The 66,204-nt window shown below is 41.7% G+C and overlaps 1 protein-coding gene across 1 annotated transcript; it reads right to left on the bottom strand.

Moving 5' to 3' along the window:
* Positions 1–19,506: 19,506 nt before the first annotated feature.
* On the bottom strand, positions 19,507–47,620 carry PLEKHS1 (pleckstrin homology domain containing S1). Its single transcript, XM_003255489.3, has 13 exons — positions 47,541–47,620; positions 43,910–44,056; positions 34,002–34,090; positions 33,785–33,891; positions 33,024–33,158; positions 31,614–31,689; positions 30,601–30,717; positions 28,410–28,529; positions 26,161–26,267; positions 25,508–25,675; positions 24,638–24,739; positions 23,235–23,370; positions 19,507–19,885 (listed from the first exon to the last, which is right to left on the bottom strand). The coding sequence occupies exons 5-13, from the start codon at positions 33,116–33,118 to the stop codon at positions 19,706–19,708; spliced, it is 1,101 nt and encodes a 366-aa protein (XP_003255537.1). The 5' UTR covers positions 33,119–33,158; positions 33,785–33,891; positions 34,002–34,090; positions 43,910–44,056; positions 47,541–47,620; the 3' UTR covers positions 19,507–19,705.
* Positions 47,621–66,204: the final 18,584 nt, after the last annotated feature.

The raw sequence follows: 66,204 nt of genomic DNA on the forward strand, positions 1-66,204 counted from the left end.
TGTATTTCTCCTAATAACTTTGCATTCTTTGGAGGTAAAGAAGTCCTCGAGAGGACTGGGCGCAGTGACTCACTCCTGTAATCCCAGCACTTTGGGAGGCTGAGATGGGTGGATCACCTGAGGTCAGGAGTTCAAGACCAGCCTGGCCAACATGGTGAAACCCTGTCTCTACTAAAAATACAAAAATTAGCCGGGAGTGATGGCAGGTGCCTGTAATCCCAGCCGCTTGGGAGACTGAGACAGGAGAATCACTTGAACCCAGGAGGCAGAGTTTGCAGTGAGCTGAGATCATGCCACTGCACTCCAGCCTGGGTGACAAGAGTGAAAATTCCATCTCAAAAAAAAGTCCTCAAGAAAGAAGAAATCCTTTATTCAGTGACATTTTTCTTCCCCATACTTTTCCAGGCTTTCACATACCTTGCCTCCGTTGCATGCATTGAACTTCCCAAGTATCAGACCCAAGTATGAATTTCAGGAAAAGCCATAAAACTCCACACCTATCCTTGAGAATAATTTTAAGAAATTCTTCAATCCTTAAAGATTCCTGTTGGTGTCCGGTGTGCTTCCTAATCAGGGCTAGCGTCCGGCCTGTGTTTTTAATTTCCCTCTACTGCCATCTGCTGGTAGTACATCTGCAATGGCATCTTCCAGAACATAAGCCACAAGATGATTCGTGTTCCTTGGGTCAGACTCTCTGTAAGACTTAAGTGATTCTCAATTCCAGCTGCATATTAGAATCATATGGGACATTTTCAAAAGTATTAATGCCCAAGTCCCACCCCTAGAGATTCAGATTCATTTAATTTGGAAACGATCACCAGTATTTTCTGAAAAGTTCACCAGAGAGCTAATGCGTAATATGTAGCCAGTGTTGAGACCCACTGGCCTAAGCAATCAAGTCTAACTAGTACAGATAATGGGAAGGTTAATGTAACCAAGAAAAATCTGCATTCAATTTGGTCATATCTAGACGAGTTCTCCAACTCATTTCATACTGTTAATACAACTCACTTCAACTCTATGTGCTTTTTATGGATTAAAACATTGAAATCAATTATTTTATTTGCAGTCTTTCAGGATTTTCCCCATGATTAAACAGGAATACAGCCTAAAATAAATCAGCTTTATTATTTTTTCCACATTTCATAATATAAGCTATGATATAAACAAATACTAAAAATAAAATGAGTTCTGAAAAGTGTAATTCAGAAAGAAGTAGGCTTGTATTTTATATTAATGTTCCTGTAAATGTTGCATCCCTTTTCCACATTGATGTTAGACTAAGAAATCAGAAGCCTGATTACTTTGTAAGCAGGTAAATTGAAAAGGCAGTTTATTTGAGATTGAATTTCTGTCTAATCATGAGGAAAATTGAAAATTTGCAGAAGAAAATAATGTAAGCTTTGTACACACACACAAATCATTATTTACAGATCCTATGTATTTTTACATATTTCAAATGAGTGGGAATAAGGGTTTGATTTTCTTGGAAGTGAATTTAACAAATGATCCAAAGAATATCTAATAAAATAAGCAAGCATCAATCCTGTTTTCCCAGGAGATATTCTGTAGGTCTGCGGGTCAGGAAGCACCCCCAGACCCCAGCTAACCCCAATCTCAAGTAGCCCAAATGGAAATGTGATGTGCTTATTCTAATAGATTCTCATAATTGTTGGAATGCTTTCCATGTTGTCAGCAGAGAATGTCAGTTTTTTTTTTTTAATCATTGCCTGTACCTCTGACTTGCTGAGCCACCTGGAATTAGGGACACTGAAGCTGTGGCATTTTCTCCTTAACTATGTGAGCTTTCTGGATAAACAGAACCAAAATCAAAACCAAGTAACCAACCAACCAAACAACAACAACAAAACCCCACTTAGTACCTTTTGGCTTTTAGACTTTGAGCTTTAAAACTTTTAGGAACACTACACAAAATTCACAATCCTGTTAAGGAGTGATTTTCCAGTCTGATGAGACAGACTTGTCACTGTTAGCCCCAGTGGTAACTTTTTGGGGAAATAATATAATAGAACATAAGCAATTCTTGAACAAGATGGATCTGAAATTTTCACTGAACTTAAAATATTTCCAATAAATACTAACCTTACAAAAATTAAGGCAACGTGAAAGAAAGGCAGAGTAAATTCAGTTGTTTTCGATCTTATTGCCTGATTTCAACTTGGTTTAAGTTCTAAAAATATTGTGTAATTATTTCCATGGCTGAAGAAATGAGTTACAAAACTAGAGAGAAATAGTGATCTTGAAATAATTTGAAAACAACCCACTAGCCCAATCTCTCACCCTTATTTTATCTAGAAGATTAAATGATCGTCCTGGTGAATTTCTCAATATTAATTAAAATTAGAGGTTTAGAATAATGGCTATGTCTTTGGTGTGTATTCTTAGCCATACCTGATTAGATTAAGATTCTTATTCTGATTATTCACAACAGATCTAGGGAGATAATGTGATTTTTAAAATTTCTGTTAAAATTATTTTGTACATGGAAGGAAACCATTTCAGCGCCCTTTGATACTGAAATGTAAACAGCTAGTTTTAAATTCCTGAGATTAGTGTCAATCTCAACCAAAATATTGTCACTAAAATGAATTGTCATACCTATTTAAACTGTTTAAAACTAAACAGGATTACTCACGGAAATCCAGTTTACTGGATTTAAACATCACCAAATTGTTTGGAAGGGAAGTTTCATTATTTGGAGGGCAGACAGGTTTAAAATCAAGGTGAGGCATAGAGAACTTACAATATATTCAAGGTTGTATAGTAGTGAGTAAGTGGGGAGGGTGGGACTAAATTCAGATGTTTTGGTGGTCACCAATATCCCATTACCTTGGGAACCCCACTGTTGAACTCATTGGTGACAATACTCTCATTTTAGTTCTCTTGATAAATGCAAACCTCTGCAGATTTTAAACCAATTTCTTGCCTTTTTCAAACTGTGCACTCTATCATTTGAATGTTAAATTCCAGAGCTCTTTATTCCAAAAGATGTCACTAGGAAATGTCTGATCCATTCCAACCGCCTTGCAGAAATGCAGCAAAATTGTGAAGCAAAAAAATATTTGGAGCCTTTACAAGGGTACTCATTGGGACTGCTATTTCTCAGGACAAAGACAAGTTATTCAAAAGATTACATTTGTCAGACAAAAAAGGAGAAAGGCAAGATTATGCTGGCAGCAGAAACCCAATCTAGCAAGACCCAAGATTTTAGGAATAACAGCAAATTCACAAAAGGGTTTTGATGTTATCAGTATGTTAAATCTATTGAAAATTTTTAGATGATTAATTTAAAATATGTGTATTTAGTCCATAGCATAATTATACTTAATTTTAGCATAAGTACTCTATTAATTTTCTTTCTTTCTTTGCTTCCTTCCTTCCTTCTTCCCTCCCTCCCTCCCTCCCTTCCTTTTCTTTCTTTTCTTCCTTTTCTTTCTTTTCTTTCTTTCTTTCTTTTTTTGAGACAGGGTTTCCCTCCCATTGTCAGGCTGGAGTGCAATGGCACAATCTTGGCTTATTGCAACCTCCACCTCCCGGGCTCAAGCAAGTCTCCTGCCTCAGCCTCAAGGGTAGCTAGGACTATAGCTGCATGCCACCGCACCTGGCTAATTTTTGTATTTTTTGTAGAGATGATGTTTTGCCATGTTGGCCAGGCTTGTCTTGAGCTCAAGTGATCCACCTGCCTCGGCCTCCCAAAGTGCTGGGATTATAGGCGTGAGCCACCGCACGTGGCTTCACTATTAATTTTCAATTCAGATGTCAGTCATTAAAAAGTCCCTAAAATAATTGGCAGGAAATATATAGCTTCTAAGAACTTTGTGTGGAAAACAGACCTATTATTATAATTTTTATGCTGAAATTGATGATTTTACCAAAATGTAAGCTCCATGAGATCAGCAATTTTTTTACTTCTTTGGTCTGTTTTGTTGTTGTTTGTTTGTTTGTTTTTTAGATGGAGTCTTGCTCTGTCGCCAGGCCAGAGTGCAGTGGTGTGATCTCGGCTCACTTCAGCCTCTGCCTCCCGGGTTCGAGCGATTCTCCTGCCTCAGCCTCCTGAGTAGCTGGGACTACAGGCACGTGCCACCACGCCCGGCTAATTTTTGTATTTTTAGTAGAGATGGGGTTTCACCATGTTGGCCAGGATGGTCTCGAACTCTTACAGTTCTGGTGCCTTGATTAGTACTTGGAATGTAATTGGTCCTAGAAATATTTGTTGAGTGAATGGCTTTTCTTAAACAGATACAAATTGGCTAGCAAGACAAAACTAAAAATGTGGACAACTTACCAAAACTAAAGAGCACTTAGTACTTAGAGCTTATTCCTATTTTCAGGTTTCATCAATTTGGGATTAAGGAAGGGAATTTGGTTTTGATGTTGATTTTGTTTTTACCAAATCTTCAGCCCCTGTATCTGCAGCCACGTGCTCACCTTGACAGTTTGCAATGCCAGAGATGGCAATAGAAAGAGGGGTTATATTTAATGTGTCTTTATGTCTTCAGGGTGTCTTGTGCATAGTGGGTATTCAATGCATACTTATAGAGTTGCGTTGGAATAGGCAACTTACGTTTTAAGCATAGCTTTCTATTTTTCTTGGCAAATTTTATTCTGGGAAAGGAACAACATAAGGGCCGAACACATAGACATATTGTTATTCAGTCCCGCCACAATGATTAATGTGGTTTTATTTCCAGACCTGAAATGAAAATCAGTTAACATATGGGAAATGCTGCACAATTCCTCTTCACCTGCCTGCCATTTTCTAAGGAAGTGCTAGCTGCATACTTTCCCATGTGATTTTACAGTGGATTTATGTTGTATTAAGATACTGTGGTTACTAAGCATTTCGATATGAGAGTCAGGTAGGTTGACACTTACCGGCTAAGTTTGCCCTTTGCTGCCCCCACTTAAGCAGGGCTCATGTCACACAGCAGGGGAGACTTCATGGCTGAATTTTCATAGGATGTCACCAAGGGCAGTTGGGCACTCAAGGAGTGCGTGCAGTGAATGCACTTTCCACCTGCTCACTACACCTTCCCCTGTCCTATCAGTCCACATTCTTTAAAGTCACTGCAGTGTTTTTGAATGCTAACTTTCTATATACTTTACTTCCTTTCCAAGTGGCAGTCTTCATGTCTAGAGTGATGGGATCCAGAATTTTCCCATCTAAAAAGACATATCTTTTTCCTAAATATTCATTTAGTCTTTAATAATTGGCATCCCAAGAAAATCAACAGAGCATTTAACAGTAGCAGCTTCACCTGATGGTCCCTGAGTCTTTAAGTGATTCCCTCGTGCCATGCACTCGAGGCACAAACTCCCACTAACTGCTGGGGACCCCAACCTTGAAGGCACAGCATTTATACTGAGAAGCTGGATGACAAGTAGACTGCCATTATAGATGAACAGAAGCAGGTGTGGATGCTTCAAGCCATGGTGGTGATCAAAAAAGTGGTTCTTTCTCAACCTAAAAGACAATAACCAATGTTGGCTTACTTTGAAGCCAGATCACTTCCGGAACCCTGAAGTCACATAGTCACAGGATTTGATTGCTTTATTTTGTGAACGACAATGAGGGAAGTGACTTTTTTAGATCATGTCATTTCTATATTAAAGGTCTAGCTTTAAATTCTTGAACTGCTTGGAGCACAAGGACTGACAATATGATAGAACCCAAGCTTCTAGCCTAGACATTCTCTGATAGAATATCATGCAGAAAGAGTTGTATTTGTTTAAGGGCTCAAAGAAATGAACAAAGGATTAAAAATCCTGAGAGAAAGACAGAAAGAGACAAATATCAATAGGCACACAAGAAAATGAGTCTAAGATTATAACAATAATCAAATGTGGAACTCTTTTTTAAGCATAAGGGGATTAAAAGAAATTTTGACTGCAAAACAAAGACCTCAAAGAACTATCTTCCTCTGAAGAATTTTTGGGAAATATGTCTCTGGAAAGTATGTCATGTGGCTGCCATCTGTCAGATGAAATTAAGGAAATAAATCTGCTGCTTCATTGACCAGCCAGTATGTCATTATTGTTCTCTCAACATGAAATAATAGACAAGTTATTAAGTTAAAAGGTTTTTGGATATTAACTTTAAAAAGGAGAAGAAAGGATAATTTTCAAAAGGGAAGAAAAGTAGGTACTGGAAACCACCTTGATTTTGTGTTGACATCAAGATAACAAAACATGACATCTATTGACATTGGCAAAAATGAAATGCTTCAGTGATGCCCAGAAAAGGTCAAGACAAACGAGTGGGATTTGTTGTTCCATCAAAGGGTAGGGCAAGATTTAGGAATCTGGGTGAGATGTTGCATCTGTTAACATTTTGTGGGGAAAATTAGTTCACATAGACTGATACTCCCAGTGACTATAGAAACCATCTGGACTTCCATATTCCTCTCCATAACCTCTCTCCAGCATGGACTGTCTTTCCTAGTTAGACAAGGATGTGGAGTTAGATCTTAGTTCTACAACTTAATAACTGTATGACCTCTCTGATCTTTAGTTTCCCCATCAGTAAAATGGGAATAATCCAATACCTAACCTTATAAAAATTATTGGGAGGATTAAGTGAAACAATGCTTACAGAGGGCTTGGCTCACTTCCTGCTGTAATCACTCAACAGATGGTAGTTTTCATTATTTTTATGTGCAGTGTCTCTTCACTATTATGTTCATTTTAAGTCATTTTTCTCCCTATGCTCAATCTACTTGTCTTTCCAAATGTCATTCATCCTTTAAGTCCCAATTTAAGCCCTGCCTGTTCCAAGGAGCCTTCTTTGAGTACAATAGCTTGTATGCATGTTCTCTTTCTCTGAATTCTTGCATCACATATGGTTTATGGTGGATTCAGGCACTTAAATACATTCTCTCTTCTGTTTCACAATACTTAGTTCATGCTAATTATTCATATTCCCTTGAATGGATTTAGAATGATAGGCCTTAGGGTTTCATGGGTTTCTTAAAAGATTACATTATCATTTGTCAAAAAAAAATTTCCATTTTACTGATGCAGTAATTGTGACCCAGAAAGGTGAAGTGAATTTTCCAGGCTAAAGGTCAAACTCAGTGGCACGTCAGTAGACTCTAAAGACTGTGCCTTATACAGTGGGTCTTGAAGGGAGGCCAACCTGAGTGAGAATCCATCACCTCAACAGTTATTTAACCTCTCTGACCTGAAAAATGACGTTGACAGTACTTACCTTGCAGAGTTGTTGAGGAGATTAAATGGAATCATGTTTATAAAGTCCTAGTACAGCACCTCACATTGTTGAGTAGATGTTCAAAAAATCAGATCCCTTTCATTTATTTTGTTTGTTTTCAGACCCAGTCTTTCTCTGTCACCCAGGCTGGAGTACAGCGGCATAATCTCGGCTCACTGCAATCTTCAAATGATCCTCCTGCCTCAGCCACCTGAGTAGCTGGGACTATAGGTGTGCACCAACAGCCTGACTAATTTCTGTATTTTTAGTAGAGACAGGGTTTCGCCATGTTGGCCAGGCTGGTCTCAAACTCTTGACCTCAAGTGACCTACCCACCCTGAAGTGCTGGGATTACAGATGTGAGCCACCGCAAATGGCCCATTTCTTTCTGCATCTTTAGGAACAAAGAAAATACCTTTTATAGCACCTAATTCCAAACCTATATTAAGCAGCACTGAATAAATTCTTGGTTTAATGACTCAAGGGCAAAGTGGAGGGCTTTTGCTAGTGACAAATGTTAGAACTCTATTATCCCTAGAGTCTCTGAACTATACAGCTCTAAGAACTCATCTACATAAGCAAAAGCAACTAGAGACTTGGGGTACCCGTGGGCATTGCAGCTGCACTTTGTGGAAGGCTTTGCATTGTGAGTTGGTTACCTCATATTTCACTTCAATTTGACATGCAATTGTTATTATTTCAAGCACTCTTAAAGACTCTTGTGGTTTTTAATTTTTTTTTTATTTTTAAAGGCTCTTAAATATAAACATGACCAAGGTGTGGTTTTGTCATCAAAGAATCCATGGATTTGTGTGGAATAACAGATATATTTACAAATAACCTCAATAGATTTGCATGCTGCAGAGGGAATGGATACAAGGTGATGTGGAAATACAGATGGGACAATCAATTAGGTCCAGGAAGGAGAAGCAAAGAGAGCTGTTGAGAAGCATGACATTTGAGCTAGACCCTGTGGGTTGAATGTTTACCAAGTAAATACATACTTTATTAAAATCGTTCAGAGCACTGCAATATGCTTCACACTTCTTTTCTCTTCAATTCCTAGATCACAGAGAGTTAATAAGGCAATCCTGATATTGTTTTAATGATCTGGATAATCTACATTCTCAAAATCTATCGAATTGGGAAGGAGGGATAGCAGGGGAAAGGAGGGTTGCAGAGGTGAAAATGCTTTGATGATCATGAATAGCGTGCAAATGCCTAACAGCCACCATGAGACCATGTGAAGGGAAGCATCCTTCCTAAATTGATGGCGACACTAGTGTCAAGTCTATTTATATAGCTCAATAAATAAAGACTGCATTATACATGTTTACAGCACTGCCTAATAAATCCACAACCCAGCTCAAGTTTGGCTTATGTAAGCTGGGAGGAATCTTGGCAGAGCCCTTTGCAGTTTCACTCACTTCGAAAGTGTGAGATATTAATTAAGGAGAAGGTGGATTATAGCCTCTAGGCTGATTTGTGCTGGCAAAATCTTGCTAGCAATCTGTAATCGCTCAAGACTAATTTCTTCCTAAATATCCCTCTTCTTGAGTTTAAGACCATGCCTCCTCCGCTTAGCTCGCAGTTAGAGCTTCTTGTCTCCTAGCTAGGCCTTATGATTTGCTCATTATTCAGACTTTTGAAGACCTTTTCTCCTACAGTGTTAAATTTTATGTGATTTTGCCTGGCAAGATAATGGGATTGCAAGACAGCCTATGAGAAATCAGGGTTGGATTAGCATATAAGGCAAGCACACACACACACACACATGCACCAAGAAACCCCAAAACAAAACATTTGATCAAGGGGTTACCTTTCTTTGGAGTGCAGCAAAATCCTGCCAGTCCCAAATATGCAAAAATAGCAATTATGTTTTCTTAGCAACTTCCAAAAGAAGGCTTTAGGGGAGGAAGTGTAATTTCTAGCTACTTTAGCCACTGTCAATAGCTACTTAGCTGTTGATAAGTTGAGAAATATGCCATTTGTCTTGGGTGCTTTACTGGTATCTTTCCACTTTCTCTGAAGTCTAGCTCTGCACATCCTGCCCTTCTGGGCACTGAGTACCCTCTTGTCCTTTCTTGCCATCTTTTTGCTCTGTTAAGATGCATATAATCATTTACACTTTAGTATAAACAGATCTTCAAGTGGAACCCCTGATTGTTGGGGTAATTTTATTTTAAGATTTGATGATTATAGTAATTATTACCTACAAAGGAGTTAAAGATTCTCATTAAACAGGTAGTCAACTGTTTCTTCTGCGGGGAAACTCTTAGGAGATTCACATGAAGTACTGTTTTAGAAAAGGCTGCTTAATTAGTCCACAGGAAAGTGACTCTTGCCTTTTTTCTGTATGAACTATAAATGAAGCCCATTTCCAACATTGAAGGATGCCTTAATATAAAACTTCCCTACCCCGGTTTAGAGTCTAAGAGGGAAATTTTCTTTTGTATTTTTTATATATGCCATATAAATTTACATACCATAACATTCACCTTCTTAAAGAGTACAATTCAGTGGTTTTAAGTATATTCACGTAGTTGTACAATCAACCTTGCTATCCAATTTCAGAATTTTTTTTTTTTTGAGATGGAGTCTAGCTCTGTTGCCCAGACTGGAGTGCAGTGGCGCAATCTCAGCTCACTGTAACCTCCGCCTCCCAGGTTCAAGTGATTCTCCTGCCTCAGCCTCCCGAGTAGCTGTGATTACAGGTGCCCACCACCACACCCAGCTAATTTTTGTATTTTTAGTAGAGATGGGGTTTCACTTGTGTTGGCCAGGCTGGTCTCAAACTCCTGACCTCGTGATCCCCCCGCCTCGGCCTCCCAAAGTTCTGGGATAACAAGCGTGAGTCACTGTGCACGGCCCAATTTCAGAATATTTTAATCACCCCACAAAGAAGGCCATTAACAATCACTTCATTCTCCCTTCCCCCATTCTCTGGCAACCAGTAGTCTACTTTTTGTCCCTATGGATTTGCCTATGCTAGACATTGTATATAAACAGAATCATGCAATATATGACCCTTTATGTCTGGCTTCTTTCACTTAGCATGATGTCTTCAAGGTTCATCCATGTTGTAGCATGTATCAGTATTTCATTCTTGTTTTTCTTTTTTTCTTGAGACAGAGTCTCACTCTGTCACTCAGGTTGGGATGCAATGGCACTATCTCGGCTCACTGTAACCTCCGCCTCCAAGACTCAAGTGATCCTTCCACCTCAGCCTCCTGAGTAGCTGGGACCACAGGTGTATGCCACCATGTCCAGCTAATTTTTTATATTTTTGATAGAGACGGGATTTTGCCATATTGCCCAGGCTTGTCTCAAACGCCTAAGCTCAGGAGATTCATCCGCCTTGGCCTCCCAAAATACTGGGATTACAGGCGTGAGCCACTATGCCCGGCCTCTTTTTCATGACTAAATCATATCCCATATTATTTATTCCATGAATACATCACATTTTATTTATCTATTCCTCAATTAATGGACATTTTCACTTTTTGGCTATTATGAATAATGCTACTATGAACATTCATACACACATTTATGTGTGGACATATATTTTCATTCTACAAGGGAACTTTTTACCCCAAACAATTTTCACACCTGTATCCTTAATTAGGCTATCACCTCCCTGAGGGAACATATTTTATTCCTGTTAATATCACCAGTGCCTGACAGTCCCCTGAACCCAGAAGATGCTGGAAAAGTGATGACAGTGACAGCCGACAGGGATTAAGGAGTTCTACAGGACCCTCGAGAACTTCCTTGGCCCTCCAGTTACATTCTGGTGGCTGTGCACTGGGGGTTTGGCCTGTTCTAGAATATTAAGTGAATCCTATTCATTCTTCAAGACATGAAATCCCTCCCACTACATCTCTCCACCCCAAATATATCCCTCCCTTGAAGCTTTTTCCAAACCAACTAGATAGAATTAGTCTTTAAGACTTTTGTGTTTGTAACATTGAGTTGTGACTTTAACAAAGGATTTAGGATAATCATATTTGCCTTGTAGGTATCTATGTGTGTGTTTTTATTACCCTCACTTGATGACGAAGTCCACAAAGCCAAGGATTCTTTATTATCTCCTGTCCAGAGGACTAGCCTAATGCCTTTGTCACTAGAAGTATGCATTAGCTTTGTATTAACTTGAGTATAATATAGAGCCAGATGGCCAACTCAAAGGAGGGGTATGAAACACGTTTACTAGTCATAACAGAAGCTGCCACAGAACTCCCCTGGCTCCTGGAACCACAAAAGGAACCACTTTTGTGGTTCTTCTGGGCAATAGGCCCGGAAGATGAACGCGTGTTACTGAAATGAGAGATGTATAAAAACGCTGAGTCATTCTATGAGTCATTCCAACATGTTCCCTGTTTTTACTTTTGGGAAGTGAGCTCCATGTCTGATCCTGTCTGCACCGCCGTCCCTTGCTGGATTATTCTCTTCCAGAGCTCAGTTTCAGCTCCTCTTTCAGGACGCCTGTGGTCTCCAAAGCCAGTCTTTCTGGTCTGAGTTCTGGCTCTGTCTGGAACTAGCCATGGCCTTGAGCAAGTGATGTATCTTCTCTGTGCTTTGTCTCCCCATCCGAAACCCAGGGACAGTAAGAGTCCTGGTCTCGCAGGGCTGTTTTTTGTTTTGTTTTGTTTTTGTTTTGAGACAGGATCTTGCTCTGTCACCCAGGCTGGAGCGTAGTGGCACTATCTCGGCTCACGGCAACCCCCGCCTCCCTAGTTCAAGCTCAAGCGATTCTCCTGCCTCAGCCTCCTGAGCAGCTGGGATTACAGACGCCTGCCACGACGCCCAGCTAATTTTTGTATTTTTGTAGAGACGGGGTTTCCCCATATTGGCCAGGCTGGTCTTGAACTCCTGACCTCAAGTGATCCACCTGCTTTGGCCTCCCAAAATGCTGGGATTACAGGTGTGAGCCACTGCACCTGGCACACAGGGCTTTTATAGGAGTCAGTAGTATGTTTGACTATTGCCTGGTAGATAGAAAGCACTCACCGCATGTTAGTCATGGTTGGCATTCTGTTCCATCACGGTCTCCTTCCTTTCTGAACTCTGCTATCACCATGCAGTTTGATAGTTCATTGTCCTCTAATTTTTCTTGGAGAGTAATGTTACTCTGCCTCTAATTATTTTTCTGGTGGTCTCACCTATCCAGAACATACTTGAGAGCCAAGAGGCAAGCAAATGGCAATACCTCCACCGTCACCACCACCACTAACAACAAGGCAATCTGAATCAGTGTCACAGAACCCCTGGATTAAGAACCAACATCTTTACTCATAAAACCTCTTGGACCCACACTCAAAGCCTATTGACTCCTAATGTGTATGGTTAGAACAAACTGCATCCTCTGCTTTTGCAGCCCACAGCATAAACAAAGCAGTCTAGGATCAATTGGCATAGCAGAAAATAGTCCCCCACAGCTCAGTACTCCTTAGGAAATATTTAGAGTGTGGTAGATACTCAGAATGCCCATTACCATGTCCCTGAGTGGGAGGAGTTTAAGAATACAGGAAAGTGTTAAGAAATTTTAGAAAGATTATGATTCATATAAGCTAAAAATTAAACTTACAGAATAGTGCCATCTCAAATCATATCAGGTAAACAAAAGATCATGGTATGCTCAATTTTTCTCTTCCTCACCATGTAGTATAAGCTCTTTTTAAGAGAGTTTTAGATCTTCTATTTCTTTTATGTCCCCATAACAGCAGCAAGCCTATTAACTACTGCATAGGAACCTTAGAAACCTCTTAATTGTTGAAAAAAGAGCTTACATTAAAAACGCCCAGCATGGTGGTTCATGCCTGTAATCCCAACACTTTGGGAGGCTAAGGCAGGCGAATCACTTGAGCTCAGGAGATCGAGACCAGCCTGCAACATAGTGAGACCTCATCTCTACAAAAAACACCCACACAAAATTAGCCAGGTGCAGTGGTGTGTGCCTATAGTTTCAGCTACTCAGGAGGTTGAGGTGGGAGTATCGCTTGAGTCTGGGAAGTCAAGGCTGCAGTGAGCCAAGATCCTGCCACTGCACCCCAGCCTGGGTGAGAGGAACAAGACGCTGTCTCAAAAAAAAAAAAAAGCCCATAGCTTGGTTTTCAATTATTTGCATCTGATCCTAGACCAAAAAAAAGTAGTTATTAGCCTCACATTGGAATGACTCTGATAACATTTTTTGTGGGGGGCTGGTGGGGGTGCTGGGGTCAGATGCAATTAATAAATACCAATTTATGAACAAGGTTTGTGAATTAGTGTTTAACACAACATTCCTTCTTTTAACATATTGAGTACTTGTTATGCACCATGCCCTATATTTATATGCTAGGAATATGGTGGTGAATAAGAAAGATGTGAATTGTTCTCCTCTTGGGGGCTTAATACTCTGGATCAGTGCTGGCCTCTGGAAGTTTCTGTGATGATGAAAATATTTCACATCTGTGCCATCTAATACAGTACCAAATTGCCATACAGGGTTATTGAATGCTTCAAATATGGCTAGTGCAACAGAGAAACTGAATTTTAAATTTTATTTAATTTGCATTAGTTACAGTTAAATGGCCGCATGAAGCTAGTGGCAGTCATATGAGGCAGCACAGCTCCAGAGCCCAGTGCTGTGACTGCAAGGGGGCCCCTTAAACCTCCGTTTGTTTTCTAGAACCATCTAACCAGAGTTGATATGGAGAATGGCCCCTAAGTCCTACCAGATTCTTGATCATTAGACAAAGACTTCATTAACTCAGACATTTTAAAGAGCTTTTTCAGTAAAACACATATCTTGCATATCCACAAAGTTCAACTTCACTGAAGAACTCTGAGTTAATCCAGCTGAATCTGAACATCCTCTCCCTTTGGGCCTGTTTATGATACTTTAAATTCCTCTTATCATTTCAAGGGAAAGTCACTTGGCACAAGCTCTGGAGAGAAATGGGATGGAGGTGGGGGGATCGTGGTGTGCCATCATCTTACCTTATTAAAGAATTATTGTGATTCTCCACCTGTCCACTCCCCCTCGACACACACACACACACACACACACACACACACACTTAGGTACATATATTGAATGTACAGTGGCTCATTCTCTAGGTAGAGAAGAATGCCTTTCTGGAATCTACACTCACATGTTGACAGCTTCAAGTAAGGATGCATGTTATTTGGCCCTGCGCATTCATTCCATATCTTACCAGCTGCTTTTAAGATTTCACTCTGAAGGGTTTGCATCCTCAGCCAAGAGAACAAAGTGGAAACATATAGACTCCCTCTGTGGCCTGTTCTGCAGGCATAAGGCAACCATTTGGAAGGGAGAGCAGGCCGGAGAGGTGGTAGCTCCAGATGCCCTGCTGAGAAGTGTGAGTGCAGGGAAGGCATTGGCCTGGGAGGTGGAGGCATGGCATGGAGCTGGGGAAGCCCAGGCCAACATCTCCACATGTCTGGGCTCTGGTTTCTTCTCCAACAAGACTGAAGGGCTGCACCAGATTTGAGCCGAGGATGTGATGGCCAAGAATTGCTCCAGTCCATTCTCATGACCTCCTTTCCTCCAGAAATCTGCCAGACAGGGCCATCCTGGCAGGACAGCTGAGCCAATCACTTTGTAGTCCCCAGCCCCACATTCACCCACCTAGAACCAGGTTGGGACCAATATCAAGGGCAGTTCTGGAAGGGGAAATATCACAGGTGGCAGAAGGCACTGAGGGTGGGTGTGGACGTGGCTGTGGTGGGCAGTGTGGCAGGAGGGTCTGTCGCACCCTCTTAGCTCTGGCAGAATTATATATCTATATGAGGCACAAGTGTTTTTCTAGCCCCAGCCTGGGAACTGTCTGCATCTCCCAGCAGCCTGTCCTATACCTTTCTTTTCTTAGCCGTGCAGCAGAAGAGGGCTCTAAAAGCTGAGGTCTGAGACAAATGGCTTGATGACTGGGCTTTGGGGCCAGTTTGGTCATAAGCTTTCCTTGGGGCCACTCCCATTGTCAGGAGAAAGAGCCTCAGTGGAACCCTGGGGAAGCGTGGTCCCCAGGCCTGGGAAAGAAGGGGCATAGAGGAGTGAACCCAGGCCCTGAGGAGCAGCGGGCAGAAGTGGCTTTGCTGAAGCCAAAGCTGTGGGCTCCTCTCTCCACCTCAACTGCACAACAGCATGTGGCGGTGCCCAGCTCCTCCAGGCACTGGTTGTACCCTTCCCTAAGTAACAGATAGCAAGGGTGAAAGCCAGGCTTCTCCCTTCAGGAATCAAGCCTTTTTGGAGGTGGGGAGGGAGTGACAGTCATTAACCTCTTTCAGAACTATTGGAAACGGTGGGCCTTCTCCCCTCCATAATGCCCGTGTGTGTCCTCCACGTTCTGCAGCCTCTCGGAGGACCTGTGTGCCTCTCCATGCGACCCCAGGGACAATGCTCCGCGGTGTATGTTCCCTGTTGCACCTGCAGTCAGATCCCCTTCAGGGAAGGTGGCTGTTAGAATGCAGATTCCACGGCCCCACACCGGATCTGCGGAATCAGAATCTTTCAGCTGGGGGAGCCTTGGAATCTGCCCTGAGATTTTCCTTGAGAACAAACCTCTTATGTGAGAGAAGCCCCCAGAGCAGGATCCTCATAACAAGGACCTCAGCTGGCCCTGATGTAGGAGGAAAGTTTTGGGATTAAGACAGGGCCAAGGGCAGGCTGGCTGATCTCCCCATGCTGGGCTGGGAAGAGCATGGGATTGGGAGCCAGGAGTTCTGTGTTCTGGGCCCGGCACCTCCTTGAGCCGTGTCAGTGATTCAACTCCTGAAGCCTCCCGCCGTTCTTTGCCTCATTGAGGGGGTGGAAAGACTGGTGGGTAAGGTTTGTCCACCAGCCTCCGTTTAGCATTTATTGGCGTGGTAGTGTGGCCTCTGAGCAGGCCCAGGGGAAGATCTTTGGGCTTCAAAGCAGTGTATCCACCCACACTGTTGGTTGCCAGGTGGTTTTACCTGGAGGGTTTTTTTTTCTTTCATTGCGGTGGCTTGGCTTCTCATTTCTGAAGGTTTAAAAAATATGTACATGTGGCCGAGCACCATGGCTCATGCCTGTAATCCCAGCACTTGGGGGGGCTGAGGCGGGTGAATCACCTGAGGTCAGGAGTTCAAGACCAGCCTGGCCAACATGGCCAAACCCAGTCTCTACTAAAAGTACAAAAAAATTAGCCAGGTGTGGTGGCGGGCACCTGTAATCCCAGCTACTTGAGAGGCTGAAGCAGGAGAATCGGTTGAATCCGGGAGGCGGAGGTTGCAGTAAGCCGAGATCGCACCACTGCACTCCAACCTAGATGACAGAGCGAGACTCTGTCTTAAAAGAAAAAAAAGTGCATATATATATATATATATATATATATATATTCCCACACTTGTATTTTTGTATTATAAAAGTGACATAGGCACATTGCAAAAAAAGTATTCAAACATTATGGAAATGCCTCTCTTCCCATGGCCAACCCTGATCATATTTCTCAGAGATAACTCTTACTAAAAATTTGATTCTAAGTTTTAATTTTTAAAAAAAGCATGTAGAGCAACAATGGGACAAAGAACACCTGTGGAGTGCTTACTCCTGATCAAGCAATGTACTTACAAGGAAACCTCACAGTAGCCCTGGGAGGTACGGACCTCTCACCCTAGTAAGGGTTGAAGAAATTTGATATACACATATACACACACACAAACACCAAACATTTATTTGTACAAAAGTGGGATGATGTTATCCTTATTACACAACTTGATTCTTTCATTCTTAATATATCATGAACAGTTTTAGAGAACTGTGCATGCTGAACATTTTAACATCTGTAGTGTTCAATGATGTGAAATCAGAATTAAGCAATACCCAAATGATTTTTTTTTTTTTTTTTTTTTTTTTTGAGATGGAGTTTTGCTCTTGTTGCCCAGGCTGGAGTGCAGTGGCATGATCTCGGCTCACTGCAACCTCTGCCTCCCGGTTCTAGTGATTCTCCTGCCCCAGCCTCTCCAGTAGCTGGGATTGCAGCCATGTGCCACAATGCCCAGCTAGTTTTGTATTTTTAGTAGAGGCAGGGTTTCACCATGTTGGTCAGGTTGTTCTCGAGCTCCCGACCTCAGGTGATCCACCTGTCCTGGCCTCCCAAAGTATTGGGATTATAGGCATGAGCCACCACGTCCAGCCTGATTTTTTATTATTACAAACAGTACTGCAGTAAACTACTTTTTTTTTTTTACATGTTTCTTTGTGTATTTGTGTATTTCTGTAGGATAAATTTATAAAAGTAGAAACAGTAGATCCAAAAGGGCATGCATTCTCACATTAAATAAAGAAATCCCCAAGACCGGGTAATTTATAAGAAAAGAGGTTTAATTGGTCCACAGTTCTGCAGGCTGTACAGGAAGCGTGGCAGCATCTGCTTCTGGGGAGGCCTCAGGAAGCTTTCACTTGTGGCAGATGGAGCAGGCGTCTTACACGGCAGGAGCAGGAGGAAGAGAGTGAGCGGAGAGGTGCTGCACACTTTTAAACAACCAGATCTCACGAGAACTTACTATCACGAGAACAGCACCAAGGGGATGATGCTAAATCATGAGAAATCCACCCCCACGATCTCATGATCCAGCTGCCTCCCACCAGGCTCCACCTCCAACACTGGGACCACAACTTGACATGGGATTTGTTAGGGACAGATCCAAATCATATCAGCATGTAAATGAAAATTTTTTAATACTTTCTGAACAATCTGGATAACAGGAAATGAAATGTATTTGAATGTCTCTTCTAAGTGCTGAAGGTATTTTCAAATCCAAGTTCAAATACGAGGCTGGCATCTGGACATTTGTTTCCCAGAGCTGGTTTTAGATTCTTGGTTCTGCAACTGAACGGTTATGAAACTTGGAGAAACAAAGAAGGTATGCCTTTCATTGCTCCAGGGCTCGATTTTTTCCACATGAAGCAGCAGCATGGTAAAATACTCTTTCTGAAGCCTGTTTTTGTTCTAACACTCCCCAATTTGATTAGTGCTTTAGCTCTCTGCCTTTGTTTTCCTATTTATAAAAAAGAATTTTAATCCTTTGGCCTTCCAGGATCAATTAGTCAATGGATCCATTACTGAAGAACTTTCAACCTTGAAGTGCTAAGTAGTTCTGTTATTGCTTGTAGAGCAAGCTGATCTTGGCTGCATATGACGTAAAACTGCTGCGACTTCTAAAGTCGTTGCTGAGTCTTTAAGAGAACAAGATACTTATTGAATCCAAAAGGCCACTCTGTCTCAGCACTCTGGCCTGTGGAGTTGAAGAGAGGCAGGTGTTTGGGAAGGGGGTGTTTGGGAAGGAGGTGTTGGAGAAGTAGGTGTTGGGGAAGGGGGAAGGAGGTGTTGGGGAAGGAGGTGTTTGGGAAAGAGGGGTTTGGGAAGGAGGTGCTAGGAAGGAGGGGTTTGGGAAGGAGGTGTTGGGAAGGAGGTGTTGGGAAGGAGGTGTTGGGAAGGAGGTGTCTGGGAAGGAGGTGTCTGGGAAGGAGGTGTCTGGGAAGGAGGGGTTTGGGAAGGAGGTGTTTGGGAAGGAGGTGTCTGGGAAGGAGGTGTCTGGGAAGGAGGGGTTTGGGAAGGAGGTGTCTGGGAAAGAGGGGTTTGGGAAGGAGGAGGGGTTTGGGAAGGAGGTGTTTGGGAAGGAGGTGTTGGGAAAGAGGGGTTTGGGAAAGAGGGGTTTGGGAAAGAGGGGTTTGGGAAGGAGGTGTTTGGGAAGGAGGTGTTGGGAAGGAGGTGTTGGGAAGGAGGGGTTTGGGAAGGAGGTGTTGGGAAGGAGGTGTTTGGGAAGGAGGGGTTGGGAAGGAGGGGTTTGGGAAGAAGGGGTTTGGGAAGGAGGGGTTTGGGAAGAAGGGGTTTGGGAAGGAGGGGTTTGGGAAGGAGGTGTTGGGAAGGAGTGGTTTGGGAAGGAGGTGTTGGAGAAGGAGGTGTTGGGGAAGGAAATGTTGGGAAGGAGGTGTCTGGGAAGGAGGTGTTGGGAAGGAGGTGTTTGTTTGGGAAGGAGGTGTTGGGGAAGGAAATGTTGGGAAGGAGGTGTCTGGGAAGGAGGTGTTGGGAAGGAGGTGTCTGGGAAGCCTGATCAGGTATCACATCTCCCTTGGGAATCTTGCCTTCTTGCAGTGAGTATTTGCAACTGTATGTCCCTTAACAAAGAAGGAATTGTGTGGACCACATTCTCACAGTACACAGCATGTATTACATGAGGGACTGACCCAATCTGTGTCTGTGGTGTTTGGGACAATAGCTGAGATAATAATGCCTTCCATTTCCCCCAGGTTCTCCAATCATGCCACATGACCCTCTTAACATCTCTGATGCAATAGCCAGAGAGGGGATAGTCATCCCCATTGTTAAGATGCAGATACAGAAATTCAGAGGGGCGTGCCGACTGTCTCCTATCACATGGCAGCAGCAGGGGGCAGAGCTGGACAGTCCCAGCTCCATCCTGGTTCTGCTGCCATGGGTCTGGGGTGCGTTACTCCCTGGCTCCTTTCTGCTGGCTCTTTTTAATGGCCGGACTCCTCTTGGGAGCCCTGTCCAGTCCAGGCTTATCCAGCTGAGAAGGTGCAGCACCTTGGCATTTTGAGGGACACGTACAGGATGCGGCATGGAATGTCTCTGAATTTGGTATCCTGCCGATGGTAAGCTTTAATTTCTAAAACACAAGAAAGAAGAAAGTTAAATGGCTGAAGATTATCTTTAAGACTGTTGCTTCCCAATCTGTCCTCATTCATACCCTTGGGAGCTGGTTTTGAAGAAAGTCCTGTAGTGAACTGTAATATCTGGGCCAGAAGAAGACAGGGGTGACTTACTTGGCTAGTTAGGTGGAAGGTGGATTTTTATTTTCTGGCATCCATGGGCCTGAGCTTTTAAGGAAGGATCCAGGTAGCACTGATGGTGCTCTAAGGGGTCCAATTGCACCAAGAATTAAAAAGGCCTCTTGAAACAAGTGAATCAAAATGAAACCACCAGACAGGCCTCCCCCAGACAAGATTGGAAGGAAATTTAAACTTGATCAGTTTCTCCTGCAACCTGTCATGTCCTTCCCCTGCACAAACCTTCTCCCCTTCCTTTGAAAATCTCAGTTCTCTCCCCTCCCAATCCCTGCCCTATCCCCACCCCAACCTCCAATTCCCTCATCTGTAGCATAACAGGAAGGAGAGTAAATGGGATTGGCTCAGGCACTTTAAAACATCAAGGGCCAATGGCTGTTCTTCCTTTGGTTCCACATCTCCCTTTTCCAATATTCTTTTTTCTTTCGGGGACTATGTTTTTGAATTTTAAAAGAGCAGTGGATACACATCAACACAAAGAAAGAAATCAGGAATGGTGGCAGTGGGAAAGTAAGGGAATTTTCTATCTTCCAGATAATCATGAAGATGAATACTGCATATTTCTCAGTAGCATGTAGGGGCTGTTATCAATTAGAAAGGGAAGGCAGAATGAGCACAAGAGAAATGCAATGACTCCACAGTCTAGAAAGACAGTCAGGATAAACTGCAGTCAGCAACACCCAGGTACAGTTCCTGGATCTGCTCACAGGCAAAAACCCCTTTCTTGGCTTCTGAATTAATGCCTGGATCTTTGGGTCAGAGTAGTGTTTGGTAACTTTCAGAAGAGTTCAGAAGCTTATATTGACCACTTGGCCCCAGTGTATGTGGATCCTTTTTTTTTTTTTTTTTTTGTGAGACAGAGTCTCACACTGTTGCCAGGGCTGGAGTGCAATGGTGCAATCTCAGCTCACTGCAACCTCCACCTTCTGGGTTAAAGCGATTCTCCTGCCTCAGCCTCCCCAGTAGCTGGGATAACAGGCACCCACCACCGTGCCCAGCTAATTTTTTTGTATTTTTAGTACAGACGGGGTTTCACTATATTGGCCAGGCTGGTCTCGAATTCCTGACCTCATGATCCGCCCACCTCAGCCTCCCAAAGGCCTGGGGTTACAGGTGTGAGCCACCACACGCAGCCCAGTGTGGATCTTTGGCAGAGAAAATGTACTATAGTTACCAGATTTTTGGACTGGGGCCCTGAAATCTTCTTCTTTTCCACCATGCAATCTCCTATCCAGTCTTCAAAACCCAAGCCAAACACCACTTTCTTTGAGACACCATCCTGGCCTCCTTCATGTAGATTTACTCCATTCTACCTCTGTGATCCTATGGCCCTGTGTTCATATCTCAGGGCACACGCTGTATTGCAAGTAGCACATAACATGCCTGCTTCATCCACTAATCTGTGAGCTTCTTAAGCTCAGGCTGAGGCCATTTTTGTAGCTCTTGAATTTAGCACAGTATACAGCACCCAGTAGATGCTCAATAAATAGAAAGTGAATGGGCCGGGCACGGTGGCTTTCACCTGTAATCCCAACACTTTGGGAGGCTGAGATGGGCGGATCACGAGGTCAGGAGATCGAGACCACGGTGAAACCCCATCTCTACTAAAAATACAAAAAATTAGCCAGGCGTGGTGGCGGGCGCCTGTAGTCCCAGCTACTCGGGAGGCTGAGGCAGGAGAATGGTGTGAACCCAGGAGGTGGAGCTTGCAGTGAGCCGAGTTTGTGCCACTGCACTCCAGCCTGGGCGACAGAGCAAGACTCCGTCTCAAAAAAAAAAAAAAAAAAAAAAAAGGTGAATGATGTGTACTTGCTCTGCTACTAACTAGTTATGTATCTTAGACAACTCACTCACTTGTCCTCACTGGGATTACTCATTTAGGGTAATGAGTAACAGGGATGGCACAATTTGTGTGACCAACAGGATTATTTCGTAGTGCAGAAGAGGTAAGACACGTTCTTAATATAGATACGCTACACAATCACAAAATTCCCAGAGCTGGAAGAAATTTGGAAATCATCTAATACAATGGTTTTCAGAAATTTGAAGCCAAAGAACTGTTTCTTAAGGAAAGCTAACAGGAAAGTCCAGTATTTTGGACTAATCTTTTTTCATAAAAGATAAAAGATAAATGTAAGCTTCTCCAGTTGAAGACCCAGCATACTCTCTCCTTCCTCTCCTCTCCTTTCACCTCCGTCCTGGGGATGCAAGAAGCACAGTTTGAAAAACAACCTCTCACTTTAGTGAGAATAAGCTGAAGCCCAGAGAAGGCAGTGAATTTCCTAAGGTCACAGGGCTAGTTAGAAAGAAAAGTAGACCAGGGAACAAATTAACCCATGAAGACTGCAGTGATAATGCAGGACAACAGCTGGTCCTTGAGAAAACAACATACTTAGTGCATACTCATATATTATTAGGGGAGGTCTGTTGTTGTTTTTCTTTTGAGACAGGGTCTCGCTCTGTCTTCCAGGCTGGAGTGCAGTGGTGCAATCATAGCACACTGTAACCTTGAATTCCTGGGCTCAATTGATCCTCCTGCCTTGGCCTTCCGAAGTGCCGGGATTACAGGTGTGAGCCACCGTACCCGGCACCACATATTATGTTTAATTCTTGTAATATTCTATGAGGAAGTTAGGGCTGTAACGATTTCTGAGATGAGGAAACTGAGGCTTTAAAAAATGGGCTTGAATAACATTGCATGATCAGTTGTAGTAGAAGTAAAAGTAACTAGCAGCTTTATGGAGCACCTAATATGTGCCAGTCACCTTTGTAAGCACGTTACACATATTACCTCATTTAATTATCCAACAACCAGCACCATCATTAGTCATAATTTTACAGAAAAGAAAACTGAGGCACAAATTGGTTGAAGAAGCTGTTTTGAAATCCCTGCACCAGTCTGATTCCATTCAAGCTCTTTTTGCTACATCATGCCGATCTGAGGTCCTGAACCCAGGTGCTCTGTCTCTTAGCCCAGTGCCTTCTCCAAATGCTACTTGATATGAAAGAATCCTGAGAGAGTCCTGAAAGAACATTCTGTTATTTGCACTTGGTAGTGGAAGAATGAGCCTTATTTGTATTCAGGGTACTTCTCAGACTCCATCTAAGACCTTGATCTTTTTCCTTCTGGGTACTGATTTGCCCTGTTCAGGGCTGGTCAGTATGACTCACCTCCTTCTGGATGGACCGGGTGAGAAACAAGGAGACCTCCTCCAGGCTCTGGGGCTTCAGGCCATTCACTGCCAACAGATGATCTCCGTGGCAAAATATGCATCCCAGACGTGGGGGGCCTTCCCACTGGGACACACTGCAGTGGGAATACAACATCCGACACCAGTGTGAGGCTCAGCTGGCCAGGAAGGCAGGGCACGCATGGAGTCTACAGGGTCTCCTGATTCTAGGTCACGTGGCACCACCTCTGAAGTAGACTATCTCCTTCTTTTTAGAATATTGTTTCCTCTGTCACTGCAATAGGAGCCTAATCCTTCCTCCAAAGCCCAGCTCAAATTATAGCGCCCTTACAAAGGCCCATGAAATCCTACATCCCATTCCTCTGCTATAATTTCTCTCCCCTACCCCTGGACTTCTATTACATTGTTTGAGTACCTGATTTGTTACATTTTTAAATAAAATGCGTTTTACATTTACTTGTTTGTGTGGCTGTCTTTTTTTACCAGGTTACATGACCCCAGAAGTATGATGTCACCTTTTTGTTTGTTTTGTTTTTTAATTTTTTAAACCCCATGGTTCCAAGTAAAGAAAGAGTGCTCAGCGTTTGTTGGAAGTGAGGGTGTAATGATTACACAATGAATATCTAATGAACAAATAAGTGAATTAAGGAATGAAGCAGCTCAGTTATGGAGGAGTCCACAGTTTCAGTCAAGTGTGTATTGAGCCTTAGATGGTGGACTGTTTAAAAAAAATGGAAGATGTGGTTCCTCCCTTCTTAGAACTTGTAAGACAACTAATGTGTAGTGTTTACATTAAAGAGCTTTCTTCCCTTATGAAGGTGAAATCTTCCATCAAAATAAATTAGTCTTTTAAAAAAATGCCATATCAAATAGACAGTGATTGCTTTAAGAACATTCTCTGCCACTCAGTCTTTTGTGTCTGTGTCCATGACTAGCAGTTTTTGTTTTTTGTTTTTTTTTAACCTTGTATCTGGAAGTCTTAGAAGCTGATATGCTTTCTTCTTTTAGACCTCTGATTCTTGTTGACTTCACTAATTTCACTCATTCATCAAATACTCATTGTACAGTGATTGGAAATGATGTCCTTGGGCCATCTGTATCCCCGCCCATTCTTCCTCCCTTCGAGGAGTCACAAATGGCTGCTTCCTGAACTTTTGGGTCCTGTTATTCCCCACTTCACCTCCCAGCTGACTTTCCTGCACAACAAGACCCTGATTTCTGCCTCAATCAAAGACATTTTTGTAACAACAGCGAGACAACAGTCCAAGCTCCCCCGCCCCAACCCTAGTCAGTGTTGCCAAATACACTATTTCAAGATGTAATTGTTGTCTTCAAAGCTTCCAGCCCCATTTATAATCCACAACAGTCAAATCTCCAACCTACCATATCCGTCCTGCGGCTTCTGTGAGAGCAAGATAGTTGATGACATCAGGAGGAGAAAGGAAAATGTTCAGTTTCTCCACTTGGCTTTCATCAGGGATATTACTATGAACAAGATATTTGTAAAAGTCACATCAGGCAACTGGCCCTGGCTCTCAAAGCTGTACTTTCTGAGTAGACTTTTGGCCTCTATTTCTGAGATGATATTATCCAGGTAAAGGTTGTCCAAAACATTTGGAGAATAATATAAATTTAAGTTACTGAAAAATCCTCTTGGGATGTGGTAGTGGATGGTAGGCTATGGGAACGGAGGGAAAAGTGGACTAAATTGGTTATATAACTGTCCACATCAGGCCAGTCTACATATTTCTCTGCTAGAAATGATTCCGTAGAAGAAGGCATGGAAAGGAGTTAAAATTACATCAATCGTACCAAATGCTCTTGGTATCACTTAAAACCTAAATAACCCCCTCCTGGTCTATAAATAAGCCTCAGGCAACTTGCATGCCCATAATTACACTCATGGGAAAACTGAGTGACATGCTACTCAGATTGGTGTGGATCCCGAGTCCTGGGACCTGAAAGAGTAGCCAAGGGGGAATTTTTAAAAATAGCTGAAAATGCCACCCCCAGACCCGGGAACTGCTTTACTTCAGCTCTGTCATCCCCTCTCCTTGGCCACAACATCAATGACAGGGAGAAGATGGTCAAGTTTTTGGCTGACTTGGAGATTTTTAGCAACAGCTTTAAAATTTAAATTCTAAGTAAAAAAGTGGGAGGGAGACTGCCTTGCTCTTAGGGCCCATAAAGTTTTAGAAATTAGGGTTTTACTTGATTAATATAGACAATTGCACAACAGTTAGTGAGGACGACCCCTTTTGGTCATTTGTGGTCTGTGCTTCCGTATCGGCAGGGGAAAGACACCAATCAATTCCTGAGCCTTGTTCTTGCAGGTGGAGGCCCCCATCCTGGGTCTCTGGAAGGGTCTGGGGTTCCTCTTTGCTGCTATCCACAGACTCATGGGACATCTCTTTGAAAAAACTAGAGTATAAGAAGTTAAAACAAGGCCTATTTTAGCATGTGTTTTTACAGTGTTCCCCTGTGTGTGTCAGATTGAAGTAGCTAACAGCCATGTGAAGACTAGCAAGGTCTTGAAGTATGTCCAACTGTCAGAATCACAGTCCCAGCTAGAATCAAATCCAACAAACTTTCCTTCTAAAAATAGATATGGAATAAAAATTACCCTTTACAGTGTTTGGAGGACAGAAGTGAGAGTGTGAGAAACATAATGCAAAGTAGAAGATAACTTCCTCAGGAGACAGAAAAGGTCCTGAGGATGTCATCGGTGGTTTTCTGTGGGTAGGGACATGACTCCCTTTGTGTGTTGAGATGACTGAATAATATGTGGAACCTGGTCTGTGGTAATGTTTGGCATCAGTTTATCAACTGTTGAAATGAACTGACAATCATTGTTCCGTAACAGCAGATGAGCAAACATCAAATTTTTAAACGGCACTTTGACTTACTAGGATTCCATTGGCTCATAATGACACTCGATTCTTCCAGAGACCTGGTCTGGACCATCAGTTTCAATGGATTCACCAGAATCACTGGAAGCAATGATATTATCCAACTGTAGATAAGAGGAATGGACGTAAGAATCCCAGTTTACCGATAAGTCAGGTACCTTCTTATTTCTAGTATTAACAGCTCTGGGCTCTAACATAGAGGTACAGTTTCCAGTGGATGAACGTGGTTCTCATTTGAGAAATATCAACCAACCTTACCTCTGTGAGACTGAACCAGCAAAGCTTCTGGAGGACTCAAAGTCAATTTTCTTCTCCTGGATACCTCATGCTCCTGATACAAGTGTTATTTCTATTGAACTAAATTGCTATTTATCTTTCTGTTTCACCATTAGGCACTTAATGACATGAAAGCATTTCCCCAATCAGTTCTACTATAGGATCATGGAACTTGGCTGGGACAAAGACTTTGACCCAGTGTGAAGCTGGTCTCAGGTTACTATGCTCACAGGCAGCCCAAGTGGCTTCAGGGATGCTACAATGTTCTAGAAAAATATTGCCCTTAGGAAGCTCTCAATAGACCTCTTAGAACAAAGAGAGTCACTTGTGGCAATGATTGCTCAAAAACCCTATGGCCTACCTAAGTTCACTGTTAACCCATGATGGAAACCTTCCTTCCAGTCAAGCCAGTCTTCCCATTGGCCCCCTGCAAATGGTGCTGTTCCATCGCCATGTTCATGCTGTCTTCTTCACCTCGAGTGCCATCTTTCCTTTCGGCCTACTGAAATCATGTTCAGGCCTGGCTGAAGTCCCACAGCCCCCTCTGATCACCTCAGCTACGGCAGAGCTCTCCTTTCTCTCAATTTCCATTGCATAGTTTTTTGCTTATTTATTTATTTATTTATTTATTTATTTTTGGTCTTTTTAGCTTAGTTTTGTCTGCTTTACTAGACTTTACTTATCATAAAGTACCTGGCAAAGGCCAGGCCTATAACTGATGCTCAGTACACATCTGATTGGTTGGCTGGACTATCATAAAAGACTGCATCCCAGGAAACACAAATATGAAAATATTTTGGTGAAAGAAGAACTCTGTGCTCAAAGGAGCTTGGGAAATGCCATGTGTTGTATCTGGCTTGACTATTTACAATGCACCACTGCATACTAAATGCTCTGAGAATTCTGCTAAGAAGCTTGTTTAACTTATTTTAACTGGGTGTTTCCGGAACTTATTTGACCCCAGAATGTTTCTTTTATATAAACATACATCACCATCTTACGGAAAACCCCCAGTTTGGGAAATGACACAGCATTCCCACCCTCCATTCTGTCTTCCTATCTCTCACTTCCATTCTCTTCTCTCTATAGTCCATGGCAGATATAGCTGCTCAGTTAATACTAATGGAGGATAATTCAGGTTTTGACACTTCCCAACTCAGAAGCCATCCCTTCCCCTATGCTGTCTACGGAATGAAGTCAACTTGGCATTCAGGACCCATCATGGGCTGGCTCTTTTCTTCTGTTTATCTCCCACTATGCCTTTCACGCACTCTAGGTTGCAGCCTCACTGAACTATTCCCCATATGTGTATCAAATGGCAGTTCATCCCAGAAACCTTCCTTGACTCTGATAGAGAAAATCTGTGCTTTTTCTATTGCTTCCGGAGCATACGGACCATGTCTTTTGTGCAGCATTATCCTGTGGTAATTGACAAGACTATGCACTCTGACAGCAGGTTGATGTCAGGCTCATTACTTTAGCCACCATGCCCAGTACAGTACAGTGACTACTGCTCAGAAGTCATTCAGTAAGGGCTTCCTACTGATCAATAGACTGATTGATACACAGCACACAACTGATCACCCAAGGACCTTGGCTCACATTATTCTTTCTGCTAAGAATGCAGAAAGACTCCTCAAGGCAATCCCCCACATCCAAATTTTACTCATCATGTATGGTCTAATGTCCATCTCATCCCTGAAATCTTCCTGATCTTTTGTTTGAAAGTCATCTCCTCCTCCCATTGCTCATGCACCCCTGGTATTTTATAAGCATCTCCCTTCAGCATAGAACCCTTCTGTCTTGTATTACAGCTGTCTCCTAGTCAAGTGTCAGCGCCATGAGCACGTCATCTGTATTTGATTTACTTCTGTGTTCCCACTGACCATAGCCTAATATTGCACGAAAAGTGCATGGCAGGGTAAATATTTGTTAAAGAAACAAATGATGAATGGACAAGAAGGGGTTACCTCTAAAAGAACACTTCGAGGAGTGAGATAATGATTCTCTTCCTTCACATCTTGAGTGGTTTCTGATAAATCTTGTAGATGAGCTTGCCTAAATCCTGGAGAACTTTGTTCCATTAAATGCTGAAGAAAAGAGATAAAAATGCTTTGCTTTTTCTTTGCAAGAGATAGAATTAAATCACATGCATTCTGGAAAAGCCATAATAAATTAGTTGGGTTAAAAAAGACAAGAGGGTCTTCCAAGATTACATCCAGAAGCTCACACAACTTGAACTTACCTCTTGAGTCTGAGTCGCCACTGAGGGTGAAAACATATAAGCACATCACTCAGGCTTTTTTTCTCTACCATTTGGAACAGTCACTCAGAACAAGTGGTTTTCTCCTGTGGGTGGTATTCTTTTTTTTTTTTTTTTTTTTGAGACGGAGTCTCACTCTGTCCTCCAGGCTGGAGTGCAGTGGTGTGATCTTGGCTCACTGCAACCTCCACCTCCTGGGTTCAAGTGATTCTCCTGCCTCAGCCTCCTGAGTAGCTGGGAATACAGGTGCACACCACCATGCTTAGCTAATTTTTGTATATTTTTTAGTAGAGATGGGGTTTCACCATATTGGCCAGGCTGGTCTCAAACTCCTGACCTTGTGATCCGCCTGCCTCGGCTTCCCAAAGTGCTGAGATTACAGGCGTGAGCCACTGTGACCAGCCCTGTGGGTAGTATTCTAAGTCACTAAGCTCTGGAGTTGCCACCCTCATCTTTTTCCTGTAATCATCCAGTGCCATTTAAGAATGTAATTAACCCAGAATCAAGGCGTTGCACCTTTCCTATTCCTGCTCCATATTTTTCTTTTGTGTTCTGTTCACACACTTCTATTGTTTCCATAGCAATGGAATTTGGTTGTGTTGATCATGTGATAGTATGAATTATAGGTTTCCAGGTGATCTAGATTCAAGCACTATTGCCTCCCCTTCCCCATAGATACACAATATTCTACTAAAGTAGCTTCTTTGCATGGCAGAAAAATTCCAAGAACAATGCCTCAGAGCAGGGGGTTTGGAAAGACCCTGAATGTTCTCTAGAAAAAAAAGTCAAGTTATAAAATATAGGTATGTTTAAGTTCTGTCCATGTTTTAAGCTCCAAGCTCATGGAGCCAGATCATGCTGAGTTGGAGGTAAAGGAAGCCCGCTTAATTTAGCCAAAAACACCACCACCACCCAGCAAGGCAAATGGTACTGTCAACTCGAGCTGGTTTAAAAATCACTGGATCTATAGTGTGAAAAGACAAAATGACCAATAATGTTATCTCTAGGGGGAAGGAGATATCATGAGTGAAAAGCAAGAGCCACTTACAGAAAAGGGTGAAGCTTCCTAACTGCTGCATACCACCGTTTCTACTCACTGAATGAAGAACTGAGGTGAGGTATTTGGCATGGTGAATTTGATATGCTACAAAAAGCTTTCAAAATAGTTGGAGAGCTACCAACTAGATAAAATAAGGGACTAGAACTCATTAGATGTGCTTGGTATACATGGACAGGGCAAAGTCAATGGATAAGTCTCTAAGAGACAAAATAGTGTCCGTGCCAGAGAACAAAACCACTCAGCATGTTTATGACTAATATCCCAAGTTGGGAACACTGCAAATCCAAGAAAGCTGAAAGTCCAATTACAAGTCGCTTTCAAGAGGCAGGTACATTATATTTTATGTCTTCAAATGGATTTCATTAGAAATGAGGATGAAGTGATAGACAGCTATAATGAATGAGAAGCGAGATTGATCAGGGTAAAGGGAAGAAATTAACAAGAAACTCAGCCTTTGCCTGAGGAGTACAGACAGAATGGGCAGAAATCAGGTAGTGTCTGGGAAATCTTTTGGCAGAGGGCTCTGTGCCCTCTGTGTGAAAGAAAGGAAGCAAGTTGCCAGCTAGGTTTTGGTTTAGCAAAGGGGTCTTACCCTAGCATACCCAAAGCATATCAAGAGCATCCAAAATGAATGAATACACTGAGAGGTATTCAGGGCAAGCCCTGAGTGAGGCTCATCTGTGGTGTGGGATAAACATCAGGGCTAAGAATCATTCTTATAGTGCATCGGGCTTTGAGGAAGGTGGGCATGGTTAAATTCAATTGCTAATTGGTAGGATTTTTAAGCATTAGCTGACTCCCAGGTGTGGTGTCCTGAGAAAGAAGTGAGCCCCATTACCTTGTCTGGGAGACCATTTCTTGGTGAGCTGGAGCCAACAGCCTCCTGTGTGCTGGAAGGGCCAAGGAGAGGGCTGGGGTAGAAGAGGCTTCTTTTATTACCCAATGAGAGTTCCTCCTGCTCACAAAAAAAGGAATCAGTCAGGGCACAGTTGATCTCTGGAATGAAACAGCAGCCTCTCTGCTGGGCTCCTTGCCTCCTGTCTTTCCCCACAGTGATCTAACATTCATGCCACTGGCCTGCCAGCATTATTTCACCAACAAAAGAGCCAAACTTGTCTCTCTCCTGTTTCCAAACCCTTGAGGACATTTAGCCTGACCCTCAGAGATGACCAGCGTTTGCCTCAACCTGTCTTCTCAACTGTGTCTCTTTCTGACACCCTCCACCCCAGTTCCCTTTGCTCTAATCACTTCAGTCTACTTGAAGGCATGCCTTGATTTCTCCTTCTCTTTGGCTTTTGCTGTAAGCATGGGACAACCTAGAAAACATGTCAAAAAAGATACCTAGGGACCAAAGTTCCATCTATAAAGATCTGCCCTGAGAAATGACTTGGGAACATTAGCAGAGGCCTTTTTGAAATAAATTTAAAACTTAAAACTACTAAGCACGTACATGAAAGAGATATTATATTAAAAATGCAAGGTACATGTAAAATTTTTCTAGAAACTGCCCTAGATTTAGTCATTCAAAAGGGAGCTTGTCATGCACCTTGAATAACAATGATGGAAAATACTATATTCTAGCTACTACTTAAAAATGCCACAGTTAACTTTTCTTCCCTCTACCACAATAATAAAAATCTGAAGTGTCTGTATTTTAGCTCTCTCACAAAACATAAAAGAGTTTTTTTCTATTGTTAATCATAAAAAGTAATAAGGATGTACATGTTCTCACTTATTTATTCCTTGTATTAAAGCCAGTTGCTAAGGAGGCAAAGGAAAGCTACCATTGTTTTCTATTGAAAGAGGGTCGTGTTCAGGTGCCCTGTTATTTTATTAGTGATACGGAGTCACCTCTGTGTTCTGCTGTGTTGCTTTTATATCCTGGCGAAATGATGACATGAAGGAGACCCAGTCTTTAATCTTCTCCCTGTTGATAGGAATAAACTTTCAGCTGGCATGTGGCAACAATAGTGCCTGTACTCCTTTTGAACCAGAGAAGGATTCTTTTATGAATGTTAGAACGATGGTGAGAGCAGGTACCAGCGAAATAAGAATTTTTCCTAAGTAGCTTAAATAGCCTCACCACCTCCACGTTTGCACACTAGAATTAATGCTCAGCCACCTCTGCAAGGAAAGCTCAGAGAAAGGGAAGAAAAATAGAAAATAATAGTAGTAATCACAGGGTTTGGGGCTTTTGGCTTTGACACTGATTTCCTTTGTGTTCTCAAGCAAGCCCCCTAACCTGTCAGTGCCATTTTTGTGTAACTATGCAGGTGGGCCTTCCCTTAGGGAGTGCATGTGTTGATGAAGAATGTGCTTGAATGAATTTGTATAATCACATCTTTTCTATGGACTCACAGGACAACTTAAAAGAAAGCTTTGGTCAATCTGAAACAGATCAGGGTTTTTTGTATGTTGGCTTCGGCACTGTCCGCCTCCTCTGCACAGTCTCTCCCACACCAGCTTTGCCTCTCCCTCAAGCAGGTAATCATCCATGAAGAGTCCACTAGGCACTTTGCTAGGACCAGAAGCCCCTCTTAAAAACTGCAGACTCCTTTGGGGGCAAGCCTAGTTTCTCCCTAATATATGTAGCTTGTGTAGATGTTTTTGTATTGGGTTCTTTTACATGGAATGCTTCTGGTGTGATGGTGACTGTTATTGGTTGAAATGTACCCTCCCCGCCGAATTTGTGTGTTTCTGTTCCATATCCCAGTACCTCAGAATGTGACCTTATTTGGAAAGAGGGTCATTGCAGATGTAATTGGTCAAGATGAGGTCATACTGGAATAGAGGGGGCTCCTAATCCAATATTACTGATGTTCTTATAAAAAGGGGAAATTTGGACACAGAGCTATGCACACAGGGAGAACACCATGTGAAGACTGGAGTTATGTTGCCTCAAGCCAAGGGAACTACCAATAGTTAGGAGAGGCCCCTGGAACAGATCCTTCCCTGGAGTCTTCAGAGAGAGAGCATGGCTCTACCAATACCTTGATTTAGGACTCCTAGCCCCTGGAACAGTGAGACAATAAATTTCTGTTGTTCACAGTTACCCAGGATGAGGTACTTTGTTACGGCAGCCCTAGGAAACTAGCTCAGTAACTTTTCAAGATATTTTAACAAATAACGAATATTGCCAAGATGGCATTTGAGGTTTGTAGCATGGGTTCAGAACATGTTTATTGGTATAAAATGTTTTTTTTTTTGGTTTGTTTTTATTTTGCATGCGGTAGACATTCTGCATTGTCTTACTTCTCTCACCTGTCATGGCCGATGAGGAAGTATTCCCTGTTAGTGGTTCTGATGGACATGACCTCATCAGGGTGGCATTTAAACATCTTCTGCACAGATTGCATCTTTTCCTGGTTACTTATGCCAACTTCTACACTGGAATTTCTATTAGATATAGATACAAAGTATTAAACCAAGGTAAATACAGAAATAGAAAACTGACTAATATTTTATATTTGGATTCAAATGGAGTAAAACTTTAGATGTGCTGGATTCATGTTTCTAAGATTGTTCAATAATTTTAGAAGATAAGTTTGGATTTTTTGATCTGGTTAATTGAAATTATTTTGTTTAGCCTAAGATTCAAAAATTTCTATTTTAATTGGATTCTTGATTCCACAAATTATGTTTTTCAATTTTGGGGTGCACAATTTATTAAAAAGAAGACCAAAAAAAGCTGATCTAAATATTTTTTAAAACTCTATCTTGACTTTATAAAATGACAATTTCATCTGCTCCCTCTCATCCACAAATTACGTGAATCAAACTCCTTAACTGAATGCCTGTTAATTAAAGACTTACCAAGTATGACATACAATATGAAACAAATATTCAACTATCTTTTAACTCAAAGTGCTCACTATTTTAGCTCCTATTCAGTCACAAATATTATAATAAGCTTGAAGCAGTTTCCTTTGGTCAATTATGTAAATTTCAATTTGCATGCAACTTGTTACTGTTTGACTTTATAGTATTTGTTGTTAAAAAAGTTTTCTTGCTTGGATACACACTGATCAATTTCAATGGAACCTCGATGATGATGGTCTTTATAATAGGAAAGACTAAAGCTCTTTTCCCCAGCCTTTGACAGGATGAAAAACCGCTTTTTCCAAGAGGTCTGAAAAATAAAAAGATTTTGTCTTAGTTAAATCTCAGAGGAAAAGAAAGGATTTTTTAAAATGCTCATGAGGCTGGTGGGAGGCTTGTTAAATCACAGCAAATACTTACCACAGAGAAGAACAGCTGAGAAGGTGGTGATTTAATAAAGTAATCTTGTTTGCAGACTTCATTTTCATAAGAAAATGTAAATTGCTTGCCTAATAAAAGTGAACAGAACTCAGTTTGTTCCTCATAAATTTCTGAAAAGAACTGCCTCAATTGGAAAACACTGTGTATCTCTGGAAAGACCTTCAGATTATTCAGTAGTTATGGAAAAGGACACCTATAATAACCCAAGAAAACAAACGACCAAATGTATGATTCTTATTCCTCCACAGCCGAGACCTTCATTCAAACAACATTTGAAACCATGTTAATTCAGCTCACACCTGTCTGGCTTTCTGTTTCTAGAGTATGTCGTTGGCTCTCTACGTGTGAGCAAAGATTTGGCTCTATTTCCATTGCAGAAGCATGATAATTCTGCATTGCCCTTTGGCTTAGCAAACAAAAGCAAAAGCACCTGCTATTAAAAATGAAGTGGCAAAAACTATTTGGGGAAGGGGGACAGGTAGAGTTGCTGTAGGAGTTGGAAAAGGAGGGAAGGTAAACACAGCCACCTCCCCAGAATTACTGGATACTATCCTAATAGCCCCAGCTATTACCAAATACTGTATTACCAAATCTTGAGTCTGTTTTCACTTAATAAAGAGGCTCTAATTTTTTAGTAAAGACTGCCCTTTCCAAAACTGAGGACAAACTAAACCTATAGCCTGGATGTGGAAGCAAATCCAAGCTAAAACAAAAACAAACCCAAAATGAAAAAAACAAAAATAACAACACTGTGTTTAACAACATTGTGTTTTTCTAAGTAGTGAATGTAATACATATTTATTGTAGACATTTTAGAAAATATAGAAAATATTAAAACTGCCTATAATTTCATCACTTATAGAGAAGCAGTTAACATTGTAGAAACTTCTTTATTTAATCACTTCTGCCACTCCATTTTCAATAGTGAGTGGTTTTGCTTTTGTCTGCTATATAGTGTCTCCCTCAAGTATTCAAGAGTGTTGATTAACACATGTGTGTGCTGAAACTACCTGAGGCCAGAGAAAGAACCATTAAAAAACATCAGAGTTTCAGAAAAAGTGCCTGTTACCTCCAGCCAGACTGGAAAAACTTATAGTTTACAGGGCTTTGGGTAGAATACTCAGGAATGTCTTGCCTCAGTGTGAGGAATAATTAGCCCTACACTAATTACTAGCTCTACACTGAGCACTGCTCCAAACCCACCTAAAAAAATCATAAAAGACTTAGAAGAAAGTTGTTTCCAAAAAATTTAACTGCATCCCAGAGCAGAGCTCAAGATTCATAGGAATACAAAGATACTCAGGACCCAACAAGGTAAAATTTGCAATGTTTGGCAGTCAATCAAAATTTACCAGGCATACAAAGAGGAAGGAAAACATGATCAATAATGAGAAGAAAAGTCAATCAATCAAAACAGGCCTAGAACTGACACAGATGTTAGAATTGGCAGAGAAAGTAATTAAAGCAGTTATTATCACTGTATTTTCAAGAAGTTAGGGAGAGAGATAAAAGATATAAAGAAGACCCAAAGTGAAATTTTAAAGATGAAAACTACAGTGTCTCAAAAAAAACAGCAACAACACTGGATGGGAGTAAGAGCAGATTAAATATTGTACAAGAAAAGATTAGTGCACTTAAAGGCATGGCAACTGTAACTAACAACATAAACAAAGAGTTAGAACATAATTTAAAACTCAAAAAGGGCACCAGTACACTGCGGACAATTTCAAGTAGCCTAGTATATAAGTAATGGGAGTCCCTGAAGTGAGAGAGGGAGAAATAAAAAATATCTGAAGTAATAATGCTAACAATTTTATAAACCTAAAACTGTAATCCCAGAGATCCAAGCAGTTCAATGAGGCGGGGCACCAAGATACACAAAGAAAAGTACATCAAGACATGTCATAACTGAATTGTTCAAAACCAGCAATAAAGAAAAAAAAAAGTAGCCAGAGGAAGAAAAGACCTATTGCATACAGAGCAAAGACAAGAAACAGAGAAATTGATTTCTCATCAGAAAAAAAATGCAAACAAGAAAAAGTAAAACAATATATTTAAGGGTTGGGTGTGGTGCCTCAGGACTGTAACCCCAGCACTTTGGGAGGCTGAGGTGGTGGATTTCCTGAGATCAGGAGTTTGAGACCAGCTTGGCCAACATGGCGAAACCCTGTCTCTACAAAAATAAAAAATTAGCCGGGCGTGGTGGTGCAAGCCTGTAGTCCCAGCTACTTGGGAGGCTGAGGCAGGAGAATGGCTTGAACCTGGGAGGCAGAGGTTGCAGTGAGCCAAGATAGCACCACTGCACTCCAGCCTGGGCAATAGAGTGAGACTCCATCTCAAAACAAACAAACTATATTTAAAGTACTGAAAAAATACTCTCATTCAAAATTCTACATTCAGCAAAAATGTCTTTTAAGAATGAAGGCAATTTAAAGACTTTTTAGATATACAAAGGCTGAAATATTTCATCATTAGGAGGCTTACAGCATAAGAAATGCGAAGGGAAGTCCTTCAGGAAGAAGGGAAATGATAACATAAAAATCTGAATTTAAATGGTAACTACTGGGGAAAATGTATGAAATTATTTTCTTATTATTGGAAACGTTAAAACATTAATTGTTTAAACAAAAATAATGACAATGTATTGTGCAGATTATAACATATGTATAAGTAAAATGCATTCCAACAGTAGCATAAAGGCCAATAGGGAAAAATGGAAATACACTTTTGTCAAGTTCTTTTATTATATGTGAATTGGTATACTATCACTTGAAGTTAGACTGTGATGTGTGTAAACCCTAAAGCAATCACTAAAATAACAAAACAAAGTAATGACTAATAAACCAATAAAGGAGATAAAATGGATTCATAAAAAATTCGATTATTCCAAAAGAAGGCAGAAAAGGGGGAAAGGGAGAACAAATAACAAATGGGACAAATAGAAAACAAATGATAATATGATACACTTAAACCTGACTGTATCAATAATCATGTTAAATGTAAATGGTCTAAACACCTCAATTAAAAAACAGAGATGACCAGATTGGATAAAAAAACAAGACTCAACTCTATGCTGCCTGTAAGAAACACACTTCAAAGATGAAGATACAAGTAGGTTACAAGGAAATAACTTGAAAAAAAGATATGATATGCCAACGCTAGTCAAAGAAAGCTGGAGTGCCTATATTAACATCAATGTAGATTTTACAGCAAATAATATTACCAAGGACAAAGAATATCATTTCATAATAATGAAGGGATGAATTAATCCTAAGAGGACATAACAATTTAAACATATATGCCCCTATAACAGAGCTTCAAAATACATGAAGCAAAAACTGATAGAACTGCATGAATAAATGGACACATCCACAATTATAGTCAGAGATTTCAATATCCCTCTCTCAAGAATTGATAGAACAAATAGTGCTAAAATCGATTTTTAAAATTTTGGATGCATTTTTAATGTTTTAAATAATAAGTTTGCTAAGGGTTTTCAATCGAGAAGAGTAATGCTGGCCTCATAGAATGAGTCGAGAAATATTCCCTTCTCTTAAATTTTGTAGAAAATCAGCAAGAATACAGTAGGCTTGAACAACACTACCAACCAAATTTACTTGATTGATATTTATAGAACACTCCACTCAATGACAACAGAGTATACATTCTTCTCAGGGGCACATGCAACATTTATTAATATAGATTATATTCTGGGCCATAAAACAAGTCTCAATAAATTAAAAAGCATTCAAATCATATAAATCATGTTTTCAGAGCACTATGAAATCAAATTATAAATCAATAACAGAAAGACCTCTTAAAAGATCCTGAAACAAATAAACTCTAAATTTAAAAAATCCCAAAAATAAATTAGAAAGTTTTTTGAACTGGATGAAAATTAAAACACAAGATATCAGAATTTGTGGATGCCACTAAAGCAGTACTTAGGGAAAAAAAATTTTAATGCCTATGTTAGAAATGGCCATGTTTGAAAAGAACAAAAGTCTCAAATTAATTACCTCAGCTTCCACCTGAAACTGAAATGTTTCAGGAAACTAAACTAAAAACAAACAAACAAAAAAGGAACAAATCTAAACTAAATAGAGGAAGGGAGATAATAAAGATAAAAGTGGAATTCAATGAAAGAGAACACAGAAAAACAACAGAGACAACCAATGAAACCAAAGTTAATCCATTAAAAAGATTAAGTTAACAAACCTCTACGTAGGCAGATAGACCAGAAAAACTGGAGAGAAGACACAATTTGCCAATATTAGGAGGAGAGAGGGGACATATCTACAGAGTCTACTGATATTAAAAGGATAATAAATAAATATGGACAACTTTATTCCAATAAATTTGGCAACTTAGGTAAACTGAAAAATTCCTTGAACTACACCAACAAAGGTCACTGAAGAAGAAATAGATAACCTGAATAGCCTCCTATAGTTATTAAAGAAATTGGAGTTGTAGTTAAAAATTCTTCATATAGGCCCAAGTGGCTGTACTGTTGTTCCCTTTGATCAAACATGTAAGCAAGAGATAATCAATTCTACACAAAGGCTCCCAAAAAAATTGAAGAGAAGGGAATATTTCTCAACTCATTCTGTGAGGCTAACATCACTCTTCTTGATTGAAAACTCTTAGCAAACTTATTTAAAACATTAAAACATGCATCCAAAATAAGTAAAAATAAATAAAACATCCAAATTGAAAAGAATGAAGTAAAATCATTTGTTTGCAAGTGACATAATCTCATATGTTAAAAATCCCAAAGAATCCCCAAAAACTACTAGAGCTAATAAACAAATTCAGCAGTATTCAAGAACAACAGACAAAAATTAGCTGTATTTCTATAAACCAGCAGTAAATAATCCAAAAATAAAATTATGTAAACTGTTCCATTTACAATAGCATCCAAAAAAAGTACCTAGGGATAAATTTGACTAGGCAGATAAAAAGACTGGTACACTGCAAACTAGAAAAATTGCTGCAATAAATTAAAGGAGACATAAATTAACGGGAAAACATTCCATATTTATGAATTGGAAGACTTAATACTGTTAAGATATAAATACTACCTAAGGCAATCTATAAATTCAATGCAATCTCTATTAAAATCCCAATGGCATTTTTTTCTTGTAAAACTGGAAAAGCTAATCCTCAAAATCATCGAAAATACCAAGGGGCCCTGAATATCCAAAATAATCTTAAAGAAGAACAAAGATTACATACACTTTCCAATTTCAAAACTTACTACAAAGCTACAATAATCAAGAGTGTGGTTTTGGTATAAGGACAGATAAGACACATAGGCCAATGGAATAGAATTGAGAGTCCAGAAACAAACCCATACATTAGTGGTCATGGCCATTCAATGGGGAGAGAACAGTCTTTTCAATAAATGGTGCTGGGCCGACTGAGTATTCACATGCAAAAGAATGAAGTTGGACCCCTATGTCATCCCAAATAATGAAGTTAACTCAAAATAAATAAATGACCTTAACATGAGAGCTAAAACCATAAAACTTTTAGTAGAAAACGTGTAAATTTTTATAATCTTGGATTTGACAATGTATTCTTAGATATGATACCAAAAGCACAAGCAACAAACAAAAAAAATAGATAAACTAGACTTCATCAAAATTAAAAACTTTTGTGCATCAAAGGATATTAAGAAAGTGAAAAGACTACCTACAGAATGGGATAAAATATTCAAAAATCATATATCTGACCAGGGCCTACTATCCAGAATATATAAAGAACTCTTACAATGCAACACAAAAAGACAAACAACTCAACTAAAAAGTGAACAAAGAACTTGAACAGACATTCTTCTAAAGAAAATAAGCGAATGGCCAATAAGCACAAGAAAAGCTGTGCAGTGCATTTAGTCATTAAGGAAATGTAGATCAAAATTACAATAAGAAACCACTTCACGCTCACTAGGATGGCTATAACTTTTTTTTTTTTTTTTTTTGAGATGGAGTCTCACTCTGTGGCCCAGGCTGGAGTGCATTGGCTTGACCTTGGCTCACTGCAATCTCCGCCTTCCAGGTTCAAGTGATTCTCCTGTCTCAGCCTCCCGAGTAGCTGGGATTACAGGTGCCTGCCACCACGGCTGGCTAATTTTTGTACTTTTAGTAGAAATGGGGTTTTGCCATATTGGCCAGGCTGGTCTCGAACTCCTGACCTCAGGTGATCCATCACTTCAGCCTTCCAAAGTGCTGAGATTACAGGAGTGAGCCACTGTGCCGGGGTCTACCTTTTTTTCAAAAAGGAAAATAACATGGAAAATAAAATGGTAAGGATGTGGAAAAACTGGAACTCTCATACACTGGTGGTGGAATGTGTAATGGTTCAGCCACTGCAGAAAACACTTTGGTGATTTCTAAAAAAGTTAAACACGGGCTTAGTATATGATCCTTCAGTTCTACTCTTAGGCATATACCGAAAAGAACTGAAACAGGTACTCAAACACGTACGTGTTCACACAAGTTCAAACAGCACTCTTCACGATAGCTAAACATGGAAACAGCACAAATGTCCGTCAATTAATAAATGGATCAACAAATTGTGGCATACATGGACAATGGGATATTTGTCAGCTGTAAAAAGGAATGAAGTAATGATACATTCTACAATGTGGGTGAACTTCAAAAATGTTATGCTGAGTGAAAGAAGCCAGCCACAAGAGGTCAAATATTGTATGATTTCATTGATGTGAAATATCCAGGCTACATAAATCCCTAGAGATGGAATGCAGATTAGCAGTTAACAGGGGCTGGGGGGAAAGGGAGAACAGGGAGAAACTGCTTTATGGGTAAGCCTTTTTTCTGGAGTGATGAATGTGCTAAATGCCACCAAACTGTTTGCTTTAAAATTGTTATTTTTATTTTTCTTTAAATTCTTTTAAAAGTTAAAGAACCATTGTACTCTTTTTGTTTGTTTATTTGTTTTTGAGACAGGGTCTTGCTCTGTCACCCAGGTGGGAGTGCAGTGGAATGATCATGGCTCACTGCAGCCTTGACCTCACCATGCAGCCCCAGGTTGGTCTGGAAGTCCTGGGCTCAAGTGATACTACTTCCTTGGCCTCCCAAAGTGCTGGGATTATAGGCGTGAGCCACCACACCTGGCCTCCTAGAAGGAGGTCAAAATAGCAACGTCAACAGGAGTCTGGAGGAAGTAGATTCCAATACTCCTCGATGATTTTGAGGGGTTCAAAACTTCCTTAGGTGGAGGAAGTCACTGCAGATGTGGTGAAAATAACAAGAGAACTAGAATTAGAGGTGAACCCTGAAGATGTGACTGAATTGCTGTAATCTCATGATGAAACTTCAACAGATGAGGAGCTGCTTCTTATGGAATATGAAAAGAAAGTGTTTTCTTGAGGTGGAATCTACAACTGGTGAACATGCTGTGTTTATTTTTGAAATCACAATAAAGGATTTAAAATATTACATAAACTTAGTTGATAAATCAGTGTCAGGGTTTGAGAGGACTGATTTCAATTTTGAAAGAAGTTCCACTGTGGATAAAATGTTACCAAACAGCACCACTTGCTACAGAGAAATTTTTCATGAAAGTACAATCAATCGATGTGGTCAACTTCATTGTTGTCTTATTTTAAGAAATTGCCACAGCCACGCCCATCTTCAGCAACAACCTGCCTGATTACTCAGCAGCCATCAACATGGAGGCAAGACCCTCTGCCCCCAAAAAGACTGTGACTCACTGAAGGCTCAGATAATTGTTAGCAAATCTTAGCAATAAAATATCTTTAATTAAGGTATGCAAATTATTTCCCTAGACATAATGCTATTACACACTCGACTACAGTATAGTGTACGCATAGCTTTTGTGGAATCCAATAAATTCGTGTGACTAGCTTTATTGTGATATTTGCTTGGTTGTGGTGGCATGGAAACAAACTTAAAATATCTCTGAGGTATGCCTGTATATGTTTCATATCAAAACTTCTATCAAGTTGTACACTTTAGATATATAATAGCTTATTGTATGCCAATTACAATAAACTACAATAAAGCTATTAAAAATATGACCAATCGGCCAACAGTGCGGTGCTCACGCCTGTAATCCCAGCACTTTGGGAGTCCAAGGCGGGTGGATCACGAGGTCAGGCGTTCAAGACCAGCCTGGCCAAGATGGTGAAACCCTGTCTCTACTAAAAATACAAAAAAACTGAGCCAGGCGTGGTTGCGGGCCCCTCCTAGCTACTCGGGAGGCTGAGGCAGAGAATTGCTTGAACCCGGGAGGCAGAGGTTGCAGTGAGTTGAGATCGCACCACTGCACTCCAGCCTGGGCGACACAGTGAGACTCCATCTCAAAAAAAAAAAAAAAAAAAAAAAAGACCAATCTAAAATGCGGATCTGACCATGCCACTTCCATACTCAAAATGCTCAAAATGCTTCAGCGGTTACCTGTCATATGCGGTCAAGGTCTGGCACAATATGGCAACACCTTTCTGCAGCCTCATCCTCTATTTTCCCTTCTCCTACCTTATAAGTATATTCTGCTCTGACACATTCTGCTTCTATACCATTTCATTGCTTTGGCCATGCCATTCCTTCTGCTGGAATGTGCTCTTTTTTCTGATTTCTTTAAAATCCCTACTCCTCCTATAGGGTCTAGCTCAAATGCCTTTCCTATAAAACCTCTCTGGATTCTCATTACTACTTATATGCTTTTTCTTCTTCAGATCCACAGCATTTGTACTTATTTCATGATTTCCATCACAGCCTAATCTTAATTTCCCAGCACAGTGCATGTGTTTAAGTTCTTGACAAGGTTTTATTTTATTTTTTTGAGACAGAGTCTCGCTCTGTTACCCAGGCTGGTGTGCAATGGTGCAATCTCGGCTCTCTGCAACCTCTGCCTCCCAGGTTCAAGCAGTTCTCCTGCCTCAGCCTCTTGATTAGCTGGGATTACAGGCGCACACCACCACGCCCAGCGAATTTTTGTATTTTTAGTAGAGATGAGGTTTCACCATGTTGGCCAAGCTGGTCTCAAACTCCTCATCTCAAGTGATCCACCTGCCTCAGCCTCCCCCCAACAACATTTTAAAACTCTGAGGGCAATGACTCTTATTTATTAATCTGTATATCCCCTGCAACACAAAGCACAAAGACTCACTAGTAATAGGTGCTTTGTAAACATTTTTGAGTTGAATTGGATAATTTAACTTCTAAGTGACTTCATCCTAAACTTAGCTTTTCTATCCACTCACCTACAAAGAAATGTATGAATAAGAGCAAAGATATTTGAATACCATACATTGAGCCACCCTCATAATAAGCCCTGGTGACAATGCAGGCACTTCTCTAAGTGTGAGTTTCGTGTAAAATTAAAATATTCTCCTATCTTTGCTGGCCCATAGTTTGCTATTAACATCATCTTTGGGCAATGAATGGAAAATTTGGCTCATGAAAATAAGAAAATGCTAAACTTCTAGACAGGTAAACTCTTACACAATAATTAATTGAATCCAACAGTTCCTGCTACACTCTCCAAACCAAGAATCATTGTCACAGAATGCCACCCATTATCCCCACCAAAACTAGATTCTGGGGCTGGACATGGTGGCTTATGCCTGTAATCTCAGCACTTTGGGAGGCTGAGAGGTGGGGAATCACCTTAGGCCAGGAGTTTGAGACCAGCCTGATCAACATGGAGAAATCCCGTCTACTAAAAATACGAAAATTAGGCAGGCATGGTGGCATATGCCTTTAGTGCCAGCTACTCAGGAGGCTGAGGTTAGAGGATCGCTTGAGCCTGGCAGGTTGCAGTGAGCTTAGATCGTGCCACTGTACTCCAGCCTAGGCCACAGAGCAAGACTCTGTCTCAAACAAAACAAAACAAAAACATACACAAAAACCACCAAGTTCCGTATCCTGGTTAGCTTGAAGGAAACTGTGGGGCATTTTCAATAAAAAGATTTCTGCTTCTGTGATTATACCCCTCAGGTACCTGGACTCTTCTGAGGTTTGGGTTCCATGATGGCTGTGTGTCCTCCCCTGTCAAAAGGAAGGGTTAGTGTTAGTCCCCAAACAACACTATGTATGTTTCATTGACCAGCCACCACGTCGGTGAGTATCAGGATTGTGCTCACGAATGTTGCCCAGATGGGTTATGAGTCTCCCATTCCCATCCTTTCTTTAGTATTTCATTCCCTGTCCCTGAGGCTGACGGTAGCTGCAGTAACGGGGACGCGTCTAAGCAGCTTGTCCTCACACAGTGGGTGGTTCTGCGGAGGTGTTGTTGAGATGACTGAACGAGCTGTCTTCCTGGGACTTTCTCTGTTCTTACAGCTTTGGTAAGAGAGCTGGGGGATGGCAACACAAAGAGAGATAAGAACAGGGCAAAGGGCAGGATGCCATGGAGCGAACGCAGCCGAGAAAGCATCACTGGCTGAGGTGAAGCCCAAGATAAGCCTTTCTCCATGCCAGGGGCTCGCTTTCTCCAGGGGAAACTTAAGAACAAGGACTGCCAGGCACAGTGGCTCACGCCTGTAATCCCAGCACTTTGGGAGGCTGAGGTGGGCAGATCATGAGGTCAGGAGTTCGAGACCAGCCTGACCAACATGGTGAAACCCCATCTCTACTGAAAATACAAAAATTAGCCAGGCGTGGTGACGGGCACCTGTAATCCTAGCGCTCGCCTGTAATCACTCAGGAGGCTGAGGCAGGAGAGTCGCTTGAACTCGGGGGGCGGAGGTTGCAGTGAGCCGAGATCACTCCACTGCACTCCAGCCTGAGCGACAGAGCAAGACACCTGAGGCTAACCTGGAGAAACTGAATCTGAGAGGCAGCGTCCTTTCTTGGCCAGCTGCTGGCGATCCTATGACCATCACAGGATGGAGAGAAGGGACTCCCTCAGGGGAAGGGCTGCAGGGCAAGTGAGGTCTTTGAAACCAAGAATTTGTTATGACTAACTTTTACCTTAAGTTAGTAAGACTCTCAAAATAGAAGGCCCTGAAAAGGGAGGTGCCCAAGCAGCCCCAAGTAAGATGGGGGAGGAGGCAGAGGCCCTTGACCCTCCTGACCTCTCCCTTTCTTCAACATAAACTCATTCTTTCTTCCTAACATATAGATGACCTATAGCGATTCTTTAATTACGTGTGCGTATATGCATACACAGACATGAAAAAATACATATATTCAGGCTGGGTGCAGTGGCTCATGCCTGTAATCCCAGTACTTTGGGAGGTTGAGGCAGGCGGATTGTTTGAGGTCAGGAGTTCGAGACCAGCCTCGCCAACAGGGCAAAACCCCATCTCTACTAAAAATATAAAAATTAGCCGAGCGTAGTGGCAGGCACCTGTAATCCCAGCTACTTGGGAGGCTGAGGCAGAAGAATCACTTGAAACCAGAAGGCAGAGGTTGTAGTGAGCTGAGATCACATCACTGCACTACAGCCTGGGTGATAGAGCAAGACTCCATCTCAAATAAAAAATATGTATAATACAAATATATATATATGTTCAGAGATGAAAATCCTAAGATTAAGACAAGTCCTAAAATATGCTTTTGGTGGTTTGTCAGAGCATTTGGGAGCTCTTTGAAGACCAGTGGGATGGCTTTCCTGGACCCTGGAATCATACCTACCCTGCCCCTAGGGAAAGATTTTCTCCCTTAAGGTATCCTATATAATCACAGTAGTGATCATTTGAACAAATTACAACTTTTCTGGAGCATCTGAAGGCATATGTTGAAGAACTGGTGCCCTTAGCCCTCGCCTGCTGTAGCAGGCACACTCAGCTCTGCAATGAGCTATAATGCCTGGGAAAGATGCCAAGCTATTGAGGCCGAAGGCTGTTGTTTCCTGGAAGCACAATTCTGTGTGAGAAAGAGAACGTAACCTCTTCAAAACCTTGCCCACTACCCAAAAGGCATGGGTAATATTTAAAAAATTATCCCTGAGATTTTGTATCAAATCCATGAGGTTCTTTCCAGTTTCAAGGATTTCACTGCCTGAAGAGCTGGGGACAAGTGGTTTTCAGCCCATCACCTTTCCCTCTGTCCATGTTTATAGGACTTGGCCATGCCCCCTATGCAGCTGTTAGCCTAATGAGTGATGGCACTCAACGATCCAATCGGAGAACTGTGCAGGAGAGATTAGCTGTGGGTGACATATTTTAAAGCAGTGTGTTTACTGCAAGCTGTTTTTGAGCTGCTCTTTGTCAAAAAGCCAAAAAATCATTTTTAAAAATAAAATATTTCTAAAGCCTTTGAAGTTTATAAAATGCATTTGCATACATTATTTTTTGTGTTTCAGAATGGCCTTATTCTGAGAGGGCTCATTTTACAAATGAAAAGCTGCATTTGAGAGAAGACTGAGGTGACTTGGACCTAGGTCCTCTGGCAGAACTCCACACAGCACCACATTCATGCTCACGGACATTCCCAAATAACTTTTGCCCTCCCTGTGCCCTGTGGATGTCAAAGTGTGCTTTGGAGGACATCTCTGTCCTTCCAATGTCTGCAAAGGGCCCCAGAGTCATGTGTTGCCACCATTCCTCCTCCATCTCCCCACCCACCATAAAATGAGAGGACAGATAAGGCAGTAGGGTGTGGTGGTTTAGAGTGTTAGCTCTGGCATCTGGGTTTAAATTTCATCTCCATGAATTATGAGGAATGTGATCTTGGATACTTTATAATACTTCTCTACACCTCCATTTCTTCATCTGTAACATGAAGGTTATTACTACCCTCATCAGATTGCTGGGAGCCTCACTTGAGATACCCTGTTGATGGGCACTCCTCAGTACATAATAGAAGCTCAATAAATGCTAGTTGTTAGGTCCTTTCCAGCTCAGATATTCTATGAGTCTATGGTTGTTTAAAAATGGGTAGCAATTTTTGAGTACTTAATACATTCCAGGCACTTCTAAGCAATATGTATATGAAAGATTTTATGTATATGTATACATATATTTCACATATACATATAAAATCTCATCCTATCCTCATAACCATACTCTAAAGCTTGCACTGTTTTTACAGTGATACAATGCCCATTTACAGATGAGGAAATGGTTATCGGAGAGATTACACGACTTGACTTTGATCATGTAATTAAAAAGAAGCAGAACCAGAATTCTAACTTGAGAGCTGGCCTTAACTACTTTGCTTTTCCTCCTAAGAAAGTAGAATTAAGTCTTTTCATAGTTCTGCTTGTATTTCTTGTCGTTGCCCCCAAACAAAAAAGAAAACCTTTCTGATTTAGCTGTTTGATCTCATTCAGGAGAAGCTCCCCGCAGCCACTGCCTAACCTATTTATTATAACATTATTTTGGATTTGGTGAATACAGTATACCAAGAAGTCAGTCCTATTTCCCTCCGACTATAATATAGCCAAGAAGCCTATGAAGAAAGAGCCCATTGCAGAAAATATCTGCAAAATTTTCCATTTCCAATTTTGCAATTGCTTAATTGTGAAAAAGCTTCTAGATCATCCCAGCCTTGGGAGTCCAAACCAGATACACCAAGCAGTACTTACTGGAAGCCAAGAGGTCGCTGGTCCAGTGCTCAGGAAAGTGCCTTGTCCCGAGGATTCCTGAACTCACTCCTGCTGACTCTGAGCCTTGGTAAGGATTAAGCACAAGCTCTGCTTGAAATCTGAACCACCAGGAAGTTCCCAAACTAATATCCTTGAGCAGATTTTATTCTTGCCCCAAATTGAAATGGAAACTATGCCCTCAGGGGAAGTTCTGCGCCTTCATACCTGTGGCTTACCACAGAACTCTCCTTGGTGTCCCAGCTGCCTAGCACCAAAAATGAAAGCAAACACATTAATAATAATAAATGCCTGCCAGACTTTGGACCATGGTCACAATAACCCTTATTGAGAACAACACCAATTTACCCTCAACCGTCTGCGGTGACTACCATTGAAAAAAAATCCCTATGCCTCCCTCAGCCATATCTTAACCAATGTCTTCCGGGGAAGGGTAGAAAGGGTTCCTTTGTACCAGATGAGGAAACAAAAGCCTGGCTTCTCTAACACACTTGTACATGCCAATGGTTTCCAGGAAGAGTTGCTCATTCAGCCATAACAGAGTGTTATCATCAACAGGTGGCGCTAGGCATGTTCCCCTGCACAGCCACCAACAGCAATTGAGCAAACCATCATTCTTAGACCTGGTGAGTGGTATCCAGCCACCAAAGGGTCTTAGGTATATTTTCATGTGTATTACAGATTTCTAGGGGAGAGGAAGAAGTGATAATGAACTTTATCCTATTCTACTACCTTTAGAAGTAAAAGTACATCATTTTAATCCTCATCCTCACAAGGGTAGCTGGGCTGGAATCACCTCTGCCATGGATCCATTGTGTGGTCTTGGTAAGTTAACTGGAGTTCTCTGAGTCTGTTTCCTCATCTGCAAAATGGAACAGATAATACTGACTTCACAGGATTTTTTTTTTTAAGTAAAATTTCACATATAAAAAGCATCTAGCACAGTGCTTTATCCACAGTTAGCATTCAGCAGAGGGTGTTTCTTTGTTTTTCTCTTTTGCATCCTATGGAGGGTAGATGTTATTGGTTTCTTCATTTAGCAAACCTAGCTGGACTTCAGGCATACAGAAATTATTGATATATTGTGTGCTTCCTGCACAGGACAAGTTTTGCTTGATTTAGGAAAAACGAATTTATTAAATCTAATATAGTTTGGATGTCCCCTCCAAATCTCATGTTGAGATGTAATCCCCAGTGATGGAGGTGGAGTCTGGCTGGAGGTGTTGGGTCCTGGGGGTGGATCCCTCATGGCTTGGTTCTGTGTCTGAGATAGTGAGTTGTAGTGAGGTCTTTGTTTAAAAGTGTGTGGTGGCCGGGCGCAGTGGCTCACGCCTGTAATCCCAGCACTTTGGGAGGCTGAGGTGGGCAGATCATGAGGTCAGGAGATCGAGACCATCCTGGCTAACACGGTGAAACCCCGTCTCTACTAAAAAAATACAAAAAATTAGCCGGGTGCGGTGGCGGGTGCCTGTAGTCCCAGCTACTCGGGAGGCTGAGGCAGGAAAATGGCATGAATCCAGGAGGCGGAGCTTTCAGTGAGTCGAGATAGCGCCACTGCACTCCGGCCTGGGCAAAAGAGCGAGATTCTGTCTCAAAAAAAAAAAAAAAAAAAAAGTGTGTGGCATCTCCCCCAACTCTACTGCTCCCACTCTCACCAGGTGACATGGCTACTCCCGCCTCACCTTCCACCATGAGTAAAAGAAAGCTCCCTGAGGTCTTCTCAGAAGCTGAGAGATGCCAGGAGTATGCTTCCTGCACAGCTTGCAGAACCATGGGCCAATTAAACCTCTTTTCTTTATAAATTATCAAATCTCAGGTATTTCTTTATAACAAGACAGAGATAGACCTAATAGTATTTCCTGGATGTTCTTTTAGGCTAACTTTTGATAATTCTGGAGATAGTCTTAATGTCTTTACATTAGAACTTTAATCAGATACTAGTTGTAGCTCTAAGTAGTTCTTAAAAAGCTTGTGCTGATTTCCACTTACTTGGGAACTGTAAAGTCCAGACAGCCCATTGTTATAATATAGAGACCTAACCAAAAAGGGGAAGAGGGAAAATTACTGTAAGACTTGTGTTCCTTTGGAAACGATACTGATGAAACAGTTAGATGGGCTTTCCATCAGCAACCTGTTCATCTGTCTGTCCCTCCACCTGTCCCTCCACCCCCACCCATCCAACCCACCCTATTCTAGACTTTTTCGTATTATTTTTCCAACAGTATTACAAAACTCTTTGGAGGAAGAAGCCTAATAAAGCTATTTGTACTGTAGATGAACCCATGAAATAAAAACTAAAAAGCAAGCAAAAACTGGCACAGACACCAAATACCAAACTTGCAAAACAAACATACCTATGAAACACAAGCATAGGTTTTTTAAAGTTGTGTCCAATGACCTGTAAACAACATATCAATTACCTGTCACAAAAAGCAATCGCCTGTTCATCTGAAAGATCAAATGAGTTATTCCATGACTTTGTTAATTGCACTTTTCTTCATGAAGATGCTCTTGAGTTCTGCTGCCTCTTAACCAAAACACAATTGAACAGTTTATATGGCATGGCAATACCCACTACTTATTGGGGACTTTTGTTTTACATAGAAAATCTCATTTAATTCTATGTTGTTGCAGGAAAAATTTTATTAATCCTAATTTTAAAGGAGGAAATTTAAATTTAGAGAGATTAAATACTAGCTGCATGATCCTTAGCTAGTTAAGTGACCCACAGAAATCAGACTGGTCTGTCTTGACTCCGAAGCCTGTGTGTGTTCTTTCATACGCTACACTATGTGAGTGCTGGGCTTGAGATCAGTTGGCCTCGGGTCTCGGCCTACTCTGACTGCGTGACGTTGCATAGGTTGCCAGATATTGGGCCTCATAATCCCATTACTGTCCTTCCCCAAAGAGCTCTAAGTACCCATACATCTCTGATTATGATTATGCCTTTGAATCAAAGTCAAGGGCTTATTAGCGTGCAGGCCATTTCACTCCATGCTGCATGCTCATTGTCCATGTGGATAGTAAATGTGTCTTTGTCAGTGACACCGGTAAAGGAGTGACATCAATGACATCACTTCAAAGCATCCTTACTATACCTCTTCTCTGGAAAAAAGAATTCAAGGAAAGCAAGGAGAAAGCTGTACACAGAACAAAGTAATAACAAAGGTATCTTTTAGATTATGTTAAAAATGGTATCAAACAAAGACCTATTTTCTATCATCTGTTTGGTAGTAGTCTGAATCATCTGATGTTTGTAAAGAGAAAGGAACTGATGATATAAAGCATTTTGTATAATTTTATATGATTCTCTTCCATGACTGATTTTGGAAATTGCTCTATAGTTAGGATTGCTTTTGGCTGTTAAAAAAAAAAACCCAACACTCAACAATAGTGGCTTATAATTTACTTATCATACATCATGCAAGAAGTCTGGAATGAAGGATTTCCAGACTTATTTTGATGATTCAGTGATGTTAGAACTAAGGTTATGTCTCTGATTTTCTTGGCCTTTTCCATATGGTCAGAAGTTGGCTGCCATAAGCATCATGTTTCCACAACACACTATCTCAAGCAGCAGGGAAGTGTTGGGGGAAAATGAGCATTCTCCTTATGTGCCTTTCACTTCAGGGAGAAAAATTTCTCCTACAAGGCCTGGATAAGACTTTCTCTTACATCTGATTGGATTGATCAGCTGTTACCTCAAGAAGACCAGTCATTGGCCAAGAGGAAATGAGATTTCATTGGTTTGCATCAATCATGATAATTCCCTTGCCATCTGAAGAAAATTGGGGTTCTGCTAGCCAAGAAGATGGAGCATGACTGTTGCAGACATTATCATCCCTCTCTCCCTCCATCGTCCCCTGCCTCCTCTCAAGATCATTTCCAAGAACTCTTACTCCTGGTCTCTGCACGCTGAGCACCTTGACCTTTGTACATGCTGCTCCCTCTCTCTGGCCCACTCTTCTCCTGTTTCTTCTGCTGGCTACTACACATCCTTCAGCTCTCACTCTAACATCACTTCTCAGTGATTCCTTCTCTCCCCAGACAAGGCCAGATTCTTTATGACACATTATCATGGTGCAATGTTAACTTCAGTACACATTTTGCCATTTGTAATTTTAGACGCATTTGTCTGATTATTTGGTTAATGTCTGTCTCTTCCTCCACAAGACTGTATAATCCATTAGTACTCTGTTTCTTCTGACCAGTGTATCCCCAGTAGCTAGCTTAAATGCCTATCCATTCTTTATTTATTTACAGTGTGCCTACTATATGCCAGGTGTTATAGGTAATAGAAAAATGGAAAGATTAGTGTTTTTTGAGAGCTCATAATTTGACCAGGGAGATCCAGAGAAAACTAACTTTAATACTCCATTGGTAATCCCTCCTACTTCACTGTTGTACCTCACTTATTTTATTTTATTTATTTTTTTAATTGCACTTTAAGTTCTAGGGTACATGTGCACAACGGGCAGGTTTGTTACATATGTATACATGTGCCATGTTGGTGTGCTGCACCGGTTAACTCGTCATTTACATTAGGTATTTCTCCTAATGCTATCCCTCCCCCATCCCCCCACCCCACGACAGTCCCCGGTGTGTGATGTTCCCCTTCCTGTGTCCAAGTGTTCTCATTGTTCAATTCTTATGATTACGCTCTGGACCTTGGAACTACCCATTCTTGCGTGACCTTCGATAACTTTGACTGTGGTGCTCCACTTTGCAACTGCAATCTCCCTTCCTTCTGTGCTTTTCATTTCTTCACTTCAGCCTCTCCAAGACCTTAAGATTCTGGACCCTTCCTCATTTGTTCAATACGTCTGCTGAGATCAGTGTCCATTAGCAGCTGAAACTGCCACTCTCTCAACCCCCTGCAAAAGGAGATGAGCTGGGTTGAACTTTGCACAAGAATAACCACTGATGGGATCAGGGTGAGCACCTTACCCTAGGACTCTATTGGCTGGTTGTTGACCCAGGGAGAGGCCTGACACAAAGAACTTTGCTCAGAAGAGGAAATGGCAGTGATCCAACCCTTGCTGAAATTTTCTCTTCTCTTTGCTTCCAAGTTACTTTTTCACTTGGTTCTCATCTATACTGATCTATTTCTTTGTTTTGTTTGCTGGGTTCTCTACCAGCATGCAATTCTTACTTTTTGGAGTCCCCAGAGTTCCTTCCTTAGATACTATATTTCCTTACTTTGCAAGTATTTCTCAATGCTGGAAATACTGTGGGTCCATTGAGGTTGGTGACCATAAATTTGGCAAGGTTCCTGATGTGTGATTTTCTCCAGTGGCCTTCAGCTGTTCAGGAGCAGGCATGGGGGATCCAGGGCCTGGGGTTCATTTCAGCTTAGCATTTTTGCTAGGAAGATGCCACAGAAGGAAAAGGGAGCAAGGGAGTTTAGGATACTTGCTAAAGAATGCTCAAAATGTTGACTCATGGAATCAGAGGGTCATAAGGAGGAAATAACTAAAGAGATAAAGAGATAAAGGAGATAGGAGGATATTCTTGGGGAGGGGCATCCTGGGTAGTGATTCCTGGTAAGATGTGCCATCAAAGACAGATGGTACAAGCTGACTGAAGGATAGGAGGTAGTGCTTGGAGAGAATATGTTTGATCAATCTTAAAATAGAGAAATTGCAGGGCGCAGGTGGCTTAGCTATGTAGCGTAGAAGGTCATTGGTGACGAGGAGGTCAAGGAACTGAGGGGCTAAAGTGTTTGGCCATCCACATGGATGTCCAGTTGATGGAGCAAAGTCCTTTTAAAATTCTCTAAACATTTTAAAAACATGAGAAACAGAATAAAGGTAATTAACTCTACCTGCTTCCCCCAATACACATACATACCAGTGTCCATTTTTGTATTTGGATTCATTTGTTAGAGCAAAAGCAGATGTAGATGCCAAAAGAGGACTTCGAGATCCACAGAAGATTGAAGTCAGAATCTTCCTTATTTAAAGAGAACACCTGGGTCCAGTTTCTGGGGATTAGGGAATGTATACAGGTGATAGAGGATGGCCCAAAGATTTCGGACTGGGAGTCAGCCAATGAGACCACCGCTGGGGCAGAGGGAGGGGTGATGAGTTCTTCCTCTTTTTTCTTTCTTTTCTTTCCCATTATGGCCCTGAATCTTAGTAGTTCCAACTTGGTTGGCACTGGGCCAAAAGGGTCAGTGTTGGTAAGGAAGGGGAAGCAGTACAGTTGAAGAAAAAGTGGAGTAGGAAGGAAACCCCCAAATTGACGGTCCTGTGCAGTGGCCTCTTTCCCACCAGCCCATCACATCTGTAGGGTGTGGTGTAACCCTGGAACCCTATGTTTCCTAGAACTCCTATTGGTCAGTGATGGAGGATCCCTGCTGCTCTGGATCTACGAGCAGCCCAATTTTTTTTTTTCTTTTTTTTGCACTTCAACTGCTCTCATAACAGAACAACCCCATTTCATTTCTGGGACCTGGAGAAGAAAGAACATATTCCATATGGATTCTATATAAATCATGAATTTGAAGAATCAGGTAAAGCCCATGAAATCAGACCACGCATCCCACTTAGCATCGTGTTTTATTCTTCTAAAGTTTTTTATTCTTCTGAACTCAACTTCTAAACGTTTATTGTTCCAAGAGATGTATATATTTTTAAAACGTTTTCATTCCTTTCACCTTCTATTTAAGTTGAAGGCAGTTAATAAGAAAGAATATTTCCTTTCAGCATTTATTGGTACCACTTGCATAACAGGCACAGTTGGGAATTTTGAAAAAAGAATTAAACATAGACTTTGCTCTTGGGGACCTTATAAACTAATATGGCAGATAAATCTGTACAGAACTAATGTGTCAGTCAGGGTCCCAGCAGGAAACAGCATGCTCAAAGGATTTATGGAAGAGAGTTATTGCAGGGACTGTCTACAGAGGTGGAGGCAGGGTTAAAGGAGTAGCAAGGAATGGTGGTGGGATGGTGGTGTAGCAAGAGTGGGAAGACTTTACCTCCTCTAGGCTTGCAGGGATGAAAGAAGGGAGAAGTGTTACCCAATTTTGATGAAAGCCGAAGTCATGAGATAAACCTACACTATAGGGGTAGTGGCCGTCGTCAAGGTATATGGTCACTTGTCCAGACCATGGCCCAACATGGAGGGAGCAGGGGGGCTGGGGTGGGGTAGGATGGGAAGAAGCCAGCAGAGGAGATTAACGAGAAGCGTTCAGAGGAGCATGTGAAAAACCAGGAGTGTGTGGCATCTAGCAGGAGAGACAAGGTTTGGGTGGGTGGGGGGCAGCCACCTCACATGCTGCCAAGAGGAAGGGTGAGATGGATTTGGTAGGGTAAGGACAATTGTGGCTTTGGCGAGAACCATTTGATGAGTGGTGTGGAGCAAAAGTCTGATTGGAGCAGGTTAACTAGAGAAATGACCCATCTGTTGAGGACCTCATGGCAACAAATGGTGGAGGACAGCAGAGAGGGGCTCTGGAGGGGCAAGTGGAGATAATCCAGAAGGAGTATAATATGAGGATATTAAGCGGCCAGTGCTGTCAGGGCAAGGCAGAGCAAGAGCATGGGATTCAGAGGAGAGAGCCATTCTCCCAAAGCGGGAAGAGAAAGAGACAGAGGGAGATCTCATGGAGAAGAGGGTGTCTTGGCTGGGTCCTACAGGCTGGTGTGGCCAACAGTTTCCATTTAATGCTCCCCCCTGCCTCCACGTCTCAATTGCCCTGGGTACCCATATAACTCGTGGACAGCAGACACACTCTTGACCCCAGCAATGGCCCAGTCATGGTTCAGAGGCAGAGGGAGCCTCAGAGGGAAACGGGGTCAAAGGATCCCTCTCTTCCTCTGGGCAGGGGACTTGGGGATGGGAGAGCATTTTGCTTCCATGAGGGAAGCCAGCCTTGCAATGAAGATGACACAGGGCAAGGACAAAACTGAAAGTCACAGAGATACAGAGCAGCAGTCAGGATGACTTGGCAAACTGGACCAAACTGTGCTTGAATTCCATCCTTCCTCTGCACTTTCTCATTATGGGAAACTAAAAATGTCCTAACTGTTTAAGTCAGTTTTCATTAAATTGTTTTGTGAAATGTAAAACATCCTGATTGAGAGCTATTATGATTTGGACCTTAGGTAATTGGCCCAAGGATGAAGATGAGGGGAGGGAGTTTGGAGGCAGAGAAAATATAAGAAAAAGGAAGGTGACAACATAGCATAGTATTTACTAGCATAGAGTCAGGCTTCCTGGGTCCATTGCTATGTTCTGTGATTTGGAGAAGCTACTCAACCTCTCTATGCCTCAGTTTCCTTGTCTGTAAAACGAGAATGATGATAGTATACTTGATAGAGATGTTATGAGAATTAAATGAGCTGATACTTGTAAAGAACTTAGAGCAGTGTTTGGCATAGAGAAAACACATTATAAGTGCTTGTCCAGTGAACGAAGGGCCTCATGTCTATACTTTACAACTGAACTAGTACATGAGTCCCACCTGTAAAGAGAGGGGCTGGGCTCCCCTCACAGTTTGAAGACTCTCCAAGTACTTTATATAGTGACAATATGGGTGTCAGGTAATTCTTTCCATGTTTCATATGAGTAAATAGAGGTTTCAGGAAGATCAAAATCATTTAAGAGAGAATCTGATAATAAACATCATGATGGAGTTAAAGCCCAGCAGACCAAGAATTAGGACCCTGAGTTTATGCTTCTGCTCTGCTTCAACTCACTGAAGACCTCAGGTCTGTCCCCTTTCTTCTTCTTAAGGGTATGGGGGTTGACCAGATGATCTTTAGGTACCTAACAGACCTAATAGTTTCATAATAACACCACCGTAATTGATTCTACAGTTTAGCATTTACAAAGCATTTGGACAGCGTCTTCTGCTCATACAAAAACCTTGTCAGACAGGCAGTATGGATATTATTTTCCCTGTTTTACAACCAAGAAGGGAAGCCAGCTGATGAAAGCTTTCATGTCAGGTAAGTTATCCCTGAGGGTAACAGGAGCTGAATCGCACTGGGAAACTCTGGGAGCTGGTGGGAAACACTTGCCTCAGGGTTATTCCATCCAGTGGGGAGGGAGCTGGGGTATTTATATACCAACCCTGCCGATTGTCAGAGGGCATTAATTTATTGGCATTTCTAGACTGTCATACGTGTAGCAAAGTGGCCTCAAGGGACCAGAGGAATCCTTGGGGCAAAAACACATGGATTCTGGCAGTTGAGTAAAGGCCAGTGCACTGACATGATTAGTATGAGGAGATATGGGCAGCCACCATCAGCATCTGCTACAGTCATCTTGGGAAGGTGCTCTTGTCATCTTTACTTGAAAATAGATGTGTAAAATGTGATTTTAGTTGAGTACATTGCTATTCTGAACTCAGTTGCCTTACATGGCAAAACTGACTTTGCAAATGTAGTTAAGAATCTTGGGATGGGAAAATGAAACTGGTTCAGCTAGAATGGGGATGCCTGTAACCTCAAGGCAGGCCCTGCATAATCACAAGGGTCCTTACAAGAGGGAGGAGGAAGGCCAGAGGGGGAGAAAATGTTACTCTGATGGCTCTGAAGGTAAGAGAAGGAGCCAGGAACCAAGGAATGTGGGCAGGTTCTAGAAACTGGAAAAGGAAAGGAAAATGTATTCTTTTCTAGAGCCTACAGAAGGAACCAGCTCTGTGGACATCTTGATTTTTTTTTTTTTTTTCTTTGAGACAAGTCTTGCTCTGTCACCCAGGCTGGAGTGCAGTGGTGTGATCTTGGCTCACTGCAACCTCTGCCTCCCAGGTTCAAGCAATTCTCATGCCTCAGCCTCCTGAGTAGCTGGGATTACAGGCGCCTGCCACCACGCCCACCTAATTTTTGTATTTTTAGTAATGACGGGGTTTCATCATGTTGGCCAGGCTGGTCTTGAACTTCTGACCTCAGGCAATCCACCCACCTTGGCCTCCCAAAATGCTGGGATTACAGGCAAGAGTCACTGTGTCTGGCCTTTTTTTTTTTTTTTTTTTTTTTTTTTTTTTGAGATAGGGTCTCTATTGCCCAGGCTGGAGTGCTGTGGTATGATCTTGGCTCACTGCAGCCTGAACCTCTGGGGCTCAAGCCATCTTCCCACCTGAGCCTCCCGAGTAACTGGGACTACAGGCGCATGCCACCATGCCTGGCTACTTTTTGTATTTTTTTTAGAAATACAAAAGGTTTCACTATGTTGCCCAGGCTGGTCTTGAACTCCTGAGTTCAAGCTATCCTGCTTTGGCCTCCCAAAATACTGGGATTACAGGTGTGAGCCACTGTACCCAGCCATGCTGACATCTTGATTTTAAACTTCTGACCTCAGTAACTCAAAGAGGATCAATTTGTGTTGTTTTAAGTCACTAAATTTGTGATAGTCTGTTACAGTAGCAATTGGAAACTAATACAGAGAGAGTGGATATTGGGTGGGTTAATGGAAGAGTCTACCACAGATATCTAGCAGGTATCTTAAACAGCTTGCATAAAACAGATTTTGATTTTCATCATTCTTACCTCTTGCATCAAAGCTGTTCCCAATCTCAGGAAACAGCCCCATGTCTTCCACCTGCTTAAGCCATAAACCTTGAGGTCATCCTGGATTTCCAGCCTGTTTTTGTTTTGTTTTGAGATGGAGTCTCGCTCTGTCACCCAGGCTGGAGTGCAGTGGCTCGAGCTTGGCTCACTGCAACCTCCGCCTCCTGGGTTCAAGTGATTCTCATGCCTCAGCCTTACGAGTAGCTGGGACTAGAGGCTTATGCCACCACACCTGGCTAATGATTTTTAGCCTTTCCTCACATTCCCACCTCAAATTTATCAGCAAATCCTACTGGCTCTTCCTCAGTAGGTGTATACTTATCCCCAAACTCACTGAGTTGTGTATATTAAATATGCACAGCTTTTTGCATGTCAGTCATACCTCAATAAGGTGGTTTTTATTAAAAAAGGCCATGCCCAAATCGGATGCCTTCTCACGACCCATTCCACCTGCCATCATTTCCACCTAGGTCATGACTGCAGCAGCCTCCCACCTGGCTCCCTGCTCCACTCATTCTCCTGCTAATCCATTCTCCAGAGTGTCTTTCATAATTGTGCATCAGATCCTGTCACTCCTCTGCTCCAGTCCCTCCAGTGGTTTCCCGTTTCATTAGAAGGAATCCAATGTGCTTGCCACAGTTGAAAGCCTGACTGATCTGGCCCTACCTGCCTTTTTCCCCTGCTTCCAGCACCCTGCTCTGAAATACTGCCTTTTAAAAATTATTATTTTATTTTATTTTTCCATAAGTTATTGGGGTACAGGAGGTATTTGGTTACATAAGTTCATTAGTGGTGATTTGTGAGATCCTGGTGCATCCCTCAGCTGAGCAGTACACATTGCACCATATATGTTGTCTTTTATCCCTCATCCCCCTCCCACTCTTCCCCCTAAGTCCCCAAAGTCCACTGTATCATTCTTGTGCCTTTGTGTCCTCATAGCTTAGCTCCCACGTATCAGTCAGAACATATGATGTTTGGTTTTCCATTCCTGAGTTACTTCACTTAGAATAAGAGTCTCCAATCTCATCCAGGTCACTGCAAATGCTGTTAATTCATTCCTTTTTATGGCTAAGTAGTATTCCATCACACACACATATATATGTCTATCTATCTCACAGTTTCTTTATCCACTTGTTGATTGATGGGGATTTGGGTTGGTTCCACGATTTTGCAGTTGTGAATTGTGCTGCTATAAACATGTGTGTGCAAGTATCTTTTTCGAATAATAACTTATTTTCCTCTGGGTAGATACCCAGTAGTGGGATTGCTGGATCAAATAGTAGTTCTACTTTTAGTTCTTTAAAGAATCTCCACACTGTTTTCCATGGCAGCTGTACTAGTTTACATTCCCAGCAGCAAACCCTGGCTTTCCTGATGCTTCTCAAAGAGGCCCAGGTGGTAGCTGCCCCGGGACTTTGCATCACTGCTTGCTCCACTGAGAATCATGCTCTTACACACAGTCACGTGGTCCACTCCTTCACTCCACTCCCATGCTGCCCAGCTGTATTCTCCTCAAAGAGACCTTTCCCAGGCGCTCTGTCTGTTGTGGCCTCCTCTCTCCCACGTCACTGTTTCTGAGCTCCTTCTCCTACTTTATCTTCCTTCATAATGCTTCTCTGTCACTCTCTCTAGAACTGTCTGTCTTCCCCACTAAAAGATAAATCCTACGAGGACTAAGATTGTTTTGTTCAGTGCCAACAACAGTGCTTGGCACATAGTTCAATAAATATTTGTTAATTGAAACGCACACACACACACACACACACATATGGTTATATATGATTACTTCCTTTTGGATGTCATGGACAGTTAAGGGTAAGTGGTGACTTCCCACGTAGCTGTGGTTTACCTAGAACACAGATTTGTGCATTTTTACAGAGCCACCCACATCTCTTATATCTTTATGCCTGAAAGAGAAATTGGTCTTCAGCTCCCACAAGTCCTGTCAAGCTAGAAGAGAAATTGTGAACCAACTGTAATTTCATTGAAAGTACAAATCCTCCAACACAGTCCCTTTCAATCACTAAAGGATCTTTTTGTGCTCTCAAATGAGAGGGATCATTGTCCCTATTGGGTATGTGGGACACTGTTAGATGCTGGTTGATTAATTACAGCAAATTCTTACCTGGCATTCTTACTTAATCAACTATTTCTAGCACATACCCAAATTTCCTGGTTTTTAAAACAATCATGCTCTTTTGCCCTTGGTACTTATTTTAGTGTTTTAAAACATACATTTTTGAAAAAGCTGATAGAATATATCTATTTTTTTGCAAATTCTCTCCTTTTTGTTTTTTTTCTTTCCTCTTCCTCCTCTTATAACCAGTCTCATAAAGGGTGTAGCTACCCCTTAGGACTCTCCTTATGCTCTAAAGTTTCTAAACTATTCAACTTACACTTTTGGGACTATTCTACAACTGGTGATAAGCTTGGCTGTAAATGGGAATCACCTGGAAAGGTTTAACAACACTGTTTCCCAGGTGCCAGCCTGAGAGATCCTGATTTAGTTGGTCTGGGGTGCTGCCTGGGCATTGAGATTGGAAACCTCTCCAGGTGACTCTAAGGTGTTGCTGGTGTTGACAGTCATCACATCTAGTCCCTCTCATTAGAGTCTTTAGAACTCCTCTTAAGAATCAACTCCACTGGTTGGGCATGGTGGCTCATGCCTGTAATCTCAGCACTTTGGGAGGCCAAGGCAGGTGGATCGTCTGAGGTCAGTAGTTCGAGACCAGCCTGGCCAACATGGCGAAATCCCATCTCTACTAAAACTACAAAAATTAGCCAGGCATGGTGGCCCATGCCTGTAATCCCAGCTACTCGGGAGGTTGAGGCAGGAGAATCGCTTGAATCCGGGAGGTGGAGGTTGCAGTGAGCCGAAATCACTCCATTGCACTCCAGCCTGGGCTACAGAGCTGGGCTACTTTATCTAAAAAAAAAAAAAAAAAAAAAAAAAAAAAAAAAAAAAAACAAAAAACTAAACTCCATAGATTCCTTGAAATTTTCCATACTTCCTAAATTCACAAAGACTTGCCTTTTCCTTGATGACTCAGTTTTCATAAGAACACCCACCAAAGGAAATGTCTCCTTACTTGATTTTAGATTTTTTGGGAGTTTGCAAAGCCATTTTTGTGTGTTATTTCCCTGGCTCCTCCCAGCATCACTGTGAGGTGGGCATTCAGAGTTAAGATGAGGCAATGGAGCTAGAGCAATGGTCTACAGAGTTAGGCTAGGGTTGCCAAACTTAGGAAAACAAACAAACACAACAAAAAATAAACCTAGCCAGGCATGGTGGTGCATGCCTGTAATCTCAGCTAGTCGGGCAGGCTGAGGCAGGAGAATCGTTTGAACCTGGGAGGTGGAGGTTACAGTGAGCCGAGATTGTGCCACAGCACTTCAGCCTGGGCAACAGAGCTAGACTGTCTCAAAACAAAAAACAACAAAAAACCCACCCACACAGGACACCCATTTAAATTGAAATTTTAGATAACAAAAAAGTTTTTAGTATATTTTGTGCAATATTTGGGATATATATATTAAAAAATGGTTGTTCTAGCTGAAATTCCAATTTAACTGGGCATCTTCTATTTCATATGGCAACTCTACGTATGAAATGTGTTCCCTTCTAAAGCTCAGGCCAGCATCTTATGCGCTTCTCTTTCCTGCCTATGATCTTCAGCAGCTTGACTACACCCGCTTTTGGAAGACGTTCTTCCTCTCCACTGCATGGGTAGCCGTCATCCTCAGAAAGAATCTCTTCTGTATGTCAGCATCATTTGCATGTCCTTTTTTCTTTTCTTCATCCTAATCTCCTTTCTGTGGCCTCAATTATTGATAAGATCAAGCTGGTTTAAAAAACACAACCCAACATTTACTTGACTTTTGCTTGATGACTCAGTTTTCATAACAACACCCAACAAAGGAAATGTCTCCTTATTTGATTTTAGATTTTTGGGGAGTTTGCAAAGCCATTTCTGTGTGTTATTTCCCTGGCTCCACCCAACATCCCTGTGAGGTGGGCACAAGTACCTGTGGAGGTAGGTATTATTTCCTAGGTACTCACATAGGACTAATTCTATTTGAGGATGAAAGAAGAAAGGTTTGGAGAGATTAAGAGACTCCTCGAGGTCATATCGCTTGGAAGTGCCAAAGTTGGGATTTGAACCTGGGGCTGTCTGACACCAGGGCCTTTTTCTTTCTTAATTAGCATGCTAGGAAAACAAGAAGATGGTATTGAGGACCTTGTGGCTTAGCTATTCAAGTTTTCCAGACTTGCTCAGTTTGGCTTTCTGCAACTCCTGGGGTTTAGAACAATCATTGGATAAACCTTTTCCATTCCATGTGGGTGGCTCGAGAGATAAAAAGTGTTGACAATATAGCAACCCATAAGATGCATACATATTCTTGGAAACCTTATTTTTAACCCTGAAAAAAAAAAAAAGTGTCACCACAAGGCTCTTGAAGAAAGATTTCAGCAGTCATTGCCAGCAAAGTCAACACTAAATCAACCCAGGGACATGCTCTTTAAACACATTTGCTGAGGCTAAGGGGCAAATAGTTTATGCTGATTCTGGGTAGCTGGCCACAAATATGCGTCAGAGGCTTTTTTCCAAGTGTTCAGTATCTTTTTTGGTATAAGCTTCTCCTGTGCTTTAGCCCTCTGTAAATATTTGTGCAATTAATGTATGCTGGCAAATGTCTCAAGAGGAAAGCAGGCTACACTACATTATGCCAAGCAAAATTGTAATTAGCAACACAAAAGAAAAAGAATTTGTCTCTTTCATCTCAGTGCTTAAAAACTGTCAGCACTTAAGGCAGCTGGAAGCTTCAGAAAAGATAATTTGCAAAAGCTGATTTTCCTAAGCGTTTGAGAAGGGGTCCTATACCCTAATATATTTTTGAAAACCACATTCACTTGAAAATTCTGTGTTCCCTTTCCTACTTAACATTAATCTAGTTAATTACAAAAGGTGCTGTAGAGAAAAGTTCCTTTAAAAATGTCAACCTCAAAATGTTGTTAAGGGGAGCATTTTGCATTGTGGCACCTATGAGGCACTGGAGGAGAGGGAATACATGAGTGGCCCATCTTGTCTAGAAATGATTGCCTAAGAGATGCAATCGAGAGGAAGAGAAAGAGGTGTGCCTGCTGACACCAGCTGGAGAAGCCAGTGCACCTGGACCCATTCATTGAAAGCTGTCTGCTGATCCACCCCTCCCTCACACTTCACAGCCTTCCTCAAACCAGCCTGGCCAACATGGGCTTGGCGTTCCTGTGCAACCTCTGGAAGTTTCTGGACAAGAATGCTCCAGTACTGAACTCATTTATGCCCTGAATCCTTTGCTATTCAATCTGGGGATAGGATGGCTAGCTGGGTCTGTAAACAGCCAATGCACTGCTGGCTCCTGGGTGATCTTTTCCAGCTGTTTAATTTGGGCTCTGCTGCCACTCCTGCAGATCTGCAAGGAGTCTTTTGGTATCAGAATAAAGCATGTTGTCTGAGGACCACCTGCCTCAGAATATCTAGGCAGGTTGGTTAAACATGCAGATTCCTGGTCTCCACCCCAGACCTATTGATTTGCAATGAGGACGCGGTGGGGCATAGTGATTTCCTTCCTAAACAGATCTTCCAGGAATTATCAGGCCATCTTCTTCCTGCTAACCTTAATTTCCTCTCCACCACTTTCCCTTCAGCCTTTTTGGGAGGCTGGAATGGAAGATGATGAAAATATTTCCTTTGGAACCCCTCTTGGAATCCCCAGGCAGGATACACCTCCTCTGTATTCCTGGGTAATGTACACGTGACTCTGTTACAGCCACTAAGCCCTAGAGTGATTTGTTCACCTCATTTGGTATGAGCATCCTTTCTTGGTCATCTTTTTAGTCCCATCCTTATATGACATCTGGCATCTAGTAGGACTCTGAATGTTTGCTGAATAAAGCGATTGCTGATCTAATCCCTTCACTTCTGGGAGACCTCAGGTTGAAAGCATAGACTGAAGAGCATGATCAAGGAAGAAACTGGGAGGTAGAAAGAGCAAGTGAGGCATCCAGGGGGGCATCTTCCATTCTTGCCCGTCCGTGAGCTTCATGTCATCGTCATCATCATCATCATCATCATTCATCACCATCATCTTTGATATCTACTACTCATTGATTACTTTGTAACTGAGTGGCTTAGCTTCAAACACTGTTTTAAGAACTATTTTTCTTTCCTTTCTCACCTTATGCTCCCATGCCTATGCACATGTATTTACCTAGATTCTTGTTAAGCTCACAACATGCTCACTTATCTGGTCATGTATTTCCTTAGAAGCTTCAGGGGCCAAATCTTGATATGGACGAGGCATCTCTGGAATTCTTTCCCTAGCAGGAGATGACTTCAAGGACGGAGTTCACTCCCAGTGAGACATTAACTGCACGATTGACTGCAATTAATTTGTAACCTGGTTGGGCCCAAGATGGCACTGGCCCCTTCACCAGTTAGAGCAATAATTCAAGATAAGCCATAGGAGTGAAACATGCCACCTGGCACCTCCTAGCCCCTCCCACCTCTCTGTATTCCAAGTCTCTATTCTTAAACCGTTGCCCTCTCTCCAGAAATTGAAAACGTGGCAATTTTCAGAAAGGATTCTGACCTTTTCCCCTTGTTGGCAATGGATAATAAAATTCACTCTCTTTTGATCACTCCTTGTTCTTGTTATTTTGGCTTCTTGCCGTAAGTGGTGAGCAGCTAGACCCTCTTTCGGTTACAACTTTGTGCCGGGCATTGCACTAAGCATTTCATATACATTATCTCATTAATTTTCACACTACCATCTTCATACATAGATGAGGAAACTGAAGGACTGCTTAAGGTTATGTGAGTATTAAATGGTTAAATGAGAATCAGGATTAGAACTTGGATCAGACTCAGAGCCTAATTTTTAAACATGAATGGTTAAAAGCACCTCTGCTAAAAAGTTTGATGCTATACTAATTGAGATCTGCTTAAAATAACTGAAGCTAGAACTAGCAACGGAGACCAAACCTATCTCACCATTTACACTTTCCCCTTTCCCAACTCCTTCCTGAATCTTATTTACTTGGGTCAGACCCTTAAAGCTCGAGAAATACTCAGCCTTGTTTATTTGCAGCCATAATCCCATGTGCCTTCCAAATTTAAATTCTTTGACAGTTTGGCTTTAAATGATTACAACAAATTTGTTAGAAAACTGCAGTGCCATAAATATTCATAGTGCCATAAAAACCAAAACTTAACGCCGAAGCAAACTCATCGTATTTGACTTTTGTGTTTTCCGATGTTTGTTGTGTACTTTTAGAGAGCCGTTCATGCATGAACCTACAAAGCTAATGGAGTTTCCATGTCTACATCAGTACTGTGGTGGTGACTGGGCTTTCCAAATATGCCCTTGGTGTGTTTGTGTTAATGATTTATGAATCAAAAAGAATTATTTGCCACCTGACCCAAAACAAAGCCCTGAGGTCTATCAAAAAGGTGACCTACGGCCTGAGGGCACACTGTCAAGGAGAAATAGTAATTCTCCCAGTGTCCACTGGGCTCTAGGAATAGGACAGGTGGAAAAGACAAGCTCTGAAGCCAGCCTCAGTGCTCAGCAGTCCTGCCACCAACAAAAACATGCAAGACATGGCTCCTTTAATCCTATTATGTTTATGAAAACATTTTAAGGACTGCAATTCACATTCACAGACACTTTGAGATCATATAAATAATCCTTTTATGCCACTCAGCAAAGGCTTATTTAACATGGAGCTGGGCAAAGAATGTAAAACGTGTACTATGTACTTTAAGGGTATCGTGGAATTTTAAAAGAGATTAGGAGAGCTTGAAAACCTGTCTTCCATGAAAGCTCCAAAATATTCTTTTATTAGTCCTTTGTAGGCATGTACTATCAGCTCCATGTTCAGTGCAGAGGGGAGACCAAAAAAATGTATATATACATGTGGTCCTTGCCCTCAAAACGGAGCTTCCTAAACTGTAATGTACACATGGACCACTTGGGAATCTGGTTAAAATGCAGATTCACGTTGAGTAGGTCTGGGGCGGGGTTGAGAGTCTGCGTTTCTGACAAGCTCCCAGGGGATGCTGATGTGGCCAGTCCAGGCACTC

Source organism: Nomascus leucogenys, chromosome 3, assembly GCF_006542625.1.
Source record: "Nomascus leucogenys isolate Asia chromosome 3, Asia_NLE_v1, whole genome shotgun sequence".
In the NCBI taxonomy this organism is placed as follows: Eukaryota; Metazoa; Chordata; class Mammalia; order Primates; family Hylobatidae; genus Nomascus; species Nomascus leucogenys.

Bases quoted from the DNA above. Each gene is read 5' to 3' on its own strand.
- PLEKHS1 (XM_003255489.3), bottom strand. From the start codon at position 33,118: ATGCAATCTGTGCAGAAGATGTTTAAATGCCACCCTGATGAGGTCATG. The intron at 31,690-33,023 runs GTGAGAGAAGTA...TCCTATCAACAG, and splicing joins TTCCTCATCGGCCATGACAG to GGAGAAGATTAAAGACTGGG. The intron at 30,718-31,613 runs GTGACTCCGTAT...TTTTGTGAGCAG, and splicing joins CAACACAGCAGAACACAGAG to GAGGAACTCTCATTGGGTAA.